The sequence below is a fragment of the Mangifera indica genome, chromosome 15, assembly GCF_011075055.1.
Source record: "Mangifera indica cultivar Alphonso chromosome 15, CATAS_Mindica_2.1, whole genome shotgun sequence".
NCBI classification, from domain to species: domain Eukaryota; kingdom Viridiplantae; phylum Streptophyta; class Magnoliopsida; order Sapindales; family Anacardiaceae; genus Mangifera; species Mangifera indica.
In genome coordinates this window covers 2222851-2294297 of record NC_058151.1, presented here as the reverse complement: position 1 = coordinate 2294297, position 71447 = coordinate 2222851, and the positions used below count along the sequence as shown (strand labels likewise).

The window sequence follows — 71447 nt, the reverse complement described above, 5'->3', positions numbered from 1 at the left end:
CCAATTTTCATCTTCCCCAATTTTCATCTTCAATAACTCACAACCTCACATGGCATTAACATTCAACTGTAATCATTTCGAACATGAACTTTACATTTATCATGAAGCCTTATTACCCAGAAAATTAAAAAACCTAAACCCTAAACCCCCTAAAAAACAATGAAATTTAAAATTTCATTTTTTTAAATGAAGCACAGCTTACTGGATATTAGGGCCTTCGGTCTGGTTTTGAACAAAATTCGATGCCGAATGATTCCAACAACCTTTAAATCAGCTTCAGGTGATTGATTGTCACTGCTTTGGACTATTTTTAACACCAATATTGGCTTCTTCAAGGCCACTTTTGACCCTGTTAGTTCATGGTACCCAATTGTAAAAGCATAATTCTCCTGAACAAACAAAAGAAGAAGAAAACCCAGAAACAAGTGTCTTAGAATCTGTCTCCATAGCTTGCATTTATGAACAAAAATTCAACTTATTAAAATGCGAAACCTGAGAAGAAGGTCGGCAGAGTTGACCGATTTCGAGGTTTCGAAGACGATCCTGAAAGGAGGGTTGAACTTCTACCACGCCTTGCACTTCGATAATTGCCCAATCTGGACAGCTTCCTTCTTCACAGCTACACTTGATTCGAATCTGCATTTTCTTTTGTTTTCTCGGCAAATGGATAAACTTTCTGCCTCTTTTCTTTACGAGAAAAAAAAAAAAAGTTTCCCAGCGAGAACAAAATCGAAAACCAGGAAGAGTAAACATAAAACAGATTGATTGAGATTGTTCTAAGGTCGAAAGAATTTTGAGATTATCAAATTAAATTTATTTTAATGTTAAATATATTAAATTATATATTTAATCATAAATTATATAATTTTTAATAATATTTTTTAAAAAAAATTTACTGATGAAATCACTGATTAATTGATCCAATCATCAACTAAACTAGAGTACCCTTTTATCAGATTGAAATCTGATCTGATTGTAAAAATATTGCTATATATAACAAATTTGTTGGATTAACCCACAAACAATTGTCATCATCATCATGGAATTATGATTTGTGTTGTCTAACCAAAATCAACAACACAGCCAAAACAAATAAGTTAGTAAATAGGAGCAGAATTAAATTTCTAGGGCACAAGTTTAGTTGGTGAGCACCAGCACTGCCATCCTAAAACTATCTGATTGATTACAAATTGGACTCCCAAGCTAGGACTGAGCTCACTGTAGAAGCTCATTCTGAAGACTGCGAAGGTCCAACACGAAGAAATTTGATACGCAACAGAGGGAAACAGCACAAGAGGTTCAAAATTCTGTTCTACAGAACCCTTATAGCTATACAACTGAAGTTAGTACAGGAGGATGGTCTATCTGTGACATCCGTTATAATGCTTACCACGTTGGCAAAGACCTTTTTCAACTGAACTTTGTATCCTTACGTATCCAGTACGTGCTTGTTCTCTTAACACGTGCTTTCTAAGACATTGAATTGTTGGTACAAGAACGCAGAATGGTAGAAGTTATTGTTTGCTTGTTTGTGAAGTGTCGAGTTGTTGCTGGAAGAAATCCTGGATATCCAGATCACACCCAACTGGATTTCCCCAACTGGATTTCAGCTGGTGAGAGTTTTTATGGCAAATTCAATACATGGGTCACTCCAGATATCTGCAAAAGGCAAATCAAGGGGAAGTCCTGGCTTCTCATCAGTTTCATAGCTGCTTTCAACCTTTACTGCTTGTTCTTTCGGAATAACTAGGTTGTTATGCTTCTCAACTCCGTCATTCTCCGTCTTTATCTTTCCAGAATGCTCTTCTGAAGTAGTAAAGCCCTCAAATATGCTATTGTCTGATCCCAGTGACATTTCAGTGGTGTTAGAAGTGTCAAAAGTTGCCCCTGTGAGAGTTTTAATTGCAAAAGCAATGCAAGGGTCTGATAAGAATTCCTCAAAAGGCAAGTCAAGAAGGGGACCTGGCTTTGCATCAACCTTACCGTCAGCTTCAGCTTTATCTTGATTCCCCTGAGGCAAAACAACATCGCATCCTAGCTTCTTGTCACTGTCATAGTCTATTTCTATCTTCTCAGCATGTTCATTTGAATCCTGAGACAGATATCTGCCCTTACTTGATTTGAGGGAATCATCTGAGCTTTTAGTAGTGTCAGAAGCATGATTTGATTTAGATTTTAGTTTATTAGGTTGTTGGGATGCCGGAGGAGCCAAACTATCAGAGAAAGAACCCTCAACTGTCGAGGCTACTATCTCATCTGACTGTTTATTTACAGCTCGACTGGCCCTGGTAATAGGTTTTAGTTCTGGTGTTGGATCAAGTGCTGCAACTCCAGCAAGCCGTTTCGATGCCCGACGTGGCAAGTTAAGCACTTTTTTATTCCTTGATCTGCACTTTCCAGGTCCAGCCTTCTTATTTTCATCCCTTCTGTCCCCAACTTCAGCTGACTGCCTATCTGGGAGTACCTCAACTGCAGAGGTGGAAAGAGAAGCACTTCTATCAGAATCTTTTTCCCCATCCATATTATTGGAATCTGGAACGTTTGAGCAGCTCAATACAATTCCCTCTCCATCTGCAGTATCCAGTAAATTCAAATCAAACCCATAATCTTATTTTGGTCCAGAATTTGGAGAACCAAATGGAATCAAAATTTTGTATCCGAATATTAGTAGTTTATGTATATTAACCAAAGTTATTTTCTTTTCTTTATTTATTTATTTGTTGTTATTATTTAATACTAATATTTATTATAACCTAACACTCCAAACATATAGTAAAGGGTCTTTCCCCTGACAAGAAAATCTCGAAAAAGGAGTCGAAAACATTGAGAAACAAGAAACTCTAGAACTTGAGTTTGAAACTAGGTTCCATGTTGAATCCTATAACCTTTTGGGAAAAATGAATCAGGAAGTGTAGGAAATACAGAAATTTTGAGTGGCCTTTTTGTCCTTTGATTTTCTATCCTCTGTAAGTTCTATAAATGTTAATTGGTAATTAGTAGTGTCACATGCATTCCTATAATAGCAATAAATTTCTGAAGTTCTGGCTACTTTCTCAACAACAAATGAGAAACTAGACTAGATGAAGGATAAGAAAATAATTAATTACTTATATATATAACACTAAACAACTGTTTAAAGCTGAGATGGAAAATTGAGGACTTTACTCTGATCAAAAGCATGTTCAGCAAGGCATATCTGTTGTCTGGTACACACCGAATTTAGTGCATCTTCATTCTCAGTGTGTTCTACAGTATTGACGGAATTGAGTGCATCTTCATTCTGTGCTAGCTCACTCACCTCTGTGCTCTGATCTACAACGGGTGTTTTTGTTTCAGGGCTTTCTAACTTCTGTTTCCCCACCACAGTAGGCAGCGCCATGCTCTGATCTTCAACCAGTGTTTCTGCTCCAGGGACTTCTAACTTCTGTTTCTTGGCCACAGTAGGTGACTAATAGAAGACATGAACAAAAATTTTTAAAAATGTAAAGACAATGATTGATAATGTTTTAACCAAACAATTATTTCTCCTGTATCACACAGAACAAGGGTAATTTTCTCAAGGCAATGAGTAATATAATGATGACACAAGTACCAATGTTCTGAATGATCAAGCCATTATAGCCTATCAACTTAAGAGGTAGAAAATGAATAAAGCTATACGTTCTTAAGAATTTACTTATTTGAGTGTGGACAAACTTGAGGGCCAAAAGATTCAAAGCATCTAATGATGAAGCTTGCAGTTTATGATAGTTTGGTACTTCAATCTTAGCACAAGAAAGAAGAAAAAAAACCTTCAAACTTGTATATAATAAATGTGTAACAATCCTTATGATCATCAGTGTATCTAAACAAAGTAGTTTTGTCAACATTGTTGAAACAACCATGCATTCTATTAAAACATCATAAAGGAGTCGATTCACCTCTTATTTGTGCAGTTGTAAGAATAGCACTTAGCTGCATATAGTTAAACAATCATCTCAAGCCCAAGATATATTACTGTCAGTTTTACAACTTGCACAACTTATACGAAGCATTCTGGAAGAAATACCCAAATAGGCATTCATGTTAAATAAGTAAAATAAAGTTCCAAGTTAAAATCACTTCTAGCCTTGTAGAAGGCAGATCCAGGTGCTCCTAGAAATCCTTCAAAATGGTAAACATCAGGCTAATAACCAACTATGCCACTCCTTTAACAAATGATAACTGAGTAGCAATCCAAAATCTATCAAATAACAAACAGAAAACCTCCCAATCCTCAAATAAATGTTGGTCCTAAATGATGCAAATAGTATTCATTTTTATTTGAGCACTCGGAGTTCAGAAAAATTAGTGGTGACATTATTAGGCACATTGCACAAGCTTCATGGTTGTGGTTGAAGATGAGTTTGCCTGTAAGCTAGGTAGATTTTAAAATAGACAGGTATATGGCAGATAGAAAATCTTCAAAAAGATCTTAAGAGAATGCAAAGCTTCTTTCTTAGTTTGAGCCTTTCAATTCTTAGTATCCTAGTATATCACAAATGAAGACATAGTGTCTTTTTATGGTCGTACATAGATGATTTATACAATAAGAATTCTAATAATGTATAGGTGAACAAGGACGAATTAATCATTCTAGTCAACTCCAACTTGTGCATTGCATTGAGTGGTTGGAGTTGAAGTTATTCTTAAAGACATATTTGAATATGCTTATAAATTAGATAACAATGATGACAAGGGATGAGCTCTTCATATTTAGAATAATCCACCAACTACTGAGTATCAAATTTTCTCAATCATTTAGCCTTTTCTTGCATAGCCTCTAACCGTTGCTTTGAAGTTGTTTTATGACTTTTAGGTCCTAGCTTTGTGAAGCCTTCTCATATATATCAATTAGAGATCACACTTTCCTTTAGTGTCTCAAAAAGGAGACCTCATGTTGAAATGGATCTTCATTTCAAGAAGTAAAAGTGTCAGTTGGAATCCTTGGTTTAGGTTTTCATTCTTCAACTACTGCTTGATCTTGATTTGGAATTGTTGCTTTTGTTGCACATCTATTTAGCAAGCAAATTACAATGTAGAATGCTTCTACCCAAAATGTGTTTGCTATACCCTTCTCTTTTAGCACTGTCCTTGAAATTTTCTTCACTGTTTTATTCTTTCGCTCTCATTCACCTTTTCTTCTGAAGCATATTGTTTAGGATACGAGGGCCATTGTCCTAATTTTAGAGGTTAGGTTTTATTATATAACAGGGTATATAGGGCTATTAAACGGAGAAGGGAAAAAAAAAAGAAATTTTTTGGCAACCTTAGGGTTATGGGCAGCCTTAGGATTGATTCTGGGATCTCCAAAGTCTCAAATGATCAGAAATGGTTGGCCCTGGTTCCTTGAATTGTACAATTTATCCATGTAAATACCTTTTATGAACAAAATAGCTTTTTTTTTTTGTGTTTTTCATTACTATTTGTGTTGAAATTGAAATGACCTAAGTTCTTAACAAAATGATATCAGAGCGGCAAGATCCAACAAGGGAGGTGACTAGAAAGGGGAGATCGATGGCGGGAAGCTTAGTTGGAGCAAACTGATTGAAGGGAAGTCGAATCAGCTTGGGTGGAACCTAAGAGAGATGAAAAGGCAGTAGAATGGGTCTTGGAAGATAGATCGATGACCAAAAAAGGTGGAGAAATTGAAGAGTCATCGTGAAAAATGGAAGAATCTAAAATGGAGCTAGGAAGATAGCAAGGCACAGTGGCATCGTTGTTGGAGCATGGATCGACAAGGGAGGATGGTAGATTGGTGAGATGGAAGTCCAAAAGTCATTGATAGAAGGTGAAAGGTTGTCGAATAACTAAAATGTCACGACTGGAAGTGAGATTAGTGACTGAAAATGATAGCAGAAGATAGATCAACATCGGGAATGCAAAAGGGCATGGTGACAATAAATTAAAAAGGTGAAAATTGCTAAAAAATGGTAGTGAGCTTGGGTTTGGGGTTTGGTATAAAGGGAGGAGGCCAAAAAGAGGAACCAAAAAGGGAAAAAACATATATTTTGGTTGACAACTAGTTGATAAGAAGAGGAGAAAAAATTAAAAAAAGAGTGACAACTAGTTGGAAAAAGAAAGAAAGAAAGAAAGAAAAATAGATGTTGGACAACTGAACACATTCAGTTTCCTTTATTTTCAAAAAAATAACTTCCAATTTTCCTACCTTAAAGATAAAGTAGTTTTCAACGGATAATGCTAGGATAGGGGGACAACTGTCCTAATTTTAGAGGTTAGGTTTTATTATAAAAGGGATTGTTAGGGTTATCATGGGAAGGATGCAGAAAATTAGAGATTTTTAGGCAACCTTAGGATTGCAGGCAACTTTGGGGAAGTCTCTGCAATTTGAAAAGTTCGAAGATGGAGTTGAACACCAATAATTGCGTGTGTGTTAGGCCATTATTCCAATTTTAACACAAATATGAAAAACAATACTATGTATACCTACTTTGTGTACACTATACACATTTATGTACTAAAAGTGAGTACATATAATTTTATTGATATGAAAAACACACACAATCACAATTCCAACTACATGTTAACTAAATAAGTACAACCAACACTTTTCAACCAATAAGATACAAATATTGAGTTAGGCATACATACACCCTTTTCATAATTAGCATAGTTGTGTAAATGCCATGTGGTTCAACCAATGAAATATAAAACAACAAAATATAAAAAAATTTATTGATAGAATGAAATAGTCGCTAAAATAACATCCAACAATTACAATGTTATATTCCGGAAACGAGAAACTCCAACATTGTAACCCACTGAGAGGCCAATACTCTCCCTTTTACCCAATTTTCTCTAAATTTTTCATGCCTTACTCCTTCCTTTGGTCCTCCTTTTATTCTTGGGTCATTCTATAACCACCACCTTCTCATAATTGTTCATACCAAAATTGCTCATCCCATCGTTGTCCACACCAACCATTGTCATGCTCATCTCATAGTTGTCCACATCAACCGTTGGCTAGAGTAAATCATTGTATCCAAACTGAAAATAGAGAATATCTATTCACTAGCTTGAGGAGGAAAATTTGAAGACTCTATGAGATTCCTTATATGTTAGGGATTTGAGATCCATACCTCTCTTCATTAAGGATTTAAGATCCCTATTTATTAGGAATATAGAATTCTTACTTGTCTCTTATTTTAGGTAATATTACAATTGTATTCTATGTAATTTTATATTTATTGTTATTGTTAGGAAATCCTACTGATTATTAGGTTTTATATTCGGAACTTTTCCTTTTCTTGTTAAGGAATCTTAGTAATTATTAGAGCTTTCTCTTTGCATTTAATCTATATTAATGGTTATACCATTGAATAAAATTTGAACAATTTATTTATCTCAAATTTTTTTTCCCAGTATCAGAGTGGTGCGTTCTTATTGACATAATTTTTTGGCCATAAAGCCGACAACATCACCAATTCAACAAACTCATGTGACCATCCTCCACATATAAAAAGATTAGTTTCTCACCATATGGGCAAAACTCACATTGTCACATTTAAATGGAAAGATGGGTTTCTCTCACCAAACCAAAGATCACTGACCAGATTTGTGATTTTGGAAAAGAAGAAACAAAATTGATGTGTCGGTTTTTTGTTGACATAAAAGAGTTAAAAAACAAAAAGTCGGTTTTCTCATTAAATACATACATACATACATACATACATACATATATATATATACACACACACACACATATACATAGATACATACATATATATGTATATACATATACATAGATATGTATATACATATAAATATCTATGTATATGTATATACATATCTATGTATATACATATACCAGTCATCACCATCAAACAATGGGAATTTGAGTGCTTCAAAATTTTCAGCTGCTTTAAGGGCAATGTTATGAGACTTAAGTCGCAAGTTATTAAACCTTGGCTAGATTAAATCATTATATCCAAGCTAGAAATGGAGAATATCTATTCACCAACTTGAAGGGAAGTGTTAACAGTCTAGAAAAATCCCTATTTGTTAAGGATTTGAGATTTTATCCCTCTTTATTAAGGATTTAGGATCCCTATTTCTTGAGGATTTAGAATACTTGATTGTTTCTTATTTTAGACAATATTACGATTGTGTTTCCTAATAGTTTTATACATAACTTTATTGTTAGGAAATCCTAGTAATTATTAGGTTTTATTTTGGAATTTTTTCTTTTCTAGTTGGTGAATCTTAATGATTATTAGGGTTCTCCCTGTATATATATTGATAGCTATGCCAATAAGTATTTAGCTTGTGGAGTTGTATATAAACCCCATTGTGTTGATTTTTTCATCAAGGGATTAAAAACATCACTTTCCTTCCCATCTTCAATTATTAATGCTCTATATATAAGTATTCATTCTCTTTATGGGTGTTTGTCTTCTATGATGCTAGGGTACTATGGGCTCCACTTTCACCTCATATAGTGTTCAATAATTTTACTCTTTTTTTTTTTGGGGGGGTCTAGTATATTAATAAGGAAGAAGAGTGATAAGAGGAATTAATGAATAGATTTTGAGAATTTAGAATAAGAAACAACAAAGACAAGGGAATCCAAAATTGCTGGTTTGGCACATTTAATTACTTGAAGAAATGAAGATATCAAATTAAAGAATCCAATCATGAGCAGACTTACATCGCATCTATCATTTTCCAATTCCTCATCATGCCTGACATTGTTGCTGCCTTTGTCCTTTGGTTTGAAAGCCAACCTTCCAATCTCACCAGTTTCAAGATAGCGAGATGCATCCCTCATAGAACGGAAAAAATATCCACTGACAGGATCAATGTAAACCTGCAGAAGTTAGTTATCAATTAGTAAAATGAGAGCAGTTGAGCTATCAGATCAACTCATTAACTCAAAAACAACCAAGCAAAACTATAAGGTTGAGAGGATCGACAAGAAAGTCAAAGGATGAACTACAAATAGAAAAAGGACCAGGAGAATGAAACTACTTGAAAGCACAACAAATAAAAAAAAAATGCTAAAAGAGGAAGTGGTGGTTGATTACCGGATCTTTTCTGACTTTATTTGCTTTCTTAGTTACCCTAATTTCCTTAATCCATCCTGGAGGTAGCCCTTCTGCTTCAACCTTCTCAATGTAAACCTAGATTGCTCAAATAATCAAAACATTCTCCTTGAAAGAGAAAAAGGATAAGAAAGATAAAAATGAAAGCATACTGGGCTGATTATGTAAAGACACTTTCTTTTTTTCAATCGCGTGCTAAGAACCTTTATCGATCTCATTGGATCTATATTCGGATGTCAAAAAAATCCCTACTTTAGTATTGGATTTTACTCCATTTTAGGGACCAAAGTAATGCTACAATGAGCCCAATGGTCATAAATGTTCTGAACTTGTTTTCCTTCTCTCCACAATATGAAGCATAAAACTTAATAGCTTTTTAAACTGTGGTCAAGGAAGTTACCCACAGAATGGCTTACATTAATCTAATAAAAACCCCTTAGGTTTTCAATCTTTTAAGTAAAATGATCTAAATCTTGGTTGCCAAAAACACTAAACAATAAAAGATATTCTCCCCTTTCAAAGATGAATTACAATTTGAGATCAAGAGAAAGGGAAAACAAAATAAGCATTAGAAAACTTCTCTGAAACATCTTCTCAGAATAACCCCTCCTCAAAACCCATCATTCGGAGAGAAAACTTATTCTTTTATCAGAGCTATTACCAAAAGTAAAAGCTTTCCTTCTATGCATCTTCTAGATCAACAGTACTGATTTTGGAAATTTCTCTGCTAATCTAAAGGATAACAATCACCCTAAATAGCTCCCATCATATTTAATTCATCAGCATTGCAAAGACGGCCTTAAGCTCTAATATTTCAATAATCAAAATATTGAAAACACAGCCTAAGCAATTACATGCAAACCATATTTCTCACACTGTAACCAAGCTCTAATTGAATAGAATAGTTAATCCAAATTAACATACACGAATAAACTGTTTCCAAAAGCAAAAAGAATAAAAAAATTACTACCAAATCTTGTTACAACAGCTACTACAACAAACCGAAAATCCCCAGTTAAAAACTCAATTCCGACAGTAAAAACACAAGTAAAATGAAAATATTCACAAAGATCCCACCTTGCTAAAACGATAACCCTCCATTCTCCAATAACAGAATTACAAACCATAAAAATAAAAGAAAATTTAACAATAAAATAGTATAAAACTTACAGTTCCATCAGAAAAATTAAACACAACCCATCAACAGAATTTAAGTAAGGATCTTCGTAACATTCATGAAGCTACAGCTACCGTTTTCATTAAAAGAAAACAAAGAACAAATAAACAAGACCTGTTAAAATTATTAAAGATATTAAATTACCTTATCTTTCGTACCATTCTTTCTGATTCTCATCTCCACCCTCCACCCATCAGGTAAAACCCCATTTTCCAGGTCTTCCATTCACGTAAATCTCAAGCTCTCCGTTAACAGCTGGACTTCACCAGAAACTTCTTAAAAAATTAACCAAAAAAGAAACTGTTTCTTTCCTCTGTGAAGAGTCAAGGGCTTGAAGATAAATGAAGTCTTGGGACAAAAAAAAGTGCGGTTCTATTCAGAAGCCGCGTCCTGCCAAATTTCCTCAGTCACTATTGGTGCCGTCAAAACGTGGACCGTTGCTTTTTGGTCATAAAAGTATCGTCTGCGGTGCTCCTTCTACACAGTTCTTCAAGTTTTCCTATTAAAGCTGGTATCTTCTGGACAAAAATCTCCATTTCTTTCATCTTAATTCCTTACTTACCCTGAATCCACTGTTGCAGAACGAGTCAAGAGATATAGGTAGGAAAAATACGCTGAAGGAATGTGCAGGGAAATTAGTGTACAGCACCATAACTGGTGGGCCCGTGGCTGACAAAAAGTCAAATACTTTTAGCTTTGACCCTTTTTTGTCAGGTAAAGAAAAGAACTTTTAAAATAAGTTTTGCCGGCACGTGGAGATGCTTCTGCACTGGGACTTCGTGTTCGCACTGTAGAAGATTTATTCTGTGCGGACCGACCGTTGACGGTTAGACTTGATGCTATTCCCGCTCTGAACACATGCCTTGTCCTTGTAATGGGCCTTCGGGCCCAGTAGAAACAATTAGGCCCAATTAACAAGATGGGCCAGTCACTTACATATAAACAATATTATATGCATATACTTTTATTATATAATTTACGTACATAGACGATATATTATTAAGTGATTAAATGTTATTTTATTTTTAATTTAAAATTAATTGATCATATGATAATATATTATATATGTACAAAAAAATATGTACGCATAGTTTTATTGATTTCCTATAGAATAATGTTATGTGTATATAATTTTATGTATTCAATTGAATACCTAAATGATGCATCATTATATGATTATATATTATTTTATTTTTAATTCAAAATCGTTCAATCATATGATGACACATCATTTAGATCTATAATTGTATATTACTTTATGATTATATATATCACATTAATGAGTGACAAATTTAATATAAGTAATACAATATATACAAAAAAAATTATACAAATTTATTTATACAGTCTAATGTAACGGTATCTAATTGGTTGATATTGAAGTGATATAAAAGCTAAAATGCAATCATGTATAAATTGGGTTTGACGTATATGAAAACTTGAATCAAGACCTTATTTATCATATTTGAATATATATATCATCTAATTAAGTTTATTTTAATATTAAATAAGTTAAATTATATATTTAATCATAAATTATTCAAATTTTTTTAATATTATTTTTGAATAGTTAACTAGTCTGATTATAGATTAACTAATTCGACCATTGGTTAAGCCAAATTGCCTCTTCCATCGAATCAATATCTATTCCAGTTCTAAAAATATTGGTTTTATGTTTAAAGAATTCATTTTTAATGAGTTTTTATTTAAAAAGAAGTGTTAGAAAGCTAACGATTTGTATACAGATATTTTCAAAATTAAATGAGTTCAATCTCTCAATCATTTTCAAAACTAGATCAATGATTTTCTTCTGTGTTTAGAATGTTTGTTTAGCAAGAAAATCTAGGTCAAAATGCAAGAAAGCTTTAGTTATAAGAAGTCATTCTTAAGGGAGGGAATTCTTTCCAAATAGGAAAAAACAAAAATGGACCCCTGACTTTCATAATTTACAGTCATTGTTTGTCACGTGGGTCGTCCGGTGTCACGTGCGTCTTTTCTCGAATCCGTTTCTCCCTTTGTGTGGGCTTGGTCTAATTCAGTTTGTTAGGTTTGAAAGTCAAAAGTCAGAATTTTAAATGAATAATCTTACTCTTTAAAACATTTTAAACATAGGAAATATTATATACACAAAAAAATGTGTATAATTTTATATAGGCTAAGAATTATATCCCACTCAAATTTTAATGTGTTTTTAAACACATATTTATAAAGTTTGAAAATTTTAAAATCCCACTTATAGATTAACTATTATTAAAATTTTTTATTATAAACAAAAATAAAATCATTATTTTATTAATAATATTAAAAAATATAAAATTTATTATATTTTATTCTCTAAATTTTAAAAACTAATATTTCACCCTTATCTAAAATTTTTCAACTTTGAAAAATTACATTCTCCCCCCCCCCCCGCTTCAAACCTAGGGTTTGTTTCTCCACTCCTCCCGTCACTATCTTTAACGTTAACGATCTCTTCTTTCCACCCAGAACCATTGCTAACTTTGTCTCTTCACCTCTTCGATTGGATCCACTCCTCGATAGTACAAAATTTCATTAAATCCAGATGAATCACCATCTGGATGTGTCGACAACACCTAATGATTCATCTCGAGCCATCAATGAATATAAATTTGATGAAATTTAGGGGCATCATCGATTAGCGAATTTGACATGAGAGATGAAAAGATAGATTAGACAACTGTTTAGGGTGAAGAGGGGAGATCGTCGACGCTTGAGATGATGGGCGAAGGGGTGAAGAAACAAACTCTAGGTTTAGAGGAAAAATATGACTTTTCAAAGTTAGAAAACTTTAAATAGAGATGAAGTTATTAGTTTTTACTTTTTTTTGGGGGGAGAATATAATGAATTTTATATTTTTTAATTTTATTAGTAAAATAACGATTTTACTTAGACCTTTAATAGAAAATTTTAACCACAGTTGGTTTATGAGTGAAACTTTATATTTTTCAAACTCTGTAGATATGATTTTGAGAACGTATCAAAATTAAGGTGGGAAATAGTCTTTTGGCCATGTTATTGGTGACATGTTCAATAACATGATGACAATTAGAGAAATTAGAGATAAAACAATACTCAATCATATAGTAATATGTTATTGGTTATGTACATTATTATGATATTGTCTTCTTTTAGGTTAAGTGTGCACCAATCTATTATTTCATTTTCAAGCTATGATATGTGTAAATATACGAAACAATATTATATGTAAATATTTTTTAGTGTATAATCGAGTATACAGCGTATGTATCATCATATAATTAAATATTATTTTATATTTAATTTAAAATTATTCAATCACATAATTATATATTCTCTGTGTACACAATTACGTATTTAAAAGCGTATACATATAGCTTTTTTATAATATGTGTAAACTATCAAAATAATCCACTTATTTTATGGCTTTTGCCAATTGTCACCTTTTGTTTACGCAGAATGATGTCATGCACAATATATTTTAAGATTTAATTTCTCAACAAGATAAGATCATACATATGTCAGTATATAAGCTATGTTGGCTCATGAATGCTGCATATTGTTTTCATTTTTCATTGATAAAGAAATTGTGTAAAACTTGTTTGCTTATCTTTTTGTTATATTTTAAATGAGAAAACGGCAATGGAGAGAGATACAAGAAAATATTGTATTTTGACACTTACTCATATAACCTAATATTTTTTTGGTAACAAAGATGTTATCCAAGTCAGAACATCCTTTTAAATCAAATCAATTACATTGAACAGATAAAATTTTGAGTTGGATGATCGACTCTACAATCATTGCATCAAATAAGTCAAGAGTATAATCTTAAAATATGGTCCGAAAAAATTTGAACTTATGCTCTCTTATATATGAAATTCTCTCCATTACCACTGAAGCTATCTTTCAAGGATCATACAACCTAACATGATAACACCTATAGTAGTTGAATCACATATCGTGTCATGTATCGAAAACTTAATTTTCTGCATTGTGTATTGAGTATCATATCATATCGCATGATACAACTTTTAAAAAATAAAATAATAAAATATTAATTAAAAAATCTAATTGATACATTATCATTTTAAAAAAATACCATAAACACCATTGAAAATTTAAAATTTCTCATATATACTCATATTATATAATAATTTTATCTAAAAAATGTATCGATCTGCACAATAATATATATCGTATCGTATGATATGTCTACTATATCATGTTAATATGATATATCTCATGATACGTGTCGTTTTTCACCTGTAGCGTATCTTATCATATGATATATATCATATATCGTAAGATATTAATAACTATAATAACATTTAATTCACAGAGAGATAAAATAAGTAATCATAACATCCAATAATAAGTTATCACCTCAATTTATACAAATTGTTTGTATGCATGACTTTGTTCTTTCGAATAAATAAACATCTAATACACTTTTGCTTTTCTTGTTTTCAAACAAATATATCAAACATGATTGCATTTCTAGCTTTTTCTCAAATCATTTTCAATATTTTTCTTAAAAATATATGCAGAAAATTCATAAACGAATACACCTGTGATTTGTACTAGCAGTATAAAACTTACTGATCTATTTGAACTGTACCTAATATGCATATATAAATCAACAGCTTAGAATTTTAATATGCAAAACCAAAGAACAGTGTAACATATTTCAGAATTCTCCAAAAATAGTCAATTGTGAAGATGGTTTGGTCCACCAGGAACAAGTCTGCGAGAAAACGTGTGGAAATGTTCGACCTTCTTGCTGCCTGCAGATTCCATGGAGCTGAGCATGGCGGAGAAAGTTCTCTGAAACATAGATGTCTGGTTAGTTCTTGAGGGATGACACGTTTCTTGAGTCGTCATCACATGCTTTATATTCCGGCTACCGGCGATCTGATGAAGTAGAGCTAGCAGAATGATCAAAGTGAGATATAGATTGAAAGAGTTTTGAGTTCTCATTCGGATGAATATGGCTGAGAAGAAGATCGAGCTGAGGAAGAACAAGATGAAGGAGCTGCGGGGTTTTCAGTTCGTTGCTGGTAAGTGTGGGGCTGTGGCTCTATAAATAAGGGGCCAAGAGGCGAGAGCAGTCTGTGGTGTGCACGAAGAGAAGTTTAATTGATTTAATTATGCAATCAACATTAAATCCTGAGAAAAATTAAAAATATCTCCTTTTTTTTTTTTTTGCTTAAAACCTATGTGAGTTGGACTATTATATTAGATCGAAACCACCTATATTAAAAGTAATAAATTTTAGGTCTAATCAATTAAATAAATTAAAATTTTGATTTTAATATATTATCAAAAAAAATACTTAATCTTATATTTTTTTTATATAAAATATCCTTTTTTATTATTCAAATTCTCTCATAAAAAATTAAAAATCATATTTATTGTAAGGACATCTGAGTAATTTTGTCTTAAAAATTCCAAAAGTTGACCTTTTCAGGGTTGACTTTTTGATAGGGTCGTTTTTAAGTTGGTGGATCCCTATCCCTGTATGCTGATGAGTATGCCTAAGTGTCTTCTGTTTTTTTTTTTTTTAAATAAAGGTTTGAGGCTCCCTATACGCTTGAGTTGGTCCAAATATCGATATTAAATTATAAGTTCATTGATAATAGAGTGAATCACATGTTCCACCCAAGGTTTGACTTTAAACACTTTTCCACCCAAAATTAATTATAAATCTTACTTTATCACCCAAAACTAAATTTTATTAATAAAATAACAATATTATGAAGTAAAATTACCATTTTATTTATACTATTTCATTTTTTAGAATTAATATATGGTCCTAAATTAACAAAAAATAAAAATAATATTTTGAATATTTAAATTATATAAGAAGTTTCTTAATACATTTTTTTTTTATCTTCACTTTTTTTCCTCTCTTTTTATAAAATAGAATGTCTTTGTCGTATAATCATATATTAAATGGTAAACTATAATCGCTAAAAATATTAGGGTCATTTTATATTTTAGAGGTTATTGAAAATTCAAAAAAGTTTGAGAGCCTTTTTTAAAACTTTAAAATATCATCTTGTCCCTAGTAGTTTCAAAATGATATTATAGTTATTGAAGTCATATACTAGTTTCAAAATATATAGAAGTTTGAGAAGATTGAAGAGATCGATTTATAAATTTTTAAACCTTTTTAAGTGTTAAATTGTCATATTTAAAATGTTCAGATCTAATAAGAAACTATTTTGTATTTATTTTTCAAAATTAATAATAAAACTATTATTTTGCTCTTATGCCGTTAGTTTTTTTAAGAGTTTGATTTTAGATTAAAAATATTATTTATGCTAAATAAGAGTGAAAAAGTGTTTTTAGATCAAACTTTGAGTGGGAAAATGTTATTTATTCTTTGATAATAATATGAGAAATCAATGGCCCTTATATAAAAATCACAAACTCAAAAGTCACAAGGATAAAGATAATTTAATTTAATAGAGAATTACGTAATTCTTACTTTGGAAAATAGAAAATCAACAAAAGAAATAGCTAAATAATGTAAGAATATTAATTCTGAAAGCTAAACTCAAATAAATAATAAAATAAGATAGGATTTCCTGAATAATTAATAAACAATTGCCCTACATCTAGTTGAAAATGAAGCCATAGAAGAAAGAGGCATGAGACTTTTTAGCCATTTGCAACATGCTTTCAAATAAGCAATGTTTAACCATTGACATTCTGCAGAATGGCTTATCTATTTTATTAATTTATTATATTTTATTTGTTTTTAAATGAAATGACTTCCAGGATGGTTGAACTTGAAGACATTCAAGTTTCTCGGCTGGAAAATATATTATTTCTAGGGTTTTAATTTGTCAAAGTAAGTCAATTATGCAATGTTTTGAGAATTCAAATCCGGATTAGCCTCAAAGTACATTGTACAAAGTCAGCTACCTATTTCTATATACACTCTTCTAATAAAAAAATAGATCAGAAAAAGGGGTTTAATTGTCGAATCCATTCGGAGGTTTGTATTTAATAAATACTTTATTTAGTGTGGAAAACATAACTTTGAATGATAAATGAGAGAGATATTAAATATAATAACATAAGTTTAAGTTTTATCGACGATATACAAAGATCAAACTCTTGACTTAACAGTTTTACTTGTTTGGGGTAATCGATTCTCAAAGAAATAATCTGACTTAAATAAGATTTTTTCGTTAAAAAAAAATGTTTTATCTAAAATTGAAGCTAGTTATGTAGAATGATTTGGTTCTGCAGAATTTAAAATGGGTTTGAATTTCTGTTGGCTTCCAAAATACAATGATAGAGAATAGAACATCTCTGTTCCTAACCATTTGAGTGTATTAGAGTGTCACTGCAGGCTGCTCCATTAAAGTAACATGGGAATGACGCACATTTCTTCAATGAACAGAATCCATTCATATTTTTTTGCTGTTTCTGAATTTGACCTCTCCCAAATCCCAATAATATATTTCTGTATTTGAGATTGACTTAAATCAGCCTGCTTGATGATGTTATCCTTAAGCACGGGTTAACTCAATAGAAAATAAAATGTAAAATTTAAAGGAAACTCAGAGCATCTTCTCTACACGTTGACCTTGCAACAAGTTTAAGGATTTGGACTCATTAGGCGCTGGGATCCTGGGAAGAGTCCCGAATCACAAAAAGGAAAGAAGATAGGGAAATGTTTGTGTCTGTGGTGAAAAATAATGAAGAAAATTTACAATAGTTCGATCTGTTGGGATTCAGAAGGATGACGATCGTTCATCCTTCTGACTATATTTCAGCTATGGAATATGTGTTACGTACACTCTTATTAACGACTGTTCCTCTCGTAAATTCAATTCTTAGAATAAGTTTGTAACTTACCATGCGTTCATAAATTAAATTATCAAACCTTTGGAATGCACCTTGGGTGTTACATTTTCACTATACCTTCTCCTGAGAGTTTTGTCGAGAATTTAGGTAGTCGCACAAGTTGGGTCTTTATGCTTGGCAAACGCTCCTTGAGCTATCGTGTGGTTGCAATGTGTAAATGGAGTGGTCATAATATGAGTTATTTTATACATGTCAAGGTTTGATGTCTTCATTGTGTGAGTTAAAGTTTGAAAGCCTTAGGTTGATGTTGTGATGATGTGAGTTACAGTTTACACATGTTAATATACTTAATTTCATCATAATGTGAGTTGTGATCTTCACATTGCAAGTTGACACCGTCATGATCTGAGTTATGATCTACATGTTGTAGGTTGACATCTTCATGACATGATTCTTGAACTACATGTCATAGGTTGACGTTGGCATAATAAGTAGCAACACCAGAGAGGATATTGGATCCTATGCTCAGAAGCACCTTATTGTTGTTTCTATTGGCAAATACGAGAGGTAGTTGTGTAGGAAGCTCATGACCTCACAGTGTTTGGCCATTAGGTCAGGATTGGGGTCTTAGATGGTGCTATTGTGGTAGCATTGTCCATTTGCTAGATTAATGTAGTGAAGATATTAGTTAGGTCACCAATGACATTATTCAATTGTTCATCCATAATAGACATGTTATTGATTGTGCTCTAACTATTAGGGCAAACCGGTTTCCAACAATAGTATCAAGCTATTCTACAGAAGAAATACTCTAATTGACCCGTAACCTGACTAATTAAGTCATTTCTTAATCTTTTTTCATGGAGTCACTGAAAAAATGTTTCAACTCACATCTGAAAGAGGATAAAGGAAAAAGTGTATACGAGATAAAGAAGAACTTTTCAATGGATTTTCTTTCTAATACCAAATTGTTACTACTAAAAATTTTACTAACTACAAATACACAAAACTAGGTATATAATTCTATGCAAGAAAATAAAGATGAACATAATATTTTTAAAATGGTTCGTTTTATTACTCCAAAATCTATATCTAATATTATATTATTGTATCCATGTTGAAATTTCAACAAAATAACAATATGATTCATAAAAGTGCCCCCTTTTGCCCTATATAATTTTAAATCCATAGGACAAGAGGAAGATAGTCACGTAATTACATAAAAAGATGCATTTAAAACCCAAGACATTGAATTTAAAATCTAAATGGATGTTCTTGAATTTCACCGCAGTAAATAGGAGATAATTTTGTTATCTCATAATGGTAAAAAGTATAGATAGAATATGATTTCTTAATAATAAGAGATGAAAATAACATATTAAAGAGATCATAGAAGAGGTTTGAACTATCAAAGGTAACTCTTCATGCTATTTTTGAATAAGAGGAAACTTGCTTGCATTTCAAATTGTCTTACATATAGGTAACATGCTTAATCTTTATAGGCCGAAAGTCTTATGCCCACCTAAGGTTTTGTATATTTCCAAACTCTTATTTGTAAGATTTTAAAAATCTAAATACTTATCATTTTATTAAAATTTTCAATCAAAATTAAAAGTAAAATCATCAATTAATAAAAAATTTTAAAAAACTAATAATTTTCTTCTATTTAAAGGTTTGAAAAGTGTCTATTTCTTCTCAAGTTTTTTTCTCTTCTTTGATCACCCTCTTTATTTCAATTGACAACTAATAGTTTTCACTCATCTTTCTATTTTAACCATTTGAGAGAAGTTATTGATGATAGAAGAAACAAATGAAAATAAATTTATCTTCATCTAATAAAAAGATAAATCTCAGACAAATAAAAATAATTTGTCTTCGGCTGCTCAAATGACGCTTGGACAATAAATATCTTTTAAATAAGTATTTACGTTTTTAAATTTTTACTAGTAAAGTTTGAAAATATATCAATCCTTGCTGGGGAACAGGTGTTTTGGCCATCTTTATATACCGTTCATCTCTCGTACATTTTGCTAGGAAAAGTCTGACCGAGAATCAGTTTTTATAGAATTTCGTAATGATAAAAGCCAGTATTTGCAGTAAATTTATATCTTCTGCCATGAAAAGTACAACACGGTTAAACATTGATAAACCCTATATGGGATTTGCTGATATTAATTATTCCCACTCAGCTCCATTCTAACCGTACCTTATCTTCAACACCATTTGTTTGTATTTGACAGTACTGTTTTTTCGCTGGTTTTCCTCGCCAATCAAAAATCAAGGATTGCATCTGTCTAAATCATCTTTTTTGCAAGGATTCAAATGGCTCTCTAGCTTTTCAATGAAAAATCGAAGCGTATGGAGCCTGAAGAGCAGCGTACAAGGCCTTGAACAATAAAATTACCTTCAGAATCTTCTTTCTTTGTAGGGTTTTTCTTTGCTTAATTATTTTGAAGATCTGTTCTGCAAACATAATACTTCTGGAACGACTATTTTTTCTTCAGAAACATTTATAATTACAAATTACTCCAGTTGATGCTTGTCTAAATCTACTAAATTCACCAAATTTGACAAGGAAAATTGATTGATCATAAATTTCCAACTGTGATTATTTTACATAATATTGCATGTAGGAGATTACAGCATGCTTTACTGAAAAATCTAAACCTGTTTGGTTTCTGGGAAAAAAATGGAAAATAAGTGACCTAGTGTATATTTCTTCTGCCTTCTGTTTTTCGGAAGACCTTCTCAGAGAAGCCAATCCGATTAGTTGTGAAGTGGGTTTGGTCCAGCAGGCACAGCTTTATGCGAAACACCATGTATTGGCTTGATCTTTGTGGCTGCAAACTCCACAGAACGAGAAATAGAGAGAAAACGATGCGAAAATAGAAAAGGAGACTTGGTTTTTACTGGTAGTCTTGTTTCTTCATGAACCGCCCAGTTGACATGCCGACAGCAGCAGAGATGGACCATTGCTAACATTGAGAAAATCAGAAATGGAAGCAAAGGACTATGAATTCTCATGGTTTGAAAATGATGGCGAAAGAGACGGCAAAAGAAGACTCAATCAGAGAGAAAATGCATGGCGCCTCTTTTGGTTAGTTTCAAGCCTATTTATAAGGGAATCAGGCGACTCCGATGATCTGTCTGCTATAGAAGAAAGAACCAAAACTCAATCAAATACATTAACAAGTTCATGAATACATACCATTTTCTAATCATTAATAGTTCTAGCTTATTTTATTAGCCTTGCCAGGCATTTGTTGGGATATAAAAATATGTTTAGATGCATATAAACATTACCCTTTAATCTCCATAAACGTTTGTCATCAAATGTTGAAAAGGATTCATCAAGGTTAACCGTTATAATTTATTAATGTTTAACTGGCTTTTCCTTGGAAAGTCAGTCGGGAATTAGAGAAATTTTTATTGGTAAATTATTCCAGGACAAAATTAGAAAAAAAGCAGTTGTTAAAATGGGCCAGCGGCATTAAAGAGGATACACAATTTGATTAGAAATCTCACTGCAGAATCAACTGCCAGTCTTTAGTAACCAAACTTACAGCTCTCAGAGCTGTCCCTCTCCTTGGTGGTCCAATAATAAACCGCCCGTGCCTTGAAGACTTGTGCAGGACTAAATCTATGCTTCCAAACTGAAGTAATAGCTTATAAAGGGGTGAGACAATGGCTTACCTTGTTTTTTTTATTTTAAAATCATCTAATTAGATATTATCATATTAAATAATATAAATAAATTTATATAATTTATTTATATATATAATATTATGCTAAGTGTGATCTTAATTCGAGATTACAGTTTGGATATTGCACCTGATCAAATATGTCTTAAAATTTAATAAAATTGTGTATATAAATAATGAACATAATTTATATACAAACAATAATATTATATATAATTAGATAATTTTAAATTAAAAATAAAATAATATTTAATTATGTGATAATATATTATTATTCATATGCATAATTCTGCTTGTAATTTAACCAGGTTCATGTCAACTACCTGACTTTCATTTTTTTATTTATTTATACTAAATTATAACCCCTACACTAACACCCAACGTGCTTGCCCATATTAATACTTGTTCCAACTAATTAAAACGGAAACCCAAGTCAACCATACTTCACTTTTGAGCTTTATAAAATAATCAACCTGTTCATATGATATTGATTTGAAATTACTTTATTTAATAAATGAAAAGATAATCATGTCAGCATAAATTTTGAGTTCATTTCATGCCATTTTAACTTCACAAATGCAACTTTAATATTTTGAGTTTGTTTTTATGCCAATTTTCATTATTGCCGTAACTTTATAGCTATTATTTCTTAGTATTCACCCTTACTACCAGGGAGATTCCTATATAAGTTATTGGTCAGATATAAAAACTTGTTTAATTTGTATAGATTTCGGATAATATATTGTCTTACCACAACTATCATGGGGTTGCTTCTGCATGAAAGACCTTAGCTTTTTTGATGTATGAGGTTAAAGATGGCAATGAGTCAGGCCAGACTTGCTCTAATGTAACCCACCGTACCTAAGGGCTATGTTGACATAGGTTGCCAATTAGCGTGTCTAGCAAGTCGGGGCCTAGGATTGAAAGGCTCGTAGCACCATCCAAAATCCCTTAGGTCATGCCTTCAGAGGCCTATGGTAGATCAGCCCACGTGCTTTTATAGGTAAGTCTATTAAATTATAATATTATAATGTTTTTTTAATTTTTTAATAATTCCTTGTAGATTATACTAGCCTGACCTATCGGCTTTATCTCAAGGTTCTGACACAACCCACTACAAGAATGGGTCATACCAAAAAAAGGAAGTATGAGTCTCACTACAGAATAACCCGACTCTTTTAACATATTTATATAAGGTAATAGCAACAAGAATCTTTTATGTTAAATGTGTCACCAATCCTCATACTAGTTACATGAATTGTTGGGTGGTTTTACCCAGGTGATGAGATCCATGTAAAAGAAAAAAGGAAAAAAAAAAAAAAAAGGGAAGTTTCTTTGGTTAAAAAGGTTTCTTGTGAAAGCTTTGTAAAGTTTTATATATAAATGATTGAAGAGTCAGAAAACTTAGGGACGAGACAAAACAAAAAGATAGATACAAGGATGGTTTTCCTATGAAAGACAAAGGGAAATAGTTGTTAAAGGATAAGGGGAGATTTTGGCCAAATCTACAAAGAAAAGTCTTCCCTTTCTTCTAACGTATATTCATGCACTATTTTTGGATGTGTTTTGTGTATTCCTCTTATATATCTCTTTACAACATTTGTGGTGGTTGTGAATTATTTTCTCTTTTTGGATTTTTCAATTAAATGATAAAACAATTTTCAAGCGAACAATAATAAACAAAGAGTCAAATTTTGTGTCGGTAGGAATATCTAAAATTTCTTTCATTGACTTCTTGTTGTATTTTTGTTATCTTGTGGAGATATTATTGAAGACTCTAATTTGTTTATCAGAAGCTTTTGGTTGTAAACTTTCATTGATGTAGTGGAAGTTTGTTCTCTAATGATTTTTTCTTCTTCTCACATGAAGTGGGGTTTCACACATAAATTCAGTGTTTTTTCATAGTGATTTGGTTTTTGTTATTTTGTGACTATTTGATTAAGAATAAAAATCACGTAAGATCCGTAAAAAGGTATTTTCCATAGCAAGTTGGTATCAAAGCATGGTTTGAGATTTTTTCTCTAGCTTGGGTGTTAAATATGGAAACTAATACGAGCATAATGATAAACTAAAACTCTATCACAAAATAGTATAGTTACATTTTACACAAATGCGAAGGATAAAATGTACTCATATAAATAAACCCTAACCCATTCACCCATCTTATTCGAAGTTAAGATTAACCTCCCCCTCCATTGAAGAATTTGAACCCATTCTTAATTTGATTTTGTGAGTAAAAAACATGTTAATTAGTCATTATATATAAAATCAATGTTATATGTACATATTTTTTATATATAATTTGAGAACACAAATAATCTGTCATTATATGATCGAATGTTATTTTATTTTTAATTTAAAATTACCTAATTATATAACAACTATCATTTGTGTGATCAAAGCTAGTCGTCGAAAAATAGAAACAAGATTTTGAAACCCTGGGGGGGGGGGGGGGGGGAAGTGAATTTTTTAAAATTTAAATCTTGGAAAAAATTGTTAGTTTTCTAAACTAAAAAGGAAAAATGATATAATTTTTGTAGGGTTTTAGGGCTGTGATAAAATGAATAGTTTACCCTTGTCTTTAACATAAATTAGTTCATGGGTGGATGTTTAAGTTTTTAAAACTCTACAAGATGTGTTTTTTAGATTGGGGTAAAACTTAGGTGGGAAATAGTCTTTTGGCCAGTTACTTATATTGATTGTGTGCGATAATTGTTGACCAAAAATATTACAAATAAAAGAATTTGAACGACTTTGATGAAACCTCAAACTACTATCAAAAGTGTATGGGCAATATCAACAACTTTTTGTAGCTCAATGTTGAAGATGAAATACGTTAATAGGACTATAGGGGGGATGTATGTAATATAATTAAAATTATGTGTATAAATAATAAATACTAATTTGTATTAAAATAATATGTTATTATGTGTTTGAATGATATTTTATCTTTCATTTAAAATCATACAATCATATGATGATATATTATTATTGATATATTAGTACTTTTTGGTAGTACGCATAATTTTACTATGTAATTTATCACCAAAAAGAGGTACCGAATATCCAACTATTTGGGGGTAAAAATACTATAATCAAACCTTAGGGTGTATTTAGTTTGGGTAACTTTTTATTACTAAAAGTGAAAGATTTTTTTGAAAATAAATTCCTTAAAAGAATATTGAATATAAATTATTACTATATTTGACAAAATTTTGTAAAAATTGATAGATATAAATAATTATTGTATTTAGTTTGAGGTAATAAAAGTATATTAAGATAATATTTTACTTAAATGTCTTTAGGTATAATTATTTTAAAATATTTTTCCTATTACTTATTATATTAGATGAAAATAGGGGTATTTTTGTCCTAAAAAATTTATAAGCAATGATATAATTATAATAAAATCAAAATTATCTTAGTAATATTTTAATATCTAAAATAAAGATAGTAATCTAATTATCTTTCATATTACCTTGTAGCATCACTATTACTGAAATATTTTATTATTGACAAACCAAATAAAATAATGTTAATAATAAAAAATAAATTATTAGGGGGAGTTTGGTTTGAGAAATATTTTATTACCAAAATTACAAAATTACTGTAAAAGTAGATGACTATGATGATTACTTAGTATAAATTATTACTATATTTGATAAAATTTGGTATAAGGGGTAATTTTATTATCACTTCCACCTTAGTTATTAAAAGATTATCGAAGTAATATTGATTTTATTTTTCAGATAAAAATAATTTTATTTCTAATTAATATAATAATTACATAAAAAATATTTTAGAATAATTATACCAAAAAGTATTTAAATAAAATAAAATAATGATATTATTTTATTACCTCTAACCAAATATAATAATTATTTATATATACTAATTTTATCAAATTTTATTAAACATAACAATAATTAATACTCAATAATCCTTCAAATAATTTATTTTTAATATACTCTTCTAATTTTGATAATAAAATATTCTCAAAATCAAACACATTATATGAGACATTTGGTTTGAGTAATGTTTTATTACTAAAATAGAGAGATTACCTTGAAAATTGATTACTTAAAAGATTACTGAGTATAAATAATTACTATGTTTGATAAAATTTGATAAGTATAAATAATTATTGTGTTTAGTTAAAGGTAATAAAAGAATACTAGTAAATTATTTTACTTAAATGCTTTTGAATATAATTATTTTTAAATATTTTTATATTAATTAAAAATAAATTTATTTTTGTCTCAAAAAATTAATAAATAATAATATAATTATAATAAAGTTAAGATTATCTTGGTAATCTTTTAATACCTAAGGAAAAAGTGATAATCAGATTACCATTTATATTATCTGTCACGCTAATATTAATAATAAAATATTATAAAAATATTTTATTACTGATAAGTCAAATAAAATAATAAAAAATAAATTAACAAGATAATTTTTAAATTTTAAAATCAAACAATCTCATAAAATAATCGTTTATTTCCGTAGACCAACGCCCCTAAAAGATATAAATGGGTAATAAAATCATATTTCTGACGTGGAAACAGCATAACCCCGTTAGTAGAAAAGCCCAAAAGGGGACAAGACAAAGCCCAAAGAATGTAAAGCAAATGTTACTGTAGTAAACTGACGTTGACTCACAAGTCAGTCACAGGCCGTAACGCTTCCAATAATGTGAGATGAGGGGGTGACACTTGTCAGCCAGTTCACACGTATAAGCGTTCCTGTCAGAGGAGTAGCAACTAGTTTTACCTGTATACCCCGCGGTGAAATCATTTTATGGTAAAAGAGCTACCCTCTTTCTGTAATTTCCTTCTCCTTCTTCGAATCTCATTTTCTTCTTCTTTCATTGTGGACAACAATCCGTTCACAATTCCCCTCGTTCATCCAAACCATCAGGCAATTCTGCCTTCTCTGTGTAAGTTTTGCTTATGTGACACTGTAGATTTCTTTTCATTCTTTTGTTACAAAATCTTAACTTTGATCTGCGTCTTCTGCTCCATTTGACATCTCTCATTAATAAATCTTCTTCTTTTTGAAAGCTTGAATTTTGGTCTGGGATTTTAGTTTTTAGCCTTTTTTTCTGAAGTTTGGTGTTCATGCTACCATGATTTTTTTTTTCTATTTAATTGGGTTCTTTTACTTTTACCTTTTTTTTTGTCTCGAAAGCTGGCTGCTTATTTCTTTTGTAGTTTATCGCGTACACTAATTTTCTGTAGATTTTCGTGTGTTTTGTCGAGATGTTTATGCTTGGCAGCTATAATATGAAAATTTACACTATCTAGGCTCTTGTTTTTGAAAAAGAGATAGTTACTCATCACAAACAATATTTAAGAGACCTCAAGGTCGGCTTAAGTGGTGAAAGGCGAAGTGTCATTGGTAAATGTCTAGAGTCCGTAGTTGCGGATCTAGGTGGCTGCAGGCCCCTGGAGTTTTACCGCAAGGGTTATCCGGGTTAACCAAAAAAAAAAAAATTAATAATGAAAGAGAAGAAGAAGTTAACAACGATCTGTATGATCCCTGTGCAGGTCATTTCATTAACTGGTTGGTTATGTTTTATATATGTTAATAATAATTTAGCTTTAGTAGATTCATGGTGTAGGATGAGTTTTATCTCAGTGTGTATAACTTGTTGATTGAGGAACTAGGAGAGGGGTTAAGAGAAAAATTCTCTTTCTGGAATGCCCCTTCTTGAGGGGCTTGAAGTTGAACCAAAGCAGGAGATGGTGATTTGGTTAGGTGTCTGTATCTTATAATGCAAGGCTAGGGTTGTAACTGTTGGAAGTGGACATATTTCACTATGGCATTTTAATTAATCGTTTTTGATAAGTTTGCTTGGTTTTCATGGTTGAGTTGAAATTGAAGAGGATGTTACTGATTTGTGGATCATGATTTTACTAGGGTTTACAGTGTTATCTAGCCTATGAATATTGTGAAATAATAATATCCATTAATGACTGGAAGAAGCTAATTTTTGTGCTAGGGCATTGCAATTTTATAAAAAATGATCTTTTAAACAGTGTTCATAACAAATATGAATGTTAAGATGAGCGGAAGGAGAGCATCTATATAGTGATATAATGATGAAGCTGTGAACACCTTTTTTAATTTTTCAATATATGTCCAGAAAATATTCATAAATTGTAATGGCTTTATCTTGATTAGTTGCACTGCAGATGCTCAGCAAGATTCGTAAATTGTAACAGTTTTATCTTGTTTGGTTATGAAGCAGCATCGAACAATGATGTTTCTTTATTTTCTGTGCAAATTATTGAAAATCATCTAGTGGTCTTGTTAACCTTTATAAGCTGTCTTTGTCAGCTAGTACAGAGTATTTAGTTGCTTGAAAATAACTGAACCAGTGCTATAGCAGGCAAGGTTTTATGTTCTTTTTTAAGCTTCCTGACACTATCTACATGCACGGAATGTTCGTGTTGTCTTCATTGTTAGAAGTTTTTGTGGGAGTTCACATCTCCTAAGCAATAAATGGAATAGAGAGCATAAATGTGTATTATTAAAAGCTTCGTCTTGTTAACCTTAATAAACGGTCTTTGTCAGCTAGTACAGAGTAGTTTAGTTGCATGAAAATAACTGAACCACTGCTATAGCAGGCAAGGTTTTATTTTCTTTCTTAAGCTTCCAGACACTTTCTAAATGCACGGAATTCACATCTCCTAAGGAACAAGAAGTTGTTGTAATGAATGGGATAGAGGGCGTAAATGTGTATTATTTAAAGCTTGGTCTTGTTAACCTTAATAAGCGGTCTTTGTCGGCTAGAACAGAGCAGTTTAGTTGCTTGAAAATAACTGAACCTCTGCTGTAGCAGGCAAGGTTTTATTTTCCTTTTAAGCTTCCAGACACTTTCTACATGCACGGAATAGTCATGTTATCTGCATGGTTAGAAGTTTTAGTGGGAATTCACATCTCCTAAGGAACAAGAAGTTGTTGTAATAAATGGAATAGAGGGCATAAATGTGTATTATTAAAAGCTTGGTCTTGTTAACCTTAATAAGCGGTCTTTGTCGGCTAGTACAGAGTAGTTTAGTTGCTTGAAAGTAACTGAACAACTGCTATAGCAGGCAATGTTTTATTTTCTTTTTTAAGCTTCCAGACACTTTCTACATGCACAAAATAATTGTGTTGTCTTCATGGTTAGAAGTTTTAATGGGAATTCACATCTCCTAAGGAACAAGAAGTTGTTGTAATAAATGGAATAGAGGGCATAAATGTGTATTATTTAAAGCTTGGTCTTTTTAACCTTAATAAGCGGTCTTTGTCGGCTAGTACAGAGTAGTTTAGTTGCTTGAAAATAACTGAACCACTGCTATAGTGGGCAAGGTTTTATTTTCCTTTTTAAGCTTCTAGACACTTTCTACACGCACAAAACTGTCGTTTTGTCTTCATGGTTAGAAGTTTTGGCGGGAATTCACATCTCCTTAGGAGCAAGATGTTGTTGTAAGAAATAGAGTAGGGGGCATAAATGTGTATTATTAAAAGCTTGTTTTAGAATGATAAGAGTTTGAGGATAGCATCCATTGCAAAAACCTCATATTATTAAGAGTTCTTTTTCATTACAAATATTGCCACTGCCAGACTGGTAGAAATTTCATATGGTAAAAATATTTATGGAATGTAAATTATATGATGCCATTTTACTAACTTGAATATGTCAATCCAGCTAGTGGCATAATATATAAATTCATGGCATCAAGTTGTATATTTCTTCATGGCTCGGTTATTTTGCTGAACTATGTAACTCAGTTTTGTGTTCCTTGTTTTGATGGATCATTATTTTGACAGCTCTATGTTTCAGCAACCCATTTCTCTGTCATCTAATTATCGATAATATTGTAATTATATTGCCCTTTTTCCTCTTTCTCCTCTATCTTTGCCTTCCCTTTAAATTTTGCGTACAATGCATTTATCAAAATATGACTAGGAAATTGAACAATCTTTTTTTTTTTTTTTTTCGGTGGTTGCATTACTAATCTATACATTTTCTTTTTTAAGAGTAATGGAAGGACTCTCAATGGTGCTTTAGGATTTGCCTGCTTCTCAAGAAGTTATTCAGTTATTTACAGAACATAGCTGTTTCTGTATTATGTCTGGTTATGATGTTAAGAATTATTAATTGTGATGGCATATAGGTGGATTTTAAGCCTTCTGCATGGATTATGTGGACACCTTATGCAGTTATTCTGATGCTTTGAAACTTCTCTCAGATATTTGCGCAACTGTTCAAATGGAAGAGGGTGCCCCTGATGTGAGGAGATGGGAGGACCTGGACACTGATGTATTGGTGAAAATCTTCATGTCTTTTGATATCTCGGAGTTGACTTCAGGCATTGCTCACGTTTGCAGTGCATGGCGTTTGGCTTGCTGTGATCCACTGCTCTGGAAAACTCTTGATTTGTCAATGTTGAGATCATATTCCATCCCAATTCCAGATAAGCCATATGTTTTTGTGGGTGAGTCTTCTGATAAGACATTGACACGTCTCTTGAAGATTTCCTTGAATCTCAGCCGGGGAGGCATTAGAACCTTGGTTTTTCGCTTCAATTTGTATGTAAGCAACGGACAATTGACTTATACAGCTGAAAGGTAATTTTTGTTTGTTTCTGTTTAAAAAAACCTTTTTTTAGTAGTATGTCTATCCTCTTTTTGCTGTCTGTCTGTTTAACTTTATTTAAGATGGCTAATAAATGTGGAATTGAATTATAATATCTATGCTGATGCCTTTGCAGCCTGTTTAGCTACCAATTTGTTAATTTAATATATATCAGTGAAATGCTAGCTGTTTTATTTTTGTCGAGTTGCACTTCAATTCTATATATAGGGCGTGTTAATTTGTCACTTCTATTGGCTTGCAGAAAGATGAAAATATCTCCTACATCATGTTGTTTTCTTGATTTGAACATTTATTTTATACTATAACCGTTTCAATCATTTGACATGTAAAACCGACATAGAACAGTTTTAAGCCCAGACATTTTTTATTCAAAATGATTATGATAGAAGAATTGCTTGCATTCTTGAAGGTCTTTCTTCCCTTTTTTCAATCCCAGTACTCATTGACTGAGCATTTGGCATTGCCTTTGATACCAGCAAATATCATCTTTAATTTTTCTTTTCACGGTGAATTGAGAACTAACCCACTACATATCATTGTCCGCAGGTGCCCCCAGCTCAGGCGACTTGTTATGCCAGCTTGGAACAGAATAAAGAAGGCTGGAATTTGCGAGGCTATTCGTGCATGGAGATATCTTGAATCCCTGACAATGCCTAGCATAGCAGACCCCTCTTATCTTTTAAAGGAAATAAAAGATAACTGCAAGAACTTCTGTGAACTCAAGGTCATGGGTCCGTTTGACGTTGTCTTTGCTTCTTCATTAGTCAAGTTTCTTCCAAACTTGAAGGTTTTGAGCCTCAGATGCACAATGATATTTAAGGATGCCCTGATGCGTTTATTAGATGGCCTACCAAACCTGGAAGTCCTCAACATATCACATAGCCTTATTGTAGAAGCTCCACTGCTTCCAGCACCAGCACCCAGAATATTTATTACAGAGCTTGATAGAACTATCCTTGAAAAGGCTGCTCGATTACGTGAATTCTTAACATGCATGGAGGACTCATGCATCATGTGCCAGCGAACTCGAGCTGACGAAGGGCTTATGAGGTGGTACAAGTACGAGGAAGGCCTATGGAAAATGGACGAGGCCAGGTCTCTTTCTCTTTGATTAGGATGCCACAGAGACTGTGATATAGCTGATGTACCTCGTCTTAAGGTAATATTTTACTTGTATGAAATACCTACATAATCTGTTGTTGAATAAGTACATATAGAATCAGCCTGTTGTGTTTTAGGTCGACAACTTCCAAGTACATACCAATGATCTTTTCCCATCGGAAAAGTATCATTGATCTGTGTTAGAGCTAAAGTTTATGTGAGAAGGAAGAATACTGCCAGGTCAGCAAGGGCAGAGTCTACAAAGGTGACTAATCAATGATTAACTGTTGCAAAGCCTCAAGAAATGGAGCAAGTAGCAGAGAGCCATTCCTCTATAGTTAGTACAACAGTTCCCCAACTAATACCAGAGATTGCAGAGAAATCAAGAAATGAGGTGGAACCAAGAGAAGAGAAAAAGGACTGCAAAAGAAGAGTGGGTATATCAGCCTTCGGGAAGGAAGAGAAAGGCAATAAAAAATTAGAGAATTGGTGAAAAAGGGAGAGAGCCAGCCTCTAGATGGGTAGAAGTTATTAGTTGTAATTGCTGTATTTTGTATTAATTTGCTGTAGTTGGGATATTTTGTTGGTTGCATTTTGGGAACTAAGTGAATGTAAATATAAACTCATACATGAATCCAATTGAAGTCCAATCTATGCAATTTTATATTCCAATATGAAGCTTTAGTACAACGTAGCACGGCTTGATTCAGTATATATAAATAACATTTTTATTACAAACAACAGCTCTTGTGTTTGAGCTTGCTAGTTTGTCTGGATTCCTGAAAAACTGAAGCGGAACGCTGCAGAAGTGGTTGGTGCTGTCGCCCTCTGGTGTGGCATCCTCTGAACCCTATCAGTCTGTATCATTATGTACATATGGTAAAATATCAGTTTCTGTTTTTTTGTTGCAGAAGGTGGATTTTCCACCACGTGAGAAGACTTTGGCCATTTGGCAATGGGAATGCATTAATGGCTTTAGAAACTTAGCTTGGAAGAAAGTTATTTTTACCGGTTGGAGGGGCGGCAATTCTCTTATAAATACCCCCCCTCTCTTCTGTAATGTCCACACAATCCTTTGCTTTCTTCCTGCTTCTTCTTGCTTCTTTCTTCCTTCTGCCGTGGTTCTGTCTTAATAAAATTATAAATATTATTTGGCAAGTCAATTACTTTGCCATTTATTTCATTAATTTTATAACACGTTATCAGCACGATCAACTCAAGTATATTATATCTTTATATTATGCTATTATGTTGCTTAAATATTATAAATACGAATATCCCAGTTGTGATATTTCAGTTGACTTTTAATTTCTGTTATATTTCTGCTTAATTTTTTTTTATAATTATACAATATTTACAACCCGAAGTTTACAAAATTATAAATCTAGACCTGAAGTCCTGAAACTCTTGAATCTGGACCTGAAGTCCTGCATATTATTTGTAACATGAAGTTTACAAAATTATGAATTTAGACCTGAAGTCTGAAATATCATAAATCTGGACCCGAAGTTCTGAATCCTATTTGTAACTTGAAGTTTACAAAATTATGAATCTGGACTTGCAGTCCTGAATATCATGAATCTGGATCTAAAATCCTGAATATTGTTCGTAATCCGAAGTTTACGAAATTATAAATTTGTGATCTAAAGTCATAAATATTACTTGTAACCTGAAGTTTACAAAACCAAGAATCTGGACCGGAAGTCTTGATATTATTTAAATGTTTATTTTTATTGTATTCCATTTATTTGAATATTTATTTATTCGCATATTTATTTATTTGAATCTTTATTTTTATTTATATCCTATTTACAACCTGAAGTTTGTAAAATCGTGAGAAAATCATCTATATGGGCTCGAAGTCCCGAGTTTTACGATTTATAACTTGAAGTTTGTAAAATCATGAGAATACATGTTTATGGGCTGGAAGTCCCCAGTTTCATAAATATGGGTCGGAAGTCCCCAGTTTCATCAAAGTCTTTATTTTAATAATGATATCACCTTTGCAATCTGAAGTTTGCATAAAGTGTGAAAAATATGGACTTGAAGTCCAAAACATAATTAGAATACGTATTATAATATTCTGAAAACTAATTACAAAACCAGAAGTTTTGTATATATGGGATAATATATGGACCTGAAGCTTCCAAAATTAATCTCAATATTTCTCCTACAAAATCAGCTGTTTTGTAAATATGAAATAATATTTGAACCTGAAGTTTCAAAAATTAACTCATATATATTGTCTACAAAACTAGAAGTTTTGTAAATATGACAATAATTGAACCTGAAGTTCCTAAAATTAGATGGATAATATTAAATGAGCTTTTTACATGAGTCTCCACCTAGAATTTGTGAGTCTTGAAAAACTAACTAAATAAAATATCTCAGAAGGATAAATACAAGGCTATTATCTTTTGATATTATATCCCTGAAGGATTACAAGCCGAAATATGAATACAATGACTCTATATTTAATATAACTTTGTAATATTCAGAATCTTTTCTTAAATGTGGAAGATAAAATATTTCCCACATTTTATTTTATGCTCCTGTAGTAGCAATATCGGAAAAGAAAATTCTGAATTAATATTTTCTCGTTATATATCGTTTCCTGAAGTGAACGCAACTACCAGAAGTAGTTATTATGAGTATGAAATGCCCAAAATTTTTATAATTAAATCCATTATATATATATTTATTTTGGAATCATGCATATTATTTTATATTTTATTGTCATGTTCTCTTCCTTTCAATATTTTGTGTACGTTATAACTAACGTAATTTAAATGAATGGAAATGGACTCCAAAATTGAAGCGTTGACTTCAAAAGCTGATGTGGGAGACATATGTTTGGTGGACAGTGCAACAACGCACACAATTCTTAAGGAAAATAAAATTTTCTTATCTTTAGCATTAATTGAAGCTAAAGTAACTACCATATCAGGATCAATTGATCTGATAGAAGGCTTCGGAAGAGCCACAATTATGTTAAACAATGGTACCAAATTAAGCATCAATGATACATTATATTCAAGTAGATCCAGAAGAAATCTACTAAGTTTTAAAGATATAAGAAAAAATGGTTATCATCTTGAAACCATGAGTGAGAATGGTGCAGAATTCATCTGTATAACTAGTAATGTCTCCGGAAGAAGGCTTATACTAGAAAAATTGTCTGCTTTATCATCTGGATTGTATTATACAACCATAAAGGCAATTGAGACCTACACAGTATTGAACCAGAAGTTCGTTGATCCAAAAGCATTTATGCTTTGGCATGATCGTTTAGGCCACCCAGGATCTACAATGATGCGTAGGATTATTGAAAATTCACATGGACATACATTACAGAATCATAAAATTTTATTGTCCAGTGAACAATTCTGCACCGCCTGTTCTCAAGGCAAATTAATAATAAGACCATCCCCTTCCAAAATTGGAGGTGAATCCCCATCATTCCTGTAAAGGATTCAAGGAGATATATGTGGACCCATTCATCCATCAAGTGGGCCATTTCGTTATTTTATGGTCTTAATTGATGCATCTGCACGATGGTCTCATGTTTGTTTATTGCCTACTCGAAATGTTGCATTTGCTAAACTGTTAGCACAAATTATCAAATTAAAGGCACATTTTGCAGATTATTCAATCAAGTCAATACGGCTAAATAATGCTGGTGAATTTACATCCAAAACATTTGATGATTATTGCATGTCTATGCGGATTGAGGTTGAACATCCAGTCCCGCATGTCCACACACAGAATGGATTAGCTGAGTCTCTTATCAAACGACTCCAGGTAATTGCACGTACTTTATTATTAAAAAGTTAATTACCTACTTCTATGTGAGGACATGCTATATTACATGCTGCAGCGTTAATTCGCTTGCGACCTTCTTCTTATCATCAATATTCTCCCTTATAATTGGTTCTTGGTTACCAACCTAATGTATCTCATTTGAGAATATTTGGTTGTGCTATATATGTCCCTATTACGTCCCCTCAACGCACAAAAATGGGACCCCAACGTCGTTTGGGAATATATGTTGGATATAATTCACCATCCATTATCAGGTACTTAGAACCATTAACAGGTGATCTTTTTATTGCACGATTTACAGATTGTCACTTTGATGAGATAACTTTCCCATCTTTAGGGGAAAAGAAAATGCCTCTTGAAGTTAGGCATAAACTTACTTGGTATGTACCTACCATGTCTCATTTAGATCCTCGCACATCCCAAAGTGAAACTGAAGTGCAAAGGATAGTGCGATTACAAATTATTGCCAACCAAATGCCTGATGCATTTGTTGATACTGCAAAAGTGACAAGATCACATGTTCCAGCTGCTAATACACCAGCAAGAATCAATGTGACTGCTAAACAGTTTATTCGAGCCGTGACTGATCCATCTACCTCACGCCAGAAGCGTGGTAGACCTGTTGGATCAAAGGACACTGTTCCTCGAAAAAGAAAGGCAAATAATCAAACAAATATTCCTCCAGAAGAGGTTATGGTCCCTGAAGAGACTCAAGTCCCTGAAGTGGCACAAGCCCCTGAAGTGGCACAAGCCCCTGAAGTGGCACAAACCCATGAAGTTGTACAAAATCCTGAAGAATAGGAAAATGAGAATATTGAAATATCTTTAAATTATGTTCATACACAAGAAATGTGGAATCGTGAAACAATTATAGTTGATGATATATTCTCATTTGCAGTAGCTACTGAAATTCTGAATGATGATGATTTTGAGCCACGTACTGTGGCTGAGTGCAAACAAAGACATGATTGGCCTAAATGGGAAGAAACAATTCAAACAGAATTAGCTTCTCTAGCAAAACATCAAGTGTTTGGGCCTGTAGTTCCAACACCTGAAGACGTACAACCCGTTGGGTATAAATGGGTATTTGTGAGGAAAAGAAATGAGAAAAATGAAATTGCTAGATATAAAGCCAGGCTTGTAGCCCAAGGCTTTTCCCTAAGGCCCGGTATAGACTTTGATGAAACATATGCACCTGTAATAGATATAATCATATTCAGATATTTAATCAGTTTAACAGTCTCTGAAGGACTTGATATGCGTCTAATGGACGTAGTTACTGCTTATTTGTATGGAAATTTAGACGCTGAAATTTATATGAAACTCCCTGAAGGATACCAATTGCCTGAAGCATACCAATTGCCTGAAGCAAAAAGGGTCAATTCAAGAGGCTTGTACTCAATTAAATTACAATGATCATTGTACGGATTAAAACAATCTGGACGTATGTGGTACAATCGCCTCAGTGAATATTTGAAAAAAGAGGGATATGTGAATGACCCTATATGCCCATATGTCTTTATTAAAAGGTCAGAATCAGGATTTGCTATTATAGCAGTTTATGTTGATGATATGAATTTAATTGAGACTCCTGAAGAGCTCTCAAAAACTACTGAATATCTGAAAAAAGAATTTGAAATGAAGGATTTGGGGAAAACAAAATATTGTCTCGGCCTGCAGAGCAAGCACAATTCAAATGAAATACTTATCCATCAATCAGCGTATATTGAAAATTTATTAAAATGCTTTAATATGGATAAGGCTTATCCTTTGAGTACCCCAATGGTTGTTCGGTCTCTTGATCCAAAAAAGGACCCATTTCGTCCTAAAAAAGAAGACGAAAAGATACTTGGTCATGAAGTACCATATCTTAATGTCATTGGAGCCTTATTATATTTAGCCCAATGCACAAAACCGGATATATCCTTCGCAGTTAGTTTATTGGCCCGATTTAGCTCTACACCAACCCATCGCCATTGGAACGAAATCAAACATATACTCCGTTACCTTTGTGGAACTAGAGATTTGGGATTATTATATTCTGTCAAATCCTCTAAAAATCCTAGTTTGGTTGGATGTGCAGATGCTGATTATCTTTCTGACCCCCATAAGGCCCGTTCACAAACGGGATATGTTTTCACTTATAATGACACAGCTATATCATGACGCTCCACCAAGCAGACCTTGGTTGTAACTTCTTTAAATCATTCAAAAATTTTAGCTCTCCATGAAGCCAGCCGAGAATGTATATGGTTACGGTCTATCATCCATCATATTCATAATGCATGCAGTCTTCCTTCTACAACAAACACTCCTTTCATATTATATGAAGACAATGCAGCATGTATAGCCCAAATTAGAGGTGGGTACATCAAAGAAGACAGAACCAAACATATCTCACCGAAGTTTTTTTACACTCATGAGCTCCAGCAGAGTAAAAAGATTGATGTCAAGCAAATCAGATCCAGTGAGAATCTTGCAGATTTGTTCACTAAAACACTATCGACATCAACATTTGAGAAGTTAGTGTATAACATCGGTATACGGCGGCTCAACAAACAACCAAGTTAATCCTACTACAAAGAGGGGGAGCGTTCATCAGGCAAAATTTTGAAGTTTATCCAATATTGGACAAAAGGTGCATTGTACTCTTCTTTCCTTCACTAGGTTTTATCCTACTGTGTTTTCCTAGTAAGGTTTTTAATGAGGCAGTTTAAGCACGTCTAATGCCAACTTACAGGACATTTAATAATTATGTTCCTTTGCTTTGATTTTTATTCCATTGGGTTTTTCTTTAACAAGGTTAATATAATTATCTGTAAGTGGTGAAAATCCAAGGGGGAGTGTTGTAGAAGGTGAATTTTCCACCACGTGAGAAGACTTTGGCCATTTGGCAATGGGAATGCATTAATGGCTTTAGAAACTTAGCTTGGAAGAAAGTTATTTTTACCGGCTGGAGGGGCGGCAATTCTCTTATAAATACTCCCCCTCTCTTCATGTAATGTACACACAATCCTTTGCTTTCTTCCTGCTTCTTCTTGCTTCTTTCTTCCTTCTGCCGTGGTTCTGTCTTAATAAAATTATAAATTTTATTTGGCAAGTCAATTACTTTACCATTTATTTCATTAATTTTATAACAGTTTCTAGCTGACCTTTTGTTGTCAATTAGTGTTTTTCCAAACGGAGTTTGGATCATTGAGACTGTTGTAGACCAGTGAAGTCATAAATTTCAAACTGTGAAGATTTCAAGTGGGAATAAGTCCTTCGGCCAAAAATGTATTATTTTTTGCTTTGTAATTTTGCACCTATCAAAAATATCGACTTGGCATGTGGCTATTGTCACAGGAGTAATTTTCCCAACCATATATAAAAAAAAGGATGCAGCCAAGTCTCCTGACTTAGTTCAGCAACGTGAGATTTGGAGGGAGCTTCGACAATGATATACACTTAGCCCAATCACAGGAGTTGATTACCATTTGGGTTACAAAAAATAATATAATTTTTTTATAATTACTTTTATTTAATTGTCCAAAAGACTTGTTCCCCTGTAAAGGTAATTGTAATATTAAATTTATACTCTCTAATTTTTTAAAAACTCAAATTTTCAATTTTGAGTAAAATTCTGTTAAAAAACTATTTAAAAATTAAAGATAAAATCGTTATTTAATAAAAAAAATAAAAAAACTAAAATTTTATTATATTTTTTCTTTATTAGTTTAAAAATTTAAGAATTTTTTCCTATTTAAAGTTTAAAAAGTGATAATTTTTTTTAGGGTTTTAAAATCATTATCAGAGATGACGAAATTCTCTTTGACGAAGATGGTCTTAGATGAAGACATTTTAATTGAGACAATTTTGTCTTTATTGAAGGAAATCAATATCATCGATGGGTGGAAACAAGTTGATATGAGGAGATAAGTTGGGAGGAAGAGACAATACAAACTAAAAAAACTGTTTGAAAAATCAATAAATACAATTTATAGTGTAGGGTTTAGAGACTATAACCCAAACTGAAAAAAATAATTTAAAATTTTTTTAATTCAAATTAAAATCAATCTAAATTATAATTTTTAAATAGTTCAATTTAATTTTATGATTTAAATCAAAATTATATCCACCTTATTTCCTATCAACCTTTGCAACATGAAGACCCAAAAACCATTAGATCATTCTTCAACAATCCTCGTCTATAATTGAAAGGTGGATGACAATTGACAGTACCCGTCACTTCCACTTAGCGAAAAAAGGGACTTTTGTCTTTTATTTTTGATTTTGATCTCCACCCATAGTCGGGTTTTGATTTTGTTTTTGTAATTCGTTCATTGGTGCAAGATTTCTAGCGAAGACTTTTGTTTGTATGTTGATAAGGAATCATATGATCGGATATAGAAGAAAATGATCAATTTACTAGGGGTGTAAGCAATGTTGGGTTGAACCGAAACCAATTGGATAAATTTTAGTTAAAAATTTATTTGTAAAAATTTCGATTCCAATTTCTAAATCTTAGAAATTAGTTGGTTTAGTTCCTATTTTTCTAACAAGAACATAATATATTCTTATCTTACATCTATAATCATCAGTATCTTATGATACGATATGATATAGATAAAAAATGATATATATCATGAGGTGTATCGTAATTAATATGATACAGTAAATATATCGTACGATATGTTATATATTACTATACGGATCGATATATTTTTTTGATAAAATAATGATGTAACAGAGATGTGTATGAAACATTTTAAATTTTCAAAGGTATTTGTGATATTTTTTAAAATGATGATGTATTAGTTATATTTTTTAATTATTTTATTTCTTAAAAACTATATTATATAATATAATACGATATTCGATATATGATACGTAAAATTTAGTTTTAATCTACGATACGATATACGATTCAATTATCATGCTTGTAGAAATTAGAGATTATCAATTTATCATCTACCTTCCTACCTACTTCAACAAACTCAAATTACCTAATTAACCCTCTTGCTGTCACATAAATTTTGTCCACAATCTATTTTAATGCCAAGTTTAAGAGACAAAATAATGCCTATAACAGCAAGACGGTTCACCCACCAAGGACAGTCATGTAATTCCAAAATCATAAAAATAAACAAATTAATGTCTCTTTATAAATGGTTTATGTGGTACATGAAGAATCTCAAAATGCAGTTGAAAATTTATGGTAAGATAATAAAATTTCAAATTTTTATATAAAATTATTAAAAATCATTAATTTTTTTTTCTATTTTATTCCAAATATTGCCCACACATTTTTATTTTTATTTTCCAATATAAATGAGCATTGCTCACACATAAATTTTTTTTTTTCACAAAATAAATACATATTCCAAATTTTCATATACTCAAAAATAGTAATTGAAATTTAAAATTCCAAGTTAATAGATTCAAATTTTATTTTTAATAACAATTTCGACAACCCTTTGATATTAGATTACGATTAACAGAGGAATATAATTTATTATTATTCTTAAATTAAGTATAATAAATCAACTCAATTAAGAAGGTGTTTAGTTCGAATAATATTTGATTTTGATTAAAAATTATAAAATTAATTTTAATTTTATTATAAATTAATCTTTATTTAAGACAAAAATATATAACTAAAAAATATATTAAAAATAATATATTGGTAATAAAATAACAATTTTAAAAAATCAAATTAATTAATATTATAATTTAACAATATAAAAAAATTTTAATATATTATTAAGATAAATAATGTTATAAAGACATGATATTATATTTTAATATTATTTTATTATTATTACCCAATTAGTTATAAAACATAATAATAATTTGTATTCAAAGATTTTTTATATAATTTATCTTTGTGATAATTTTTTTATAATAAAATATTATTCGAACCAAACGCATCGAATGTTAACAAATATTTTATGAATTATTTAAACAATAAAATTATGTACATATTATTTTGAGTACATAATTAGATATACAAATGATATATTATCATATAATCAGATGTTATTTTATTTTTAATCCAATCACCTAATTATTAAATAACACATTATAGGATTTTTTTTTTTGGTAACGTGAAACTCTACCCAAGCCGAACCACACTCAAATAAAATTATTTGTATATAATTTTAAATACATAATTAAGTATACAGATGATGTATTATTTTATATTTAATCCAATCACCTAATCATTAAATAACACATTATAAGATTTTTTTATAATAAAAAACTCTATCTAAATTAAACCGTATCAAATATGAAAAATCACGATTGAACCATCAGAAAATACTTGGGTCTATATATATTTATATATAAAATATATTTTTTTATTACTCAAACTATTTATCGGAGTTATAAGATTTTTTTTTTATGATATATTTTGATATTGGAAAAAGAGAAAGTATTAATTAAAATATTTTAAAGAATTTAATTCGGCTAATGCAAAATTAAGACCGAACTTGAAAAAAAATCTATATACTGTAGAGAAGATGGTACACTAGACAAAAACATCTCCCTCCTTTTCGGCTACTCCCCTCTTTCTCTCTCCTCAATTGAAGAAGAAGACGGCAATCAACTATGGCGCTTCAGCTGTGGGAGACTTTGAAGGAGGCAATCACAGTGTACACAGGGCTCTCTCCGGCTACCTTTTTTACGATTCTTGCTTTACTATGGGCTGTATACCATGTGTTATCGGGCCTTTTCGGTCCTTCTGATAATCACTACCAACCGCGATCCAGAGAACTCGAGGAGCAGGTGCAGCCTCCGCCGCCGCCTGTTCAGCTCGGAGAAATCACCGACGAGGATCTCAAACAATACGATGGCTCCGATCCTAAGAAGCCTCTTCTTGTGGCTATCAAGGGCCAGATCTACGATGTTTCCCAAAGCAGGTTTTTTTAATTATTATTATTTTTATTTGTGTTCTATTTGGTTTTTGCTTCTCTTTTTTCTTATTTTTCTCTTAGGGTCAACAGTTTTGAATTTTGTTTCATAAAGTTTAATTTTTTTGGGCTTTTGACGAATGAGAAGTGACTTTTTATAATTTTAGATGATCTAGCTCATACAATTTATTGATATGATACAGAAAATTCTTTACTTTATTGATGATTGTGTTATCTTCTACCGTTTCAATCCTGTGAGGTAAATAATTCGACTAATATCAGCAATTGCTTCAGATTTTGTTGGAAATTTACGATGAAGCATCATTTGTGTATTCAGATATGTGTGCATATAGTATTGCTCAAATGAAAGTTTGAATCTGAGTTGAAGCTTCTGATTTTGATGGAATTGATAACTTTTTTTCAGAACGTTTTATGGACCTGGGGGGGCATATGCGTTATTTGCTGGTAAAGATGCAAGCAGAGCTCTTGCGAAGATGTCTTTTGAGGATAAAGACTTAACTGGTGATATTTCTGGTCTTGGCCCATTTGAATTGGGGACTTTGCAGGATTGGGAATACCAGTTTATGAGCAAGTATGTTAAGGTTGGAACAATCAAGAGCACAGCTGTTCCAGTTTCTGATGAAACTGCAGCCGCTGAATCTGCAGAAACTAAAGAAGGAGATGCTGCTAAGCCTGTCAAAGATGGTCCTTCAGAAACTGCTGCTGTTAAAGCCGAGGAACCCCCATCTGTTAACGATGCTGCGAAGGAGTAATGCTTTGGTTCAATAACTCATAAAGGATACAATTTCTAATGAAAATGCTGAATAAAGAGTAGCTCTTTCTGGCTGTATGCTTCTTGTTATATTTTGTTCACTATAAGTTTACTTTGCTAGTCTAGGGAACTTCTGCAGACTTGCTTTAATGTCTAGATTATCAAGAAAATAAAATAGGCAAATCTTGTTTAATATTCAGACTGGGATTTGTGCGGTTGATGTGTTTGAGGTAGCTAGTACTGGTAAATCAGGAGTTGTTTCATAGAAATATATGTTACTATTTTCGTTTTTTCTTGCTTTTGGAGTAAGTTTTCCCCCATTTACTAGCCAATGGGGAATTCACCATTGCTTCCAGTAAGAGTAATACTGCGTATACAAACAAATTGTGAAATTTATTTAGGTTGTGGGTGATTTAAAAGTGAGTAAAAAAGTAAATAATTATATCATCTAATCACAAGATGTCAGTTTAGTTTGTATGAATAAGTTTGTATAATTTATTTATACGTATAGTTTTATTCTTTGAATAAATCAGTTTTCATTGTAGTTCTTAATTGATCACAGTTTTAAGAAACTAAGCATTGATTCATGTTCTTCATGCTTTCAAAAGAAACATGGAAGAGATGATAACATACTTTAATTTAAAGATGTGTGAAAAGCTGAGCTTGGATTTTTGAATCACATTATGCATGTGTTATCTTTCTTTTAAATCTTTTTTTATGTCCAATATTATTTTATTAAAATCCATAAATTAAATGGATTTTGTTAATCTTAAATTTAATTAGAAAGATTCTCAAATCAGCCTTTATGTTCTAAGATGGTCTGCAGTATAAAAGTCGAGCTCAAGCTGGCATTTGAACTGGTTGTGAGTTTTAAGCTTGGTTCATTAATAAAATAATATTTTTTTAATACATTTTGGTTATAAAGATGTCGTTTTATTTTGAATTTATTCAGTTTGCGAGCTTAACGATTCAAACATCTTTAAAGTTTGAATTTAAACTCAACAATAGTAAACTTTCAGGTTAAACTTGAGCTGAAATTTGCTTAAGTTGAATTTGTTTTAAACTTGTTCAAACCGAGCTCAAATTTGAACAAACTTGGTTGGAATCCAGCCATTAACTACAACACAAAAATAAAAGAGCTCTATTGTATTACTGATTTGGTGCACTTGTGAAGACCATTTGAAAATATTCTATCAGGTAACCTTGTAATGATTGAATACAAATAAAGATGATACATTCTTATAATGAAAGAATATAAGACAGGCTGAAGAACTAATAGATAGCTCACTGATTTGAAGCTTGAGATAAGCATGACATCTGACTTAAAGAAGACAAATTGTCTGATATGGAAGTCTGCAAATGTGTGGTGAGATTATATCCATTGTTGCTACATTTGTTCTCTATCAAAATAGAAAATTAAAACATGAAGCAAAATAGAAAGGCAAGATAAAAATGCTGAAACATGAAGCAAAATAAGCTCTAGTGAGCTCTTGAAGAGGGTTTTAGCATTTCGTTTTTGGTTTTTATTTGCGTTGTTTGGATTTTTCTTGTAAGACCTTTTGTTATAGTCTAAATCATGACGAATACCACACCTAATGGTAGAAACCTTTTTTTTTTTTTCGAGCTTCTTCGAATGAATCTTTCTTCCTTGATTTTGGTGGTCTACTAGTTTTGACATGTTTGAATGGTGGCCAAACTTCTTCCTCATTCTAGCGAACTCTTGCTATTTGGAACAAGATGGTTCATGTGTGCATATGTTTGCATATACACAGATATCCTGAGCTTTGCATCCATGTGTTCTTCAGAGCTGGAAACATTCAAGTGCAAACGATAACAAACAACATGCACTCATGACACCCCAGAAAACTGTCACATGCTACAATCACATGAATGTCTCCCCAAATTAAGTGGAAGTAAAGGAGTTATCCATTCATTTTCAACCTAAAATCTGCATTGGAACCTTTTCATTATTCTTCTCTTGTAAAGCTCTAACAAGCTGAGTAGCCAACTATTAAAAGTTTTAATCATTTTGCTGGTAATGTGATCTGATTTAGTCTTTATGTCTAAGTCATGTCTTGACCACTAGTCAGATTCATTATTAAGAATTTAGTTGTATACACCTTCATCTACCTGTCTCACTTGTGCTAAGACCTCTAAGAAATCTACTCTGTTTGAAATTCTGTTGACAAATTTGACAGTCCAAAACAAGTTTATCAAATGTATCCTAGGAAATTTTTTTTTCCTAAAATTAGCATTAGCCTAGCATAAAACATATCCTTGCATTAGACCATTGAGCTTCTAACCCATTTATAATCCCTTTTTATCATCAATTATGAATGTTATAGGCTCAACATCTCCAAGAAATCATGCAATATGCCAAGAAAAAAAGCCCAAGTGTCCTTGCTCACGATCTCACATGCACAAATTGCTACTAGAGAAATCTCATTGTTAACATCCATTGAGACATTGGCAAGAAATACCCTTCGGTAATGATCTGTGAGATGATAACAAATAGTCTTTAGGGCTAAATTCGAGCTGAGTCAAGTTTGAGCTCAGTTGGAAATGAGCTCTAGCTCGGCTCGAGTTTGATTCGAGTTCAAACTTTAACTAACTCATTATCAAAATTTTTAATTTGCGAGTTTGATGAACAACTCAAACTCTAATTCTAGTTCATTTAAGGCTAACTCGTTTCGGACTCGTTCAAACTGGTTCGAATAAATTCGGTTTGAATTCAACCCTGTTAATCTCTATGAAATGTCTAAATCCCTTTACAAACTTTGTTTTCGCTGCAAAACTTAGAAGATATCTTTGAAACTTAGGGCTCTGTGGAACTTGTTCCGTAATTACTCTAATTTCTATTATAGAACCGAGATCAGTCACTCAATAATGTTGTTTACTTGTACAACCATGCAAAAGCTCTTTTGCAATCATTCCAGTGGTTGGTTTTTTTGGCTCCATATAGCTAACGTTTAGGCATCATTTAGTAATATATCTAATCTAGTTCATTATTTGTCCCCGTTCTGTGACTTGACAAAAACACTCATTTTCTCAACCATCTGTGCTACAATATGAAATGGGCAACTAATTTTTTTAATAGGCTACTTTAATCCTTCTCTTCTTATTATACACCTTTTAAGGGCAAGACCTCCTTCAATGGTTCTTCAAAGCCTTGTCTTGTCAAGTTCTGTTATTATTATCTTCAACATTACCCTTTTCCTCAAACCTATTATCATCCCATGGCAACCTATCTTCCTCAACCCTCTTATCACCACTTCAAATGCCCTCTTTCTCAACACAAATAGGAGCTTCTGCATTATTTTATTTCTTGACACTCTCACCATCTTTTGCAATGCACTCTTTCTTATGAAAAATTTAGATTTTAGCTTCTAAATACTCATAAGCATCACTATTATTGAATTCATCCTTATTACACCCATAAAATAGTATTATTGATTGATCTTTATTAAAATTGTCGTTAAACTCTCTTAATTTATAAAACTTTAACGGTATTTATACTTAACCCTTTTATCATATTTTAAAATGTACTGTTTCTCTTGTATAATTAACAAACTCATTAGTTTTATTACGGAAAAACAAAATTTGATCGTGTGATAATAGTTTAATATGTCTGAGTATTGTTATCTCAAAAATAGTAATTTTATGTTTTTTATAAAAAGTAATATTATATATATAATTTTTATATACAATACAATAATATATTATTATGTGATTGAATAATTAAAAATTAAAATTAAACTAACACTCAAACAAAAAGAGACATTTTATAGTTTGTGCATAAAATTATGTACGCAGTTTTGTGGTTTTTATGAATTATGTGGCAAATGAGTCCACCATGATTCAATTCTCTTGAAACTAAACGACGCCGCTTGACAACGGTTACCCATTGTTACTCCGCCCTAATTCTAGTGTCGTTCATTTTTAAATTCCCTCACTTTCAGAGAGTGCAGAGTTTGCTAAAATGGGGGTGAAGAATTTATGGAATATTCTTGAATCCTGCAAGAAAACACTTCCACTCCACCATCTTCAGTAAGTTTTCTACTTCAATTTCTCTTCTTTAGTCTCCTTTAACGTTTCTTGGACTTGATCTTGTGTTCATTTATTTTCATTAGGAACAAGAGGCTTTGCATAGATCTATCTTGTTGGATTGTGCAACTTAAAAGGGTTTATAAATGTCACGCTTCTCACTCTCACTACGAAAAGCTCTATCTCAGCGGTCTCTTTCACCGTCTCAGAGCTCTTATTGCTTTGAATTGTACCCTCATTTTCGTTACTGGTACTCTCTTTTGCTCTTACAGTCAGATTTCCCCTGTTTCCGATTAAGGTTTATGATATTTCAAGGGACTTATCTGACAATTTAAGGAAGTTTATGATGAGTCTCCAACATCATGAATTGAACTTGAATTTTGATAAAATCTTATGGGAATTCAAGGGAATTTTCAATTCTCTTTTAAGTAGTTGAACTTGGCTTATTGATTTTAGCGAAATTGGATACGGAAGCATTGAGTTTTGAGTTTGTTTTTGACATTGGTAAAGATATCCTTTGTGTTTGATTGAAGTAGCTAAAATGCTTTTGTGGTCGAAGAAGCACCTAGAGAGCCCTCTGGAGAATCATTTGATAAATACTTTCAATGAAAGTGATTTTACATCATGCAGTTTTACCTTAAAACCCTTTCTACTCTCCCAAACTTGACTATGAATTTCCCACTCAGTTGTTAAGTGGGACTATGCATGTTAATTGTATTTGGAAGATTTGACAAATCATTTTTATGCTTAGATGGTTCAATTCCTGCCATCAAATTATCCACTTACAGAAAGCGTTTGAACTCGGGGAATGAGGTACGGAACTATATAAGTTAAACCTGACATTGTGTAATTTCTTGTACAACTTTTGAGTAATAATTGTAATTGGAATATTTTTATTTGTACTCTTGCTAACCTATGTTGATTGATGAAAGGCAGGTGACTGATGATGAAAGGCAGGTGACTGAGGATGAAGCAAACTCAGATAAAGTGACATCACTTAAAAGAAATATGGGATCCGATTTCTCATGCATGATCAGAGATGCAAAAGCTCTTGGATTAGCACTTGGAGTTCCTTGCTTAGATGGGTAATTGTGGTAGAGCTTTAGTTTCCCCTTATTTTTGAAGACAATAGAGTTTGGAATCAAGAAGACTGATTATTTTTGTCAGAATTTAAGAATGTTGAATTGCATCGTCAAGAACCCTGCTTTTTTGTTCCATATTATATGTAATGATTTTCAGAACTTCTCTTCATGATGTAAACCTGAAAATATAAATGATGTGTACATGCATTGTCTAAAAGTTCTATATGTTTGTCTCTGATATTCATAGGGCAAGCACATTATAGGGCTCAGGGTCTACAACTTCTTAGCTTAAGCCATGATTGTACCGTAGTCTCTCAAACAAACCGCAACTAATAATAATGCTGTTTTGGGAAAAATAGTATCTATCCCCAACTAGATATTGACATCTTTTCTGAAGAATTCTAATAATATAGACATCACTAACTTACAAAGAAATGATTATGGAAGTAGATCCTTCCGATGCTTTATGGCTTTCCTCATTTTTATTGGAAAATCCAGGACTCTCTTAACTGTTTTTTCTTTTCCCACTCTCAGGATTGAGGAAGCTGAAGCACAGTGTGCACTGTTAAATTTGGAATCATTGTGTGTAAGATGATGCCTTTTCTTACTTTCTTCAATTATGAATCAGTTTGAGATCATCCGAAATCATTTTAAAATGAACCAATGCTGATTAACATCATAATATTCTTTTCATTATTATTACTATTGTCAGGATGGATGTTTCTCATCAGATTCTGATATCTTTCTTTTTGGTGCAAAGACAGTGTACAGGGACATTCACCTTGGTAAGTGGGTGGAATGCCTTTTTTTTTTTTCCCTTAGAGTTGTTTGATATTGTTTCCTTAATCAACACCAATATTACTAACAATTTTCTTAAGGAATTAGGGGAAGAAGGCCATGTTGTTTGTTATGAAATGGCTGATATAGAGAGAAAACTTGGATATGGAAGGAACTCATTGGTAAGTTTCTATATTTGTTGAAGTTTCTTATCAAACATATTGCTTTATTATTTCCCCAAATATTGGACCTTTTATTATTTTCTTCAGTATCTTTTCTGTAATAAGTATGAATAGAAAGGGTTTGACCAGTTAAATGCATTTATTCAATAAATTCATAATATGTTTTTGAAGCTACTTATTCAATGTTTTTATGTATATACTTAAATCCAGTAATGAGACACATCCTTCATTGTTATTTTTTGATCTTTAGATTACCCTAGCCCTTCTTCTTGGAGGTGATTACTCCAAAGGAGTTCATGGTCTAGGCCCGGTATGCTTCAATTCTCTGTTGCTTTTAAACTCTGTTTGATCACATTTTTCTTATTTTCAGATGGCCATCTGAATAATGCTAATGCTGTGGCAAATTTACCCTTGCCTGTAGGAGGAAGCATGCCGGATTGTTAAATCCATCGCCGATAATGTTGTTCTTGAACGAATTGCCTCAGAGGGACTTTCCTTGGTAAAAAAGGCCAGAAATTCAAGGAATTTAAATGGTGAATAAAGGAATCTTCAATTATACTGTTGTACTACCTTGATCTGATTCCAGTCTTATTAAATTGTCTTTACGATATTTTTGTGGCACCTTTTACTTCGCTTGATTGAATGGTCATGTGCTAAACATGATCTTAGGATTTGTCAAACAAAATTTAGCTTAGTATCTGGAAGTATTCAAATAATGAATTTTAAATCTTTAGATGGCCTTGAGCAAAAGTCTTTGCTTTTCCATTTGGCCTAATTTTACAGAAGTTAGGGATGATTTGTTTCTCTGACGAACAGCAAACTTGACTTCAATATTTTGTATTGAATTGCATAAGGTATTTGCCTATTGTGGTTTGAATGTTATTTAATTGAAGCTTGAATTATTACGTCCTTGGATTTGTACAGTGCCTACTTTTTGAGCAGATTATGTTTGTCAGTTACTTGTTTGACCATTTCAAATGGGAAAAAGTTCTGCTTTATATTGGTCTTTGGAAAAACTTGATATTGGTAGGAACTGATCATTTTTCAACAGGAGAGAATCAGTTTTTGGAAGTGATTGATGCATACACAAAGCCAAAGTGTCACTCAGCAGACTCAGATGCTGTCTACAGGTAAGTAAAAACTTCTTATAATGCTGCTAGTATTGTTATTTATGCTAGTTGCTGGTAGGGGGAGAGCTTTTAGCATTTTATTATGTATGGCATATTTATTTACCTTCTGATGTGTTTTCTTTCCTTATTTTGCATGTTGTGCAATATCCCTGTCCCAGTCTCTTACACACACAAGCATAAATGTGTTTTTATGAGTTCATCATTGTGTTTTGTTCGGTTATTACATTTGAGCTGTAATGTTCATATATATAAATTTTTTGGTGATATTTCTCAACCCAAAAAGTTAATTAGACAAGAAAAACTAATCAAATATATGAAAACTTAAACAGGCACCTTCACATGTAAGGCCTCCGTAAATAACAAAACAATGTAATTTATTATAACTTGCGCTGATTCTGTGTTGATTTATGACTCATTTCAGAAGCTTCAGTTTATAGGTAAAAATTTGACAGCAGTAGTTGAGTTTAGCACATGAAATTGCCTAAATCTTAAGAAATTCATTCAAATATATCTTGTAACAAATTTCTGATGTGAATTTCTCTTATCATAATAGGGTTCTTGTTCAACATCCAATTTTGCATACCAAACTTCACCAAATATGTGCACAGTTCTTTGAGTGGCCTTCTGAGAAAACAGGTCCTTCATTTTTCTTCTGTGTGCATGCAACATGCTTATTAAATTTTTATGTTCAAATGCATTCAGTTCCAAGATTGTTAACCTAGCATTGTTCAGTTTCCAGCATCAAGTTTGTCTAATATCATTTGAAAAAGTAAATGTTAGTTTGTATTCTGAAATTAGCATTTTAGAACTGCTAATTTTGTTTTGTGGAGGCAAGTCCATATATTTTTATTTTCACTTTTATTCTTTTGAAACTTAGAAAAATAAATTTATTAAAATGCAAAAAGGACATTGGTTTTTATATCTTCTTAACCTCTCAGAGCTCAGCAATTTTTATGGTAAGAGCAATAAAATATTAAAGTGTTTGGATATGGTATTCTTAAATCAAGGAGCAGAACATTATTTCTTTTTGAAAGATTTTGTTTAAGTTCATAAAGAGGAACCTTTTGTGATCTTCTAGTGCTTACCTTTTATTTTACTTCTTCAGATCTCCCATGCTTACTTTCCACTTTTTTCACCCAGCATGGAAGTTTTGTTCAGTCCTTTTATAATTTTTATTTTTTATACTCATTTTTTATCAGTTATTCAGATGAGTATATCCTTCCAAAGATTGCTGAAAGAGATTTACGGCGATTTGCCAATTTGCGCACTTCATCAGCAGCAGTTGAACTTCCACTACATAAGGTACTTCTTTATGCAATCAGGAGTTTAATGTTCTTGTATACTTTTGTATGATATGCAAGTCAGGGTATTGATAATTGATTAAGCTACCAAGTAAAGGCCAAAACCCATAATTTAGATTGGAAACATCATCTTCGGGATTTATGGTTAACAATATAAAGATGCCAGTCTAAGTTTCCAAAAAGATCATCAGGGGAGTGCTGATTCCAACTACTACCAAAATTAGATTGCTCTGACTCACTGAAATCTGCTTAATGAGGATTTTGCAAACTATTTCAGAAACTAGATTTTATCACTATATCTTATGCCTAGAGCAAATGCTTGCACTGATATTATGTCGAATTCTGGGCATTTCACTATATATAAAACTTTTTTTTTTTACATCAGTCTACAGGTGTGAACATGATTTTGCTATGTGATAGCTTTGGCATAATTATAACTGATTGGTAGTCTGAACAGTTTTTATTATTTCCATTGAACTAATAAAGAAGAAAAAATTACTCATCAAGACATTTTAGTGCTATACATACTCTATATACATGGCATATTCAAACGTCTTCTATTAATTTGTTTATTTATTCTAGTTACACTTTCCATTTAAATGCTTATTGCATAATTTTTGTCCTCGTGACTTTTTGTTTGCTTGTTAATTCCTACACAGTAATGAATGACAGATCTCTGTTGAGGTTCCCTTAAGTGTGTGTTTGATTGGAGCTTTCTGCCTTACTATGTGACTCACAAAAATTTCTGAATTACAGATGCCAGTTAAGTGCCCTGTAACAGGAATTATCAAACCTCGTAGAGTACGGGGAACAGAATGCTTCGAGGTCTCCTGGGAAGAGTCATATGGCCTAAAAAGTTCTGTGGTTCCGGCAGAACTGATAGAGAGGTATCTCCTCTCTATCTTTTAACAATGCTTATATCATGATAAATCAGTATTTAAATTACACAAGTATAATTTCATTTTAAATTTGTACAAATATACACATTATGGATGTTGGGTCAGGTCTGGTAAAAGCCTGGACTGACAAACTAAAGAAAGAATACGTATGCAAATGGATTATGCATATTTTTGTGTCAGTTTGTGATCAGCAAATGGATACTTTGTCCCGTATTAATGGTATTCTCAATTTGATATTGTTAAAAATCTAAAATCTCTTTCAGTGCCGGAAATTTTTTCTTCTCTTTGTTTAGTTTTTTTTCTTCTTTTTCCCTGCAGCGCTTGTCCTGAAAAGATCGTGGAGTTTAAAGAGCGAAAAGCTGCCCCAAGAACAAAGAAGTCTAAACCCAGATCTCGTATTGATCAGAAACTCCAGGCTCTGTCGCTTGATATTGAATCAGGAAGCAGTTCCGTTCCCAGTGTTGCCTTTTCTTCAAAAACTGTGATGCCAGAAAACATGACTGGTGTTTCAGAAGTCAACTTTACACGGCATGATCCATTCCTTGATGCAGAGTCAGAAAGCGATGGTGATGGCAATAGCAATGCTGCAATGCCTTTGTATCAAACTGCTCTAGAGTCCGAAAGTAAGGCTGATGGCAATGCCCGAATCCCTTCAAATCCAGCTGCTCCAACTAATGCTAATTATGAAGTCATAGATCTTATCAGCCCTTCACCAGCTCACTGCCGGAATGTTTCCAGAAGTCAAAAAATGAGTAATCAAGCTATTAGTGTAATAGATCTAAGTGATTCAGACACTGAAAGATCACCTGAGCATGAGAGGAAGGCCAGAGAGCTTAGATTGTTTCTAGCCAGCATTCCAGATTAAAGACTCTGAAAACACTATCAAGTTTATGCATATTTAATTATTGCATTGAAATCTGTCAACGGGTATAAAGATTACCTGATTCAGTGTTTATGAAGTCGGTTATTAAATATGAGGTTTGTTGTACTCAATGTGGGTAGTTTGATCTTGTAGGTGATAATCTAATTCGAATGACATTTTTCATCTTAAAAAAAAAAAACGTTAGCCAGCTACCACCCACTAGTTTCAGGGGAGTAACAGCCTTTCGATTATGGAAGGATCATACAAAGAACATAATACTAATTGAGCCTTTGATCCGGGTAATTTTTTAGTATCAAATATAAAAGAATATTATATTTAATAAAATTAGTGTATATAAATTCTTATTTTGTTTGATTGATAATAAATTGTTATTATGTTTATTTATGCTAACTTATCTTATATTAAGTAATTATTTAATATATTTTCAAAATTAATAATATATTAACATTTTTATCATATTTTAAATTATGAAATTTTCTTTAACAAATTGTTATTATATTATCAATATATATTTTTTAAAATATTATTTATGTTAATTGTTATATTAATTAAAAATAAAAATATTTTTTGTATTAAAATTTTAATAAGTGAAGATTAACAAAGTTTAAATTTCTTTAATAATCTTTGGCGATGATAACTAAGAAAAATAATATTAGTAATAAAATATATATTATTGAATAATCAATCAAAGATTAGCTTGAATCAAATATTAAAAAAAAAAATTATATATGTCAAAATAAATATTCCTGTATACTCCTGAAAATTTTAGGTGAGCATAATAGTTTATCTTTTGCCACATTATCAAAGAGGCTATTGCATATGTACAATAGTCAACAAATGGCCAGGTGTATCAATTATAACTCATGGATATTAAAGTAATGTTATACGCATAAACAATAATATATTATCATATGAATGAATAATCTAAAATAAAAGATAAAATAATACTCAATCTTATGGTAGCAATTTGTTATTTGTCTACAAAATGATATATATTATTTGTAAATATAATTTTATTAGGACATTAATTAGGAAGGCAAGAGAGAACAACTTACATTCATTCATCCATAGACACAAAATTTTTCACACAATGCTATTTACAAAACTGAATGGTGAATATCATTTGAGTGAGTCTTGGTAACCATGATTTTGCTTTCTCACCATGGTATGTTTGAAACCCTCAGCATTTAGAACACCCTATTTTATCAGTGAAGCAAAAAAAAAAAAAAAAAAAAAAAATCAGAGCAAGTTAATGTTGAATATTAGTGTAATACTATATGTACACACTTCCGAGTACACAATTGAGTACACACATGATGTATCATTATGTAATTGAGTATTACTTTAGAATAAAATTATGTATACACACTTTTGGTACATAAATGTGTACACACATGAATGTGTCATCATGTGATTGGTGTTACTTTATTATAAATTTAAACTCATCCCATCACATCATGACAAATCCATGTGTACATATTTGTGTATCAAAAGTGTGAACACATAACATTACTCATTATTTTATCCTAAATTCAAAATTATACAATCACATAATCACTCATCATTTGTTTATTCAATTGTGTACTCAAAAATATTTATTATGAATATTAATATACACTAATATCACCAAATGCTAAGTTATGGTCTTTCAAATCACAGATAAATATAAAAATAATTAGACTAGGTAACCTCCCATCCCATAATTTTGTCAACTAATTTCCACTAGCTAATCAAAGCAAATTTAGCAGAGGAAGATGACAGAAGAAGCATCTATTAGAAGAAACTCAAGTAAAATATAATAAAGAAGAGGAAAACTTTGTAAAAACAACATTTATTTCTACCTGATTAGAAGTTCCTTAGCAATACTTCTGGCATGCTTCAAAAGCTGGAAGCTTCTTGCAGGGTTGTCATCAAGAGTTGCAAATTTTAAGTTTAGAAAGAACTCCTGGAAAGCATTGCTTAATTCTTCTTCTGGACCCTCTAACCTTTTTGCGCAGCAATTGTCGGGTGATATCAACATGTTTTCTTGCGCTTCTTGTTCTTGACCACTTGGTATTTCTATTAACTGCTTCTTTCCTCTTATGTTTCCCACTCTGTAGCTTACTTCGGCTTCCAGTCTTGCAGCCATGATATTTGCTCGACTAATACAGGATGAAGGTAGCTGCAATGAGATAATGAGCAAATAACTGACTTAAAGATGAGTCAATTCAATGAAAAGTGAGCATTTTAACTTCTTAATCTAGAAACTCTGCAGTTATCAGATGTTCAAGTAGCTTCAAAATTGGAAGCCTTGACCCTCATGTTACCTCTAGAAAAAACCTTCAGCTTTTCCTTAGGGATTTTGCAAGATTGTTCTTTCAGGAGTACATAATATTAGGACTTAAATGAACAAAGGGGCAAGAAGAGTATTTGAATTACCTGTGCAAGCTGAGCAACCTTAAATCCGAAACTCCTTTCAGAGACACCAGGCACAAGCTTGTATAGGTAAGTGACATCTTCTTGATTAGATTTAGTGTCCATTGTCTCCGTATCATTGTGTGAGGTCAAATATGAAACATGGTATACCCCCACAGAGCCTGGAAACTCATTTTTTATCTCAGCAATTTTAGGGTAGTGGGTAACAAAGAGGACCATGCACTTTTTATGCTCTAGCACATGATGCAACGTAGCATAAGCAATAGCTACACCATCATGTGTACTTGTGCCTCTCCCAAGTTCATCAATAATAACCAGAGACTGTGATGTACAATTGTGGAGAATATGAGAAGCCTCAGTCAGTTCTTCCAGAAAGGTGCTTCTCCCTTGCTGGATACTGTCAGAAGCACCCATCCGAGTGTGGATGCCATTAAGCACGTGCAATTCTGCTGATGATGCCGGCACAAAGGAACCAACCTAGAGGGATCAGAAGGCCTCAATAAAGCAATGGCTATAAGGTATTGGCTTTATCAAACAGAAGAAATAAAAAGAAAAATTTTGAAACCTATGAGCCCTATATCATGATCAACGCTTGCAGAAGAAGAAAGTTGGAACAAATGCATCCATTTTAAAGCTCAATGCAGAGTCATGCAATCCACATTAGCAGCAGAAGACAAATTGAACAAATCCACCCATTTTAGAGCACAATGCAAACTCATGCTTATATTGTGCAAAGAATATCATACAACAAAGAACCACCAGATGGATAACTTGATAACATCAGCAAAACCAAAAAGATCACATCTTTGCCATAAATTATTTCCTAATAGATGCATTTTTGTGGTTCAAGATGATGATAAAGACAACCTGGGAATCAGCTATGATTACCTTGTATTTAGTAAATACCATTTCAGATTAAAAAAAATTTTGAAAAAGAAAATATACATTACCTAGTATGTTACATAACAGGGAAAAGGGTCGAAAAACTATCAAATATAACAAAAAAAATCAACTCTTGCTCTACCTGAGCCATAATAGCAATGAGAGCAACTTGACGAATATAGCAACTCTTTCCGCCCATGTTGGGTCCAGTAACTATCTGGCAATGCTCTCTGTCAGCATGCAAGTTTGTGTCATTTGGGACAAAATTGTCTTGAAGAATACTATCCAGAACCTGGTCAAATTGGATAGCCAGTAAAAACGCATGATAATAAAACATATAGACAACTATCTAAAAGCCCTGCCAACCAACATCCTTCAGCTTTCCTCTGCAACAGAAGTGTACACACTCATAAAAGTGAACAATTAACTACCAACCCTCTCCCATCATCACACTCAGCCCCTTTTCCCGCCCCAAAAAAGGACTAAAATTCACTTATGCATGTGGAGAGAAGAACTCAATTAGTTAGCACCAGCCAAAACACAAGGAGAGAGAGAGGACGAGAGAATTTGCTATATCTAGCCTTATATGCAATTAGGCGGACCCAGACCAGCTATTATCCAAGAAATTGAGATGAAACCCATTGCTATGACCTGAGCCATCTCATAAAATATTTGTCCAAATTATCATGAAGTTCTAAATTTCTCAAGACCACAATTTTTATGCAATGAACAACCAGCCAGAATTAAGTACACAAAAATGGAGCATGTCCGACTGAGACAACCACAATATATGAGTGGTAAAGAAAAAAGTATATCTGATATAAGTATATCATATATTTCTTGCAAAACCACATCTAATTCACTCTTAAATTCATCATTAACGTTATCTATATTGTCTCATTCACTAGATGTGAAATTTCTCACATACCTTCTTCAATTATCATCAAGATCTTCAAAATCTCATTCCCTTTTGTGCATCAAATAGTAGCATAACAAAAACCATATTTCTATGCTAAGTTGATTCTTACAAGAGATCTCAGGCCCACAGGTGAGAACCTCAGTGGACCTCATGCGTATGAGTGGAATATAGATAAGGAACTTCCTTCAAGCAAGTTGGGTATTTTTTTAAGAATTGATATAGAAACTGATCCATTAAAAAAGCCTTATAAACATTTATTGACTTTTTTTTTTTCCTTATTCCCTGAAAATTTTGAAAGCAGCAAGTGTAATTAGTTTTGATAAGCTGAAATACATACTGGGTGACGACCAGCGCAGATATGTATTTGAACAGGTTCATTGTCATCCACAAACACAGGACGTACATAATTCTGCAACAGATTTCCAGAAAGGATTACATGAACTCAAAGTAGTAGCAAATTGAATCACAAAGCTTAATGTCCTAAAAAATTATACCTTATTTCTCGAAAGAATGGCAAGTGAATGCAAACAATCCAAAGTGGCTAGAGCTTGCACAGCAGCTTGGAAATCTGAATAGTATTCAGCAAATCCTCTAAGAAAGCTATCCCAAGCCACTCGGCAGACAACAGCAAGTTCCTCACTGGCCAATGCTAATTTGTCTAAAGCGGTCAATACTTCAGGTGGGTGATAGCGTATTGTTTTTTTGGTACTATTGACCTTAACCCAATTCAAAGGTACCTTGTGATCAACAGGTAACTGCAGTCAAGCAACAAGGTTCAGGTGTGATGATCAAGTAACTTGCAACATGCTATTGAGCCAAATTCTGTGATGTACAACCAGCACATAAGCAGAGGTAGAGAGGTTGATAAAAGACAAACAATTAAAAAAAGAGAGAGAGAGAAGAGAAAAGAAAACAATGATATCTCTACTGAAACAACAATTATGAGTAGAGGCAAAAAAATGGAAGAGATGTATTTGTTCTGGTTAACCAAACAAACCCAGAAAACCAAGATGAAATCTGAACTCTTGATACTGAGAAAATAGTAACATTTATAGGATCTTTAACCAGAGACCTCTTCTTTTATAGGCAGTGTTAGATTACAAATTGGCCTAAAATCTTAGGCTTATCCATAAAAGTCTGGCAATAGTACGAAAGTCTTAAACATTAACATCTGGAAACATAAATTTACCTGTGAGGTAATCAACTTACCTACCTCTATCAAATGTGTTGTTCCAGACACACTCATGAATACCAAATTGCGCATACCCAGCTGCTTGCGATACAAGCTAATTAAAGAATCTAATTCCTCCTTTGCCAATTGAACAGCTTTCCGGGCTCTAGCAACCTGTGCACCAGAAATTTATCTACTGATTTTTAAGATATATACATGCATACATACATATATATATAATGCATGCAACACAGATAATCAAAAAGGTGAAATGCAGAACATATATATCTCACAAAGCACAAACCTCTGCAAACTGGTCATTAGAGATGATAAGTAAATTTGGTAGATCCCCTTGATCAGCCGCTTCTTTATTTAAAGTAGACAACAGTTTTGCAGCTTTGCCAACCACAGTGGCTGAAGAAGCAATTAAAATCGTTTTGTTCAATAGAACAGAGTGCACAGTCTTTGATACAGCTTTCTCATTATATTCTTCACCAATGTGAAGTCGTTGAAGTTGTTTTCCAGCATATAAAATAGCTTGGATAACTACAATGAACTGCAACGGCCAATCATTTAAAATATGTCAACAAAAATTGCAGGAGAGAGGGAGCAAATGGCTCTGACTGAAAAAACCTGGTTTCTGATTAAATATGTTTCATTACCACAATCAAGTCTGCAAATTTATGATAATATGACATCCACTGATTTGAACATGTAATTTATCAATTTGCAAACAATCTAAAAATTCTTCCTTATCCCTATATTTTAAATTTGTGAATGAAGGTTTTTTCAAATAATATCACAAGAAAAGGGATGGGGGTGAGGAGATGAATGCAATCACCTCCACAGAATTTATTCCAGCACAAACATTTAACATATAATTGAGGCAGAACCCACCACTCAATAACCAAAACACATATGCAAACAAAATCTCTGCATGTTAGGTTTGACATCGACCAACGAGAATAATCATACTGAAAAGACTCCAAATTAATCAAAAGATGGAACAAAATATGTGAGATAGAACATACAGTACTCCTAAATCACAGACAAACTCAAAGGATGGATGAGAGTGGGAGCACAGGGTTAAGATCACAAAGGCACAGACATTAAGAACAAACACCAGAAAAGCAACGCAATGCTTCAGTAAGGGCTCCAACTACTAGCCATCCAAGGAAATAACTATACATACCTCAGATGGAGTAGCAGTGCGATGGAAGATTCTGGTTATTCCACGTTGGATATCAGGTGATTTTCCCAAATGTGTCAAAACTGAAGAAAGAACATTATAGAATTCAGGTTCTACAATTGTTACATCAGAATTTTCATCAAGCCTGCCAACAGTTTCTGAAGTTTTATAAGATCCCATGGATTCTGCAATCTCAGAGACAGCATCAAGGCGAGCAGATATTAAATTTATATCACATAAAGGGTGAGTTACCTGCATCATGCAATGAAACTAATAAATCATATATGGAAAATATGAATACAAGAAAACATCAAACAAGTTTTATCTCATACCCAACATCTAAGAAGCCTTGAACCATATATAGTAAGAGTATGATTCATAATATGCAGCAGGGAGCCAGACTCGGACCCGTTTGAGTTATTCCTTAGCACCTGAAAGCAATATATATGTCTCTTAGGGTAAAATGAATATATGATTTTTTGAGGGGGAAAAAAGTCAAAAGCATAATTAAATGACTGCCAAAATAACCTCATGAAGTTTTATAGAAAAATATTAAATTCCCGGAAATTATTTCAAGGAAGTCATTTCTTGGGGAAGCAACATCAATGCCAGGCACTAGCACAAAATCAAAGGTGTGGCAAGCTGGTGAGATTAACATATCTCTATTAAATTCATTTTTAGAAATTTTAACTTTAGTAGCCTAAACTTATCTGTTGAAGGTGCGAGAAAGTAAATTAATCACACCACCAAACAAATTCTGTTGGTTTTAGCCAGAAGTAACCAAGAATCGTTAATTGAAATTATTTGACTAAACACATCAACAAAGTAAATTACCTCCAGTTGTTGGAGTGCATTCGCTGAGAGTGTCATATGTGTGCTGCTTGATAAGGACCGAAATGAAGCTCCAAGGCACAGCATTCTCTCAAATCCAAATTGTTTGAGGTGATTTATTGTCAATGCTAATGCTTGGACAGCCAAATCTGGCATGTTCATAATGCCCTTTTAATAGCACAGTTACATTAGAAAAACCAAGAGGATAAATGAATACACCTATTGAAAGGAAAAAAACAAAAAAGCTGGCATCTCACCTCAATTGTAGAGCTATGATTTCCCTTCTCTACCACATCAATACTTCTCTTGTCATCATTAACTAAATTTTCTTCATTCATGTTCTCATATAATGACATCACTTCAGCGAGTGCACCGCCACCACTAAAGCAATCGTGTGAGACACGCTCCACACGAACATTTGAGGCTGGTCCAGCATATGTCAATAGCAACTAATATTTAAAAAAAAAAAAAAACAACAAAGTGTCATGCTTTCAGATAATTTTGGAGCTGATAAAATCAACTGCTGAAGTATCAGTTCGGTTTAATAAATTCAGAGTGAAAATGAAATTATATTTTGTACAGTAACGCTTTCCATAGTCCATAAACATACAAATATCAAGAAAACCTCCGCTTATTCTTAATTAAAGATCCAATAAACCTTCACATAATTACTCGAGTACAAGTCCCACATATAATTTGATATCTTCCAGAGATTGATTAAAAAGGTAAAATAATAATGCAACGTTATACACCAGTCTAACATATATATAAAAGCCACTAGTTTGAGACTACCAAAATCATCAAAAGCATACGAAAAATACCTTCTCAGTCTGTTTCGAAAGCTTTTGTCCAAGAAGCAGCTCAGCAGGAGACAAGCTGAGCACAACAGCCTCAAGCCCACTCCTCAAAAAACTATCATTAAACTCCCCATAGATTACATCACCAGTGGAAATCTCCACAGCAACAACCCCAATCCTCACATCAAAACCATCATCATTTTTGCCAGTAATATCATTATCCACAATACAAACCAAATAATTACTGTCTCCACCACAACCTTCTTCACCTCCGCCCACATCCTCAGCCGCCTCTAACGTGGCCTTCGTGTACAAAGCCGACAACCCTCTGCCAAAAGGACCCAAACGCGACGGCCCATGGGCCTTAATGGCCGCAGTCTCAGTCTGTTTAACAACTCCAACTTTATACCCCGCGCTGACCAATCTCCTCACGTGGACATTTAATCGAAAAGTTGGTACGCTCGCTGTCATAAAATTGCGATCCACGTGAGCGTAAATCCCCAACACCTTCGCTGCAATTTCCGCGTCTTCCCCGAAGAACCGGTACTTGTAACCGACTTCGATCATAAGAAGCACGTCGGGGTATTTGCTTTTGAGGTCAATTACTTGTTGCTCTAAAGGAGTATACTTTTTGCTGGAAGTTTGCGTAAAGTTGGATGGTTCTGGAAGTTTAGGCGGAGGAATGGGATTGTGAGTGTGGGGAGAGAGCTTCGGCTTCTTGGGATTAGTAGAAAGGAACTGAGTAGAAACGGCTTTGCGTTTTGAAGGAGAAAATGTAACGGTTGCGCAGATTTTAGGATACGGCGGTGGTTGTGGTGGTGGTGGTGGTGAAGAAGACGAACATGAAGGCGGAGTTTTGAGTTTGGGAGCAAAGAAGCGGGAAAGGACCTGTTGCTTTTGCTTGCCCATAGATTTCTGATCGTCACTGTGATGAGACTTCCGAGTTTGAGCTTCTGTTCAGGAGAGCTACGGAATCCTTGGTTTCGCGCGCTTTCGTTCCTCCTCTTGCGTGCGTTAATAGCCTGTTGGGCCCTGTGGGCCTAGCCTAGGCCAGGATTAGGCCCGCCTGCCAGAATCTTAGATATGACAATTTGGTTCATGAAATCAGGTTTTTGACCAATTACTTCATAAACGAGGAGAAAATTCTCTCATAAAGACGAAGATGGGGATGAGAATAGATAAAAATCCAGCAGTTAGGGATAGGGATATATATCCCTATCTTGTCTTTTCCCCGATTCATTTCCTCTTTTACATATTTTATAGACTCTTACATATTAATTTCTCTTAAAACTTTTGAATTAATACAAATATACTCTAAAATCTAATATATTTCATTATTATTCTAGAAAGGCTAAGGAGGGGAAGTGCGAGGAATTCTCCCTGCGAAAGATAAGGAGGGGAAAAGAAGAGAAAATTTCCTTGCAGGTAGGGGATGGGGATGCTCCCTCATCCCTATATTGAAGATGGGGTGGAGTTGGGAAGTTTTCCCTATGAAAATGGAGACAGAGATTAAGATATTTGGATTTTCTGGTTGATACATGACCCGAACTTTGACCATTTTGTTTTGCAACTACATCAAAATGTTAATCGAAGGCAAATAAGGAAGATGGTAGTTGCTACAAAATATCCTTACTTTGAGGTCTCACTAATCACTACTACTTTATCTGTGAACATTTTCAAAAATTGGTTCTTAGTTGCTACAATTATAGATGAGCAGCGTGTTAGGGCATGGCCAATGGCTTCACAACTTAGCTTAGATTCGCAGCATTTCACCATTGATTTAAGTCATTCTAGGAAACATAAATGACAATAAATTCAAGTTCTCCCACCTAAATGGTAAAACTTTGAGTCAAATGATTGAACTCATAACCATTGGATTATATAATTCAAAAGTTTTATTTTACTTTGATGTCAACAAGTCTCGAACCCTCACTCTCTTATAGGTTTTATAAGAGGATTTCACAACTCTTGTTAATCAATTTACCCCTTGGGAGCTTCTCCGAAGTGATTTTAAACAACAGTGAATTGAAGAACCTTCACAAACCTCTTCATCTCTTCCACTAGCCACTGTACTATTCTGAGTGCAAATGCCGTCATCTTTTATTCTCAACCTGCGATTGACCCACAAAATCACAACTCCTCCCACAATTTCTTTGGTTCTTTCATGCATTCGTTGATTATTGTTGTTTAAATACATAAAAGTTTAGTGTATACATTGAACTTCAAAGAAAGTTTAGATTTCATGCAAACTTTGCAAAGGAGGGGATAATTGATATAGATAAAAGCTTAGGAGTTTTATAGTAATTTCATATGGTAGCACTTAAAAAGTTAATTTGGGGGTGTATATGGAAATTTTAAAAGCTAAGGAGTCAAAATTTTAGTGCTACCAAAGGAAATTACAATAAAAAGTGTAGTGTTATAAATATAATGGAATAAATGGCAAATGATTGAATAGCAAAATGAGAATTATGATTTTATTAAACCAAAGCTACGGCAAAAGGAAAAAAGAAGCAAGAGTGAGGAGACAAGAAGCAAATCTTGGATGAAGAAGTGTATCTTACATGAAGAGAGGAGGGGGGTATTTATAGAAAATTTTTCCACCCCTCCAGTCAACAAAAATGGCTCTCACACTTAAGTCAAGCAAAAGCAATTTAATGCTTTTACACTCTTTTGGCCAAAGTTTCTTCTCACGTGGTGGAAAATCCATCTTCTGCAATATTCTCCCTTGGATTTTCACCATTTATAGATAATTACATTAACCTTGCTAAGGAAAAACTCAGTGGGATAAAAACTAAAATAAAGGAATATAATTATTAAATGTCCTGTAAGTTGGCGTTGGATGTGTTTAAACTGCTTCATTAAAAACCTTACTAGGAAAATCCAGTGGGACAAAACCTAGTGAAGGAAAAAAGAGTACAATATACCTTTTATCCAGTATGTAATAAACTTTAAATATTTGCCTGACAAATGCTCCCCCTGATGAATGTTCCCCCTCTTTGTAGTAAGATTAATTTAGTTACTTGTTGAACTGCTGCATACCGATGTTATACACTAACTTCTCAAATATTGATGTCGGTAGTGTCTTAGTGAACAAATCTGCAAGATTCTCACTAGATCTTATTTGTTTGACATCAATTTTTTTACCTTGCTGGAGCTCATGAGTGTAAAAGAACTTCGATAAGATATGTTTGGTTTTGTCTCCTTTAATGTATCCACCTCTAATTTGGACAATACATGCTGCATTATCTTCATATAATGTGGAAGAAGTATCTGTTGTAGAAAGAAAACTGCATGCATTTTAGATATGATGGATAACAGATCGTAACCATATATATTCTCGGCTAGCTTAATGAAGAGCTAAAATTTCTAAATGATTTGAAGAAGTTGCAACCAAGGTCTGTTTGGTAGAGCGTCATGATATTATTGTGTCATTATAAGTGAAAACATATCATGTTTGTGAACGGGTCTTATGGGGGTCAGAAAGATAACCAGCATCTGCATATCTACCAAAACTAGGATTTTTAAGGGATTTGATAGAATAGAATAATCTGAAATCTCTAGTTCCATATAGGTAACGGAGTATATGTTTGATTCGGTTTCAGTAGTGATAGGTTGGTGTAGAGCTAAATCGGGTCAATAAATTAACTGCGAAGGATATATCTAGTCTCGTACATTGGGCCAAATATAATAAGACTCCAATGACATTAAGATATAGTACTTCAAAACCAAATATCTTTTCATCTTCTTCTTTAGGATGAAATAGATTTTTTTTTTTGATCAAAAGACCGAACAACCATTAGGGTGCTCAAAGGATAAGTCTTATTCATATTAAAGCGTTTTAATAATTTTTTAATATACAATGATTGATGGATAAATATTCCATTTGAAATGTGCTCGATCTGTAGGTCGAGATAATATTTTGTTTTTCCCAAATCTTTCATTTCAAATTCTTTTTTCAGATATTCAACAGTTTTTTAGAGTTCTTCAAGAGTCCCAATTAAATTTATGTCATCAATATAAACTACTACAATAGCAAATCTCGATTTTGACCTTTTGATAAAGACACATGGGTATATAGGGTCATTCACATAGCCCTTTTTTTCAAATATTCACTGAGGTGATTGTACCACATACGTCTGGATTGTTTTAATCTGTATAATAATCGTTGTAATTTAATTGAGTACATACATCTTGAATTGACCCTTTTTGGTTCAAGCAATTTGTATCCTTCAAAGAGTTTTATATAAATTTCAGTGTTCAAATTTTTATACAAATAAACAGTAACTATGTCCATTAGACGCATATCTAGTCCTTTAGAGATTGTTAAACTGATTAAATATCTGAATGTGATTATATCTATCATAGGTGCATATGTTTCATCAAAGTCTATACTGGGCCTTTGGGAAAAACCTTGAGCTACAAGTCTGCTTTATATCTAGCAATTTCATTTTTCTCACAAATACCCATTTATATCCAACGGATTGTACATTTTGAGGTGTTAGAACTATAGACCCAAACACTTGATGTTTTGCTAGAGAAACTAATTTTGCTTGAATTGCTTCTTCCCATTTAGGCCAATCATGTCTTTGTTTGCACTCAACCATAGTACGTGATTCAAAATCATCATCATTCAGAATTTCAGTAGTTACTGCAAATGATAATATATCATCAATTATAATTGTTTCACGATTCCACATCTCTCGTGTATGAACATAATTTAAATATATTTCAATATTCTCATTTTTCCGTTCTTCAGGATTTTGTACCACTTCAGGGGTTTGTGCCACTTTAGGGGCTTGAGTCTCTTCAGGGATCATAATCTCTTCTAGAGGAATATTAGAAAGTGTGGATTTTTCAATTATCTTAGGATCAGCATGATTGATATTTGTTTGATTATTTGCCTTTCTTTTTCAAGGAACAATTTCTTTCGATCAAGTAGGTTTACCACGCCTTTGGCATGCAGTAGATTGATCAATCATGGCTCAAGTAGATTTTTTAACAGTCACATTGATTCTTGCTGGTGTATTAGCAACTAAAACATGTAATCTTGTCACTTTTGTAGTATCTACAAATGCATCAGACATTTGGTTGGTAATAATTTGTAATCGCACTATCCTTTGCACTTCAGTTTCATTTTGGGATGTGCGAGGATCTAAATAAGACATGGTAGGTATATACCAAGTAAGTTCGTGCCTAACTTCATGAGACATTTTCTTTTCCTTTAAAGATAGGAAAGTTATCTCATCAAAGTGACAATTTACAAATCGTGCAGTAAAAAGATCACCTGTTAATAGTTCTAGGTACCTAATAATAAATGATGAATTATATCCAATATATATTCCCAAGTGATGTTGGAGTCTTATTTTTGTGCATTGAAGAGATGCAATAAGGACATATACAATACAACCAAATATTCTCAAATGAGATACATTAGGTTGGTAACTAAGGACCAATTGTAGGGGAGAACATTGATGATAAGAAGAAGGTCACAAACGAATTAATGTTGCAGCTAGGGATGGCAACGAGGAGGGGTGGGGAGGGGATCTCAATCCCCGTCCCCATCCCCGTCTCCGTAAGGGATATCAATCCCCGTCCCCGCTACGGGGATGAAAATGATTCCCCGTCCCCTCCCCGCAAAGAAAAATCTCTTCCCCATCCCCGCGGGGAAAAATCCCCTCTCCGTATCCACAAAAAAAAATATTTTTTTTTACCTTGTAAATACAATATAAATATATTAAATAACAAAATTAAGCAAAATTAAAATTAATCTACTATTTCAAATATCATAAATATAATATATTAACTCCTTTAATATGCACAACAAAAACTTAAATAAATTTGAAAAAAATAAATAATTTAAAACTGTAAAAATATATTAGTATTTTAAATAAATATATTAATATAAAGGGACGGGGATAGGGACGGAGAGGGGACACATGTATCCCCATCCTCGGCCCGTCCCCGATTACAGGAATTTTTTTCATCCCCATCCCCGTCCCTTTCCCCGTTTTTATCGGGGAATCCTCTCTCCGTTAGGGTTGGGGAGGGTCGAGGCCCCTAAAATCAAGTCTAAATTGCCATCCTTAGTTGCAGCATGTAATATAGCATGTTCTCACATAAAACTAGATAATTAACTTTGTAGTAATAAAGTACGTGCAATTAGCTGGAGTCGTTTGATAAGAGACTTAGCTAATCCATTATGTGTGTGGACATGTAGGACTGGATGTTCAACTTCAATCCCCATAGACATACAATAATCATCAAATGTTTTAGATGTAAATTCACCAGCATTATCTAGTCGTATTGACTTGATTGAATAATCTGCGAAATGTGCCTTTAATTTGATAATTTGTGCTAACAGTTTAGCAAATGCAACATTTCGAGTAAACAATAAACAAACATGAGACCATCGTGCAGATGTATCAATTAAAACCATAAAATAACGAAATAGCTCACTTGATGGATGAATGAGACCATATATATATCCCCTTGAATCCTTTGCAGGAATGATGGGGATTCACCTCCAATTTTGGAGGGGGATGGTGTTATTACTAATTTACCTTAAGAACAAGCGGTGTAGAATTATTCACTGGACAATAAAATTTTATGATTCTGTAATGTATGTCCATGTGAATTTTCAATAATCCTACGTATCATTATAGATCCTGAATGGCCTAAACAGTCATGCAAAAACATAATGTTTTTAGATCAATGAACTTCTGATTCGATACTGTGTAGGTTTCAATTGCCTTTATGATTGTATAATACAATCCAGATGATAAAACAAACAATTTTTCTAGTATAAGCCTTCTTCCGAAGGCATTACTAGTTATATAGATAAATTCTATACCATTTTCACTCATAGTTTCAAGATGATAACTATTTTTTCTTATATCTTTAAAACTCAGTAGATTTCTTCTGGATCTACTTAAATATAATGCATCATTGATGCTTAATTTGGTCACATTGTTTAACATAATTGTGGCTCTTTCGGAGCCTTCTATCAGATTAATTGATTATGATATGGTATTTATTTTAGCTTCAATTAATGCTAAAGTTCAGAAAATTTTCTTTTCCTTGAGAATTGTGTACGTTATTGCACAATCCACCAAACACATGTCTCCCATATCAGCTTTTGAAGTCAATGCTTCAATTTTGGAGTTCATTTCCTTTCATTTAAAAATTAAGTTAGTTATAACGTACACAAAATATTGAAAGGAAGAGAACATAATACTGAAAGACAAAATAATATTTATGACTCTAAAATAAATATATATGATGGACTTATAAAAATTTTGAGCATCCTTATCACTATTCAAGTGACCTATATTGTTACTCTTTGAAAGAGAATTTGAAACATCAAGAATTATTAGATCGATAGGATCTAACTTATCAAAAATTTAATTCTTATAAGTGCTTAATATAGATCTACCCAATGTTTATGTGTACTACAAGTACACCACAAATGACATTTATAACCACACTTATTATTTTGTGATTTACTCTGCATTATAATTTACTTCGTCTCAGTCTTAGTCCACTTCTGGTGGTGTAACTGAGATTTTCTATTATTTCTCATATCCATGATAACTACTTCTGATAGTTGTGTTCACTTCAGGGAATGATGTAATACTTATGGGGCGAGTTACTTATACTCATGATAACTACTTCTGGTAGTTGTGTTCACTTCAGGGAACGATGTATAGCGAGAAAATATTAATTCAGAATTTTTTTTGATATTGCTACTACAGGAGCATAAAATAAAATGTGGGGAATATTTTATCTTCCACATTCAGGAAAAGATTCTGAATATTGCAGAGTTATACTAAATTATAGAGCTATTAGGAGTATTATTGAATCTGATATTCAAATCTATCTTTCAAATTTCTTCACAAATTTAATGGATTTATCATTATATCCATATTTCGGCTTGCAATCCTTCATAGATATGACGCTAAAAAATAATAGCCTTTATTTGTCCTTCTGGGACATTTTATTTAGTTAGTTTTTCAAGGCTCATAAATTCTAGGTAGAGACTCATGCAAAAAGCCCATTTAATATTATCCATGCAATTTTATGAACTTTAGGTTTAATTATTAGTATATTTACAAAACTTCTGGTTTTGTAAATAATATATATGAGTTAATCTTTGAAATTTCATGTTCAAATATTATCTCATATTTACAAAATAACTGATTTTATAGGAGAACTATTGGGATTAATTTTGAAAGCTTCAGGTCTATATATTATCTCATATCTATAAACTTTTGGTTTTGTAATTAGTATTCAGAATATTATAATATATATTCTGATTATATTTTGGATTTTCAGTCCATATTTTTCACACTTTATGCAAACTTCAGGTTGCAAAAGTGATATCATTATTCTAAAATAAAGACTTTAATGAAACTTGGGACTTCCGACCCATATATATGTATTCTCATGATTTTACAAACTTTAAGTTGCAAATCATAAAACTTGGGACTTCGGGCCCATATATATATATATTCTCACGATTTTACAAATTTCAGGTTGTAAATTGGATATAATTATCATAATAAAAATAAATATTCAAATAAATAAATATTCAAATAACTAAAGATGCAGAAAAATAAATATTCAAATAAATTGAATACAATTACTATAACAAAAATAAATATTCAAATAATATTCAAGACTTCTGGCCATGAATCATGGTTTTTGTAAACTTCAGGTTACAAATGATATTTATGACTTCAGGTCTAAATTTATGATCTCATAAATTTTGGGTTACGAATGATATTCAGAATTTTAGATCCAGATTCATGATATTCAAGACTGCAGGTCCAGATTCATAATTTTGTAAACTTCAAGTTACAAATAAGATTCAAAACTTTGAGTCTAGATTTATGATATTCTAGACTTCAGGTCTAGATTCAAGGGTTTTAGGACTTCAGGTCTAGATTTACAATTTTGTAAACTTTGAGTTGCAAATAGAATACAATTATAATAGAAAAATTAAACAAAAACATAACAGAAATTAAAAATTAATTGGGATATCACAACTAAGATATTTGTATTTACAATATATAAGCAATATAATGACATAATGGAAAGATATAATATACTTGAGCTGATCGTATTAATAACGTGTTATAAATATAATGAAATAAATGGCAAAGTGATTGAATAGCAAAATGAGAATTATGATTTTATTAAACCAAAGCTACGACAAAAGAAAGAAAGAAGCAAGAGTGAGGAGACAAGAAGCAAATCTTGTATGAAGAAGTGTATCTTACATGAAGAGAGGAGAGGGGTATTTATAGGAAATTTTGCCGTCCCTCCAATCAACGAAAATGGCTCTCACACTCAAGTCAAGCAAAAGCAATTTAATGTTTTCACACTCTTTTGGCCAAAGTTTCTTCTCACATGGTGGAAAATCCACCTTCTGCAACATGTAGTAATATATTCATAAATTATCCCTATTCACAATTTTATATTGTAGTGTATTTGTAAAATTTAAAAGCTAAGCAGACTTAAATTTTGTCAAGCTAAAGATTAGGTTTTTTTAAAGAAAAAACTTAGTAGGGTAAATGTAAGATTTTGAGGGTGTAAGTACACAGTTTTTTATTTTTAGGATTTTATTGATATCATCTATACTAGTGTAAATTTCTTGATAAGATATTGAAATTAAGGTAAAATTATTATTTTGCCTACTTTTTATAATAATTACCCAAATTACTTTAATAAATTTTGATTTTTTTAAAATTTTATGCGCTACTTAGTAATTTTTTGAAATTTAGTCATAAATGTTGCATATGGATGGAAAAAGAAAATCTCAAAGTTTACAAAATTTTATTGTGGGATATACCTAGAAATTCGAGCAAGGCAATTTTTTTTGAGTAATACTGTATATATAATTTTATACACAAATAATGACGTATCATCATGC

General features: G+C 32.4%; 6 protein-coding genes across 15 annotated transcripts in view; 3 read left to right on the top strand and 3 right to left on the bottom strand.

Moving 5' to 3' along the window:
* Window positions 1–823, bottom strand: part of LOC123197717 (chromosome transmission fidelity protein 8 homolog) — a 1688-nt gene extending 865 nt beyond the window's left edge. The window contains exons 1-3 of one of the 3 annotated variants that reach the window (XM_044612058.1): window positions 493–809; window positions 203–389; window positions 1–66 (exon numbers count right to left, since the gene is read on the bottom strand). The exon at window positions 1–66 is cut by the window's left edge and continues 133 nt beyond it. In XM_044612058.1, coding sequence (XP_044467993.1) covers window positions 56–66; window positions 203–389; window positions 493–753 — 459 coding nt within the window. In that variant the 5' untranslated portion in view covers window positions 754–809 and the 3' untranslated portion in view covers window positions 1–55. Of the gene's footprint in view, window positions 67–202; window positions 390–492 lie in introns of all 3 variants that reach the window. The other 2 variants (XM_044612057.1, XM_044612059.1) reach the window with 2 other exon arrangements.
* Window positions 824–1097: 274 nt separating this feature from the next.
* On the bottom strand, window positions 1098–10786 carry LOC123197716 (methyl-CpG-binding domain-containing protein 13). 3 transcript variants are annotated; one of them, XM_044612054.1, is made up of 5 exons: window positions 10416–10784; window positions 9063–9158; window positions 8687–8845; window positions 3166–3448; window positions 1098–2571 (listed from the first exon to the last, which is right to left on the bottom strand). In XM_044612054.1, the coding sequence occupies exons 1-5, from the start codon at window positions 10416–10418 to the stop codon at window positions 1607–1609; spliced, it is 1506 nt and encodes a 501-aa protein (XP_044467989.1). In that variant the 5' UTR covers window positions 10419–10784; the 3' UTR covers window positions 1098–1606. The 3 variants fall into 3 exon arrangements, with proteins under 3 accessions (XP_044467989.1, XP_044467988.1, XP_044467990.1); XM_044612053.1 differs by having other exon boundaries at window positions 10402–10783; XM_044612055.1 differs by lacking the exon at window positions 9063–9158 and having other exon boundaries at window positions 10402–10786.
* Window positions 10787–26564: 15778 nt separating this feature from the next.
* On the top strand, window positions 26565–32204 carry LOC123197997 (F-box/LRR-repeat protein At3g48880). 2 transcript variants are annotated; one of them, XM_044612563.1, is made up of 4 exons: window positions 26565–26718; window positions 30023–30401; window positions 30976–31588; window positions 31668–32204. In XM_044612563.1, exons 1-3 carry the CDS (start codon window positions 26580–26582, stop codon window positions 31538–31540), a joined length of 1083 nt encoding a protein of 360 aa, XP_044468498.1. In that variant the 5' UTR covers window positions 26565–26579; the 3' UTR covers window positions 31541–31588; window positions 31668–32204. The 2 variants fall into 2 exon arrangements, with proteins under 2 accessions (XP_044468498.1, XP_044468499.1); XM_044612564.1 differs by having other exon boundaries at window positions 26596–26718; window positions 29994–30401.
* Window positions 32205–41826: 9622 nt separating this feature from the next.
* Window positions 41827–43304, top strand: LOC123198403 (membrane steroid-binding protein 2-like). The gene is made up of 2 exons (XM_044613108.1): window positions 41827–42251; window positions 42667–43304. The coding sequence occupies exons 1-2, from the start codon at window positions 41941–41943 to the stop codon at window positions 43013–43015; spliced, it is 660 nt and encodes a 219-aa protein (XP_044469043.1). The 5' UTR covers window positions 41827–41940; the 3' UTR covers window positions 43016–43304.
* Window positions 43305–46844: 3540 nt separating this feature from the next.
* LOC123198331 (single-strand DNA endonuclease 1) lies at window positions 46845–53403 on the top strand. 4 transcript variants are annotated; one of them, XM_044613017.1, is made up of 14 exons: window positions 46845–47061; window positions 47145–47308; window positions 47810–47871; window positions 47995–48143; window positions 48675–48722; window positions 48853–48925; window positions 49019–49099; window positions 49350–49409; window positions 49521–49632; window positions 50151–50229; window positions 50783–50865; window positions 51437–51531; window positions 52287–52417; window positions 52748–53403. In XM_044613017.1, the coding sequence occupies exons 1-14, from the start codon at window positions 46994–46996 to the stop codon at window positions 53292–53294; spliced, it is 1752 nt and encodes a 583-aa protein (XP_044468952.1). In that variant the 5' UTR covers window positions 46845–46993; the 3' UTR covers window positions 53295–53403. The 4 variants fall into 4 exon arrangements, with proteins under 4 accessions (XP_044468952.1, XP_044468954.1, XP_044468953.1 ...); XM_044613019.1 differs by having other exon boundaries at window positions 48675–48726; window positions 48905–48925; XM_044613018.1 differs by having other exon boundaries at window positions 48675–48726; window positions 49026–49099.
* Window positions 53404–54269: 866 nt separating this feature from the next.
* On the bottom strand, window positions 54270–62615 carry LOC123198087 (DNA mismatch repair protein MSH3). Of its 2 annotated transcripts, none has more exons than XM_044612667.1 (13): window positions 61541–62612; window positions 60977–61168; window positions 60723–60887; window positions 60221–60319; window positions 59892–60140; window positions 59004–59255; window positions 58742–58873; window positions 58023–58283; window positions 57866–57937; window positions 56752–56901; window positions 55731–56204; window positions 55154–55473; window positions 54270–54509 (listed from the first exon to the last, which is right to left on the bottom strand). In XM_044612667.1, exons 1-13 carry the CDS (start codon window positions 62423–62425, stop codon window positions 54500–54502), a joined length of 3261 nt encoding a protein of 1086 aa, XP_044468602.1. In that variant the 5' UTR covers window positions 62426–62612; the 3' UTR covers window positions 54270–54499. The 2 variants fall into 2 exon arrangements, 1 of the variants encoding a protein (XP_044468602.1); XR_006497953.1 differs by having other exon boundaries at window positions 55154–55453; window positions 61541–62615.
* Between the last annotated feature and the right edge of the window lie 8832 nt (window positions 62616–71447).

Excerpts from the sequence above, each read along its gene's own strand:
- LOC123198331 (XM_044613017.1), top strand. The coding sequence starts at position 46,994 with ATGGGGGTGAAGAATTTATGGAATATTCTTGAATCCTGCAAGAAAACA. Across the intron at positions 47,062-47,144 it reads CTTCCACTCCACCATCTTCA|GAACAAGAGGCTTTGCATAG; the intron begins GTAAGTTTTCTA and ends TATTTTCATTAG. Across the intron at positions 48,926-49,018 it reads GTACAGGGACATTCACCTTG|GAATTAGGGGAAGAAGGCCA; the intron begins GTAAGTGGGTGG and ends AATTTTCTTAAG.
- LOC123198403 (XM_044613108.1), top strand. The coding sequence starts at position 41,941 with ATGGCGCTTCAGCTGTGGGAGACTTTGAAGGAGGCAATCACAGTGTAC. Across the intron at positions 42,252-42,666 it reads TACGATGTTTCCCAAAGCAG|AACGTTTTATGGACCTGGGG; the intron begins GTTTTTTTAATT and ends ACTTTTTTTCAG.
- LOC123197716 (XM_044612053.1), bottom strand. The coding sequence starts at position 10,482 with ATGGAAGACCTGGAAAATGGGGTTTTACCTGATGGGTGGAGGGTGGAG. Across the intron at positions 9,159-10,401 it reads AGAATGGTACGAAAGATAAG|GTTTACATTGAGAAGGTTGA; the intron begins GTAATTTAATAT and ends TGAGCAATCTAG. Across the intron at positions 3,449-8,686 it reads TGGAAAATGATAGATGCGAT|TCACCTACTGTGGCCAAGAA; the intron begins GTAAGTCTGCTC and ends GTCTTCTATTAG.
- LOC123197997 (XM_044612563.1), top strand. The coding sequence starts at position 26,580 with ATGGTAAAAGAGCTACCCTCTTTCTGTAATTTCCTTCTCCTTCTTCGA. Across the intron at positions 26,719-30,022 it reads GGCAATTCTGCCTTCTCTGT|ATATTTGCGCAACTGTTCAA; the intron begins GTAAGTTTTGCT and ends AACTTCTCTCAG. Across the intron at positions 30,402-30,975 it reads TTGACTTATACAGCTGAAAG|GTGCCCCCAGCTCAGGCGAC; the intron begins GTAATTTTTGTT and ends CATTGTCCGCAG.
- LOC123198087 (XM_044612667.1), bottom strand. The coding sequence starts at position 62,425 with ATGGGCAAGCAAAAGCAACAGGTCCTTTCCCGCTTCTTTGCTCCCAAA. Across the intron at positions 57,938-58,022 it reads CCATTCTTTCGAGAAATAAG|AATTATGTACGTCCTGTGTT; the intron begins GTATAATTTTTT and ends AATCTGTTGCAG. Across the intron at positions 55,474-55,730 it reads AGGTTGCTCAGCTTGCACAG|CTACCTTCATCCTGTATTAG; the intron begins GTAATTCAAATA and ends ATCTCATTGCAG.